Genomic DNA, 69,918 nt, shown 5'->3' with positions numbered 1-69,918 from the left:
ATATGATATCCTACATGATTTTTTTTGTGAGGATGGGGCTGATAGACGTAGATTATACTCATATAGAGTCATACTCACAACTGTATATTGATCTGCCGGTCTACCTGAGCACAGATTAGGTATGAACCAATACCCTTCAAGGCCGTGAGACATATATCTGCTGGATCTTAAAGGACTCTACCCTAAGATGCCCGGTATTCCTCTATCTCCACACCACCTTATCACGGACACTGACCGTGCGAGGAGACAGAATGAGGGTCGTGAACCTCCGAGATCTATACTTTTTGTGGAGCATGGTAGTAAGGAAGCCAATTCAAATCGGCCACACTCTAGCATGCTAGCTACATAATTAGTCTCACAACATTCCCCTGGCAACCATTTTCCTTGGTAGTTACATTACCAGGCTTGCATGGGGTCTAGGGTTGATTGACCTCTATTCAAGCATGAGATGTGTAGGAGGCATGTAGCCTCTCGAAGTCACCACGCTCCGAGCAATACACATAATTGAGCGGTGAGACACACCCCACAAGATGCAATATCGGATGGTCCATGGGTCTAACTCAGAGTCTTCTGACGATGAGGAATCTCTCCAATAGATTATTACCACAGTAGTTCCTCAGATCCCAACTCCAGTTCCAGGCACAGCTGCTGTTGTTCCTCGTCCTCCCTCGACAGTGACAATGACTTCATCCATTCCACTAGCTATTGAGAAGCACCTGACCCATCTTGAGGAGGGTCATGTGAGGATTGAGGGACTTCTCCGATAGATCCTAGGGCATCTGTAGCGCCAGGACTCCTTATCCACTCTAGCGCCTACTTCAACGACACCACTAGTTCTCCACCACTCATACACAAAGCTCGAGTTCCTGTGTCTTTTATCACTTTTGTATTTTTCATTTTAGTTGTACATTGCTTTTCATTTCAGCAAAGAACATCTACCTTACTGCTTTTGTACTTATATTTTGATCATAGTGGACTTTATTTTACAGCATTTTATTTTATTATTGCATTTAATTATTTGTATTTATTTTTCCATTAGGGTTTGAGGTGATCGAGTGTTGTTTTTGCCCGGACAAATCGGAGTTTGGATAAGGGTAACTTCATTGCCCTCGTCGGCCCAATAAGAAACCAGGGAAGTGCTAGTGTCCATACACTCTTTCATTTTCTTTTATACTTTTATTTTACTACACTTGTGCATGCATGTATATATTGAGGACAATGTACATTTTTAAGTATAGGGAGGGAGTATGCGATTGTTTTTTTATATTTGTGTAAAATTTGTATTATATTTGGGGAGAATTTTTTTCAAAAATATTGGTGCTTGTGTTTTATACATGCTAGCGTAGACCTTTGAAGGCATTACACTTATTGGTTGGAATTTCGTTAGTCTAGGGACATGATATATGTTACATTAGCATTTTTCTTTCTATACTTCTCAAGAGTTTGGCTACTTTACGAGTTTTTGCTCTAGATTGTGTCCCTCTTAAGTATACCTTGCACCTTATATCTAGAAAGTGATGTTTTATATTAAGGGTATTGCTAGTGTCAGTTATTTCTTTCACTTTAGTTAAAATGTGTCCACGGAATAAAGATCTATCTCCTTTGTAGTGCATATTCACTCCCAACAAGTCGGATACAAAAAATATGCCCCAGTGCGAGAGAGGGTTGCCTCTTAGGAAGTGTGAAAGCTATTGTTTGTGATTAAAAAAATTAAAAATAATAATAAAATAATAAAATAATATATATATATATATATATATATAAGTTTGTGAATAAAAAGTATATAGTTAAGCTGAATAAAACACTAAAAGTTTTTGCAACATGAACTAAAATAGTGGACCAAGAGATCGACACTTGGGAAAGTATTTTTCACCATAGAGTAGACTCTTTTTTGTAGAAGCATGTCCATGTTAATTGATATTTGATTATTCCCATGTATTACTGAAACTCTATCTCTTGTTGTCTGAGGTCGAGCACATATCATGCCTTTCATTTTTATAATTTTTTTTATTTTCTTGAGTACAAACGAACGCTTAAGTGTGGGGATATTTGATAAGATCTTGAAAGAACATATTTTTCATATTATTTATACTGCATTTAGCATGAGATTTGACATGTCTTGTACCAAATGAGTACAAAATTTCATTTTTGGCCACGGTCTTTTTAGTCTGTTTTAGGGCCAAAGAAGCAAATTCGGAGATGTTTCAAAGTGAAATGGACTAAGTTGTTGAATCAGAGCTTCACAACGGCTCACAACGGCCTTGGTGACATCTCACTACAACCGTGGTTTACTCTTAACACTGCCGTTATCTAATCGTGGCAGTGTGAAATCACTAGAAGCAACACAAAAGCCACAATGGGCTCACCACAGCCATTGTGAATCCATCACGACCATGATCCACTGATACAATGCCCAGAGGAGCCTTGTTAAGGCACAACTTGAGCCCCAAGCAACAACTAACTCACCACAGGCATCACAACGCCCGTGGTGAGGCCGTGGTGGACCCAATATTATAAATACCCTAGGGTTTTATGATGAAAGGAAGGTTCTTTAACCGAATAAAGGGAAGCTGGTGGAATTTTGGAGATCTGAACTGGTGGAGATGAGATTCTTCACTATTTCAGCAAATTCCTGTGAGTTTTCAGAGGGAGATTCAACGTACATCATTAAGGGAAGGCATGCGAAGAAATTCGGCGCTGTCTTGTCAATCTTAGGATCCTCTCGACCTCAATCTTCGGAGATCTATTAGAGGGAGTTAGTTTAGAAATTCTTTATACATTATTCTTTATTCTTGTGAATTTAACTTTATTCATATCTTTATTCTAGATCCATAATTCAATAAACTTATCTAGAATTTTATGATTTATTGCATGATTAATTGAATGCTTACTTTGTTAATGTGGTGAGGAAGATATGTCTAACATTAAAACACACATGCCATGTTAGATCTATGCATACGCTAAGAGATTAGGCATAGCTAGATTTTTGGACCAGTGATTGATCCCCTCTTAAGCTTAGGATTTGATTTGCCACTTTTAGAGGAGTTCTTAAACTTAAGTGCAAGATTCACAAAGTAATCAGATTCTACCTCCAAATCACTGATAGTAGTCCCCTATGAGGTCCTGGTGGAGAAATCTCTCAGACTCAACACCTCACATCACATATAACTATAAAGCACTCTAGGAATTCCAAAGGGTGTACCTGATTCCTAAAAGTAGACCTAACCCTATGATAAGTACTTGAGTGAACATATTTCTTTATATGTTTTACATGCATTAAGCATCATTTTTATCATGTTTTATATCTCATAAATTGTATTTGGTATCCTTTTGTGCAAATATGATTGTGAAGGTTTTTAGAAAAAAAAAGAAGCAAAAATAGGTGATGAAGGCACAATTTGGGAGACTTTTGTGCATTAGAAGGATCAAGACACAAGTGGTAATCATATACATGGAGGTGTAAACTAACTTCTATAAGAGTTCAAGCCAATTTGTGAGTTGGAAGGGCATAAAGTTAGTCACATCCTCATGTCCCAGTTTGTGTGAAGACTTCAAGAGTTCTTTCAATGATGTTTATTCGACAATAAGCCTCATGATCTACTACGCAGACGTGTGCCCGGCCGTGTTGCCTCAAAATAAGAAGAGATTTGGAAGCATTTGCCACAATAAATTAATCTATTCACCTTGATGAGAGAGAGGTCTCCATTAGGGTTAGAACATCAAGATTAAAGCGGGTTACGAGCGTGAGCCATGAGAAAGTGGAGCGTTCCCTTTTCCTTCTGATTGGTGTAATCTATCTCCATATTTTCTAAGCTCTAAGCAACCATATGTGGTATGAGGTGTTGAAAGAGTTCTCTGTCGGGATCTCGCAAGGGGTTAGGGACCTTTCACCTAGAAATAAGGTCAGGTCTATTCTTAGGAATCGGATGCATCCTTTGAAATCCCTATAGTGATTTACAGTCATATGTGGTGAGAGGTGTTGGGACTGAGATTTTTCCACCAGGAACTCATAGGGCATTAGTATCGGTAATCTAGAGATAGGATCTAATTATCTTTGGATTTCCACAATTTAACTAACTCGGTTTAGGAACACCTTGTGAATCTTGTGTTTAATGTATAAATCCTAGGGGATCATTGCCTAAATACCTCATTTTAATTGATTGAGACTTCCCCTCATTTTACTCTTGCTTGCTTATTAGCGACATTCATCTTTTTTTGAATTAGTTCATCACATCATTCTTTTGATCATTCGACTAGATAACTTAGAAGTAGCTATTACTCATACTCCTATTCCCTGCGGATTTGACTTCCTAACCCAGTGGGTACACTTTATTACTTGAGCGACCCTTGCACTTGCAGACACATGCAATGGGTGTATCACCCTACTTCTAGGTGAAAGGTCCCTAACTCCCTATGAGGTCCCGGTGGAGAACTCTCTCAATACCTCACACCACATATGGTTGCTTAGAGCTTAGAGAATAAGGAGATAGAGTACATCAATCAGAAGAGACAGGGGATGCTCCAATATCTCATGGCTCACATTCTCAGCCCTCGTTAATCTTGATGTTCTAACCCTAATGGAGACCTCTCTCTCTCACCAAGGTGAATAGATTAATGCAAATGAACTAATCAATAGACCAATCAAGAAAGCAAGCATTAAGAACACAAGATTAAAACTCAAATAAACTTGGATTCCAAGGAAAACACTAGATAAATTATGAAGGAAAAAACACACAACAAATGTGTTATAAATAAGACATCACAACATGACATGTATAAATTCTTTTTAAGTAATAAATTTAGAAGCATACAAAGTGTCCACAGTATATATGGTGGTTGGGATTACACGTGGTCCTCATTCATTCACGTATAATATTGGAGTATGCAATCTTAGCATTAATGATGTTGCTCTATCACTATCAATATCAATGATAGTACTAGTATGATGATTTATAGGCCATTTACACTTAGGGTGTCATGCCCCGACAACTACCGTAACAATTCCAACATCCCATCTTCAAATTGCCACAAGGCTTACAAAAAGAAAATAGCTCATACATGTTCACTATCATCAAATAAAATAACAAAGCACACAATTGATTTAAGAAAGGTTCGGTCAAATAAATACAAGGAAAGAAGAAGTATACAACAATAGCCCTCTAGGTAATCAAAATACAAGAATAGGAAAGAACAAATAATAAATAACAGGTAAATCTCTATAATAGCCTAGTGGATCCATTAAACATGCTCAACAAACCATAAGGCCCAAACAGAACATTATTAAATGTAGACTGTCTTGCACAGCTCCTAACGCACCTCCGTTGTGCTAAGCTAAACTTGGGAAAAGAGGTGAGCGGGTGAGTAACAATGTTACTCAGTGAGGGACAAATGCACAACATATTAGAGTAATAAAGTCATAGGAGAATAGCAACATCAATGCTCAATATCCAAGTAATAGCGACGATGACAACAACAACAACAACAACAACAACAGCAATAAGAATAATAAAATAAATTAAATATCTGAAAAAGTAGACTTCTCCTTTCCTAAGTAGAATAAAGTTTCCAAAATCTTGGTATGTGAATAATATATAACAAATATTCCAAGATAATCCCACTAAGTTTAATAAAAATATATTTTTAAAGCACAAAACATTTATTAGAAGTTAATTAAAGCATATCTGACCCAGCTGTGGCCACAGCTAGGTCCTGCCAAGGGTTTTCAACATTCCTAACTTATAAATAGTAAAATATGAGTTTTAAACCATAAAACATGATACTCGTTATCAAATCAATTTACTTTCCGAATAATTTACAAGAGATCATTTCTCAAGGTTTACTTTGCATAAAAACATGGGTTTTTTAAAAATACGAAGTTTGTATCGCAAGAAAACAAGTATTGGCCTACAAATCTCTCTAAACTCTAGCTGTGATTGCGGCTATAAGTTTAAATCCATCAAGATTCTCATGCCCTTGACGTTACCCATCAATCCACCGGGTGATGACTCCGACTTTTCCATGAATATCCAATCAAGGCTCTATACTCTCACCTGAACTGAACCTATAACTCAGCCAGTCTTTGATGCCATCTCAACAGGCTTGTCGCGAAGACCGCCTACTGCAGTAGTATGTCACCATAAAAATAATGCAATACATGCATAGCTCCTTATGGAGTATATATCAGTATTTGGCCTTTAAATATACCTAAATCAAACAAGGAATAATACTCATAATAATTGATTATGCATACGTAGAAATCTCTAGTTTCAAACTTGACATCATCTTACCAAAATTCAAGTAAAACAAGCAAACCCTTGAAAAAAAGGATGACAACATCTTAACCATAATATATCAATAAAAAGTATACATGAATTCATGAATGAACTTTAAAAACACTAATGCTACTATGTAATTACTATTATCCACTCATGAACAAACTCTCCCAAAAGTTTTTTCCATTCCTCCGAGAGCTCCTCGCCATACTCGGAGATTCTTCTGCCTAGTAACCCAGAACATAACACAAGAAAATGACAGAAACAACAAAATACAGAAAAGAACGCATGCAACTACCCTAATCCTCGCAATTTTGGGCCTGATTGGACTCAAACGACGTCCAATTTACACACAACAAGAACCAATGGATCCCTGACACTAACATTTATGATTGATTCTACCCAAAAATTGGAAAAAATGAACCAAGGTTTCGATTGCTACAGTATAGTTACATTAACATCTTTTCGTGCTACAGTACCACCGACCTTGTCGCTGTGACAATCAAAATGCTACAGACTTTCCGCCAAAAAAACATCAGGCTTTCATCTAGTTTTACAGAACCAAAATCAAATATTTTGAACGAGAAATGAAGACATGAAGACCACAAACACTTAGGGATCATTTTGGATACAAACAAGCCCAAATCGGAAAAGACACGAACATGTATTTTATGCAACATCTATTAAATTTTATTTAAATTTATCAATTTAATACCTTGTCATAAGAAATACATAAGATTTAAGATTTTTATTATTATCAAATAGTATTTTATTATCTCCCAGTATTTTATTATCTCCCAACTCAAAAGTTAAGGATCAAATCGCAGTGATGGCTTATTCACATTTATTTAAATTATTATTTATATTTTATTTATATTATGTAAAATAAAATTTCATAGACAAAATTGTAAGATTAGGTTTAATAAAAAATTTAAGCTAAAAAAAATATCTTTTTAAATAGTTTTTTTAAATATGTTTTAATATAAAATTGAACTAAAAGTTTTAATTAAAAATGAAGAAAATAAAATGTAAACAATTATTTAAAATAAACTTCATCGTAATTTAAATGTTATCTTTGTTCGTTTGTTAATAAAGCAATGGGGAAAGTAATGGAATAAAATTCAGATTAAAATAAATGATTATCCCATTTAAAAAAAATGGATAAAAAAAATATCTTCCCATTGGGATTTGGTAAAAAAAAACTGAAAAGATGTTGAAAAAGGGGAGATAGAAAAGATAAAAAAAGGAAAAAAAGAAAAAGAAAGAAAGACGTAGTCACATAGGGAAGAAACGGGGGAGAGAACAGAGAGGGTGGATCCATGCATGTGCATCTTTTTGATGGTGAAACCCACCCTTGGTCTTTCTTAATGAACCAAGCATGTACGTAAGAGAAGGAGAGGATGCGTGCAAATGGCAGAGCTAGAAATTTTTTATAAGGGGGGCAAATAAAATCTTGTAAATTAAATTTTGAGTACAATCAAAATTATATAATAACACAGGTTAAATATCATCTGAGCTTCAGGAATGTTTCTTGTTATCCATTTTTAACAAATAACAACACAAGCAATATGCCGTTTCTTTGACAATGCTATACTCTAACCAAGTAGGAAATTTATCAAACCATGAAGGATTAAATCGCCGCATCACATTACCTTGCATGGTTTGCTTAAAAGTATGGTTTTGAGGTTGACATGGCCCATTTTGCAAATATGATCTTCGAATTTGATCTCCTAAATTTGGATCATATTCAATAATAGGCTTTCGTAATCCATGATCTGAAGGAAGATTTTCTAAATCAAATTCCATGTGGCTCCTCTTTGAGCTATGATATTCAAAATCCACCATATTGTCTTCATTTCTTTTTGTTTGAGACATTTTTTATTCTATTGTTATTTTTTTCTTGAAATACCGCTCCATGAAATCTCTACATAAATAAGAATAAAAAATTAATGTCCATTGTATTGAAATATCTCAACACAAAATTCCTATACTTAAATTTTAATTAACCCAAATCCAACACAAGATCAAAGAATAATTAGAAAGGTGTGAAAGAATCTAATGATGAGACCCCTAAAATCTAAATAATGAAAAAAAACCTTGTTCTTAACCCTAATTGAAGACAAAGATGAGAGAGAATGAGAGATAGTGTACCAAATCGCGGAGGCCGGAGATCGGTGGTGATGACTGATGAGTGATGAAGGCTAGTAATCAAGGTGAAGATGAGAAACAAATGCCCAAAGTTTCCTATGGATGAGATGAGAGCATGACTAATTGAAGATGAGAACCTTATTCTTAACCTTAATTGAAGACAAAAATGAGGGAGATAACGTACCAAATCCCAGAGACCGGACCGCCAGAGCTTGGTGGTGATGATTGATGAGGGTGAGAAATCAAGGTGAAGATGAGAAACAAATGCCCGAAGATCCCTATGGATGAGACGAGAGCATGACTTTGTTGGCTTTCTCTTCCAAAGACTCTCAAAGAGAAAAGTAAAGGGTAAATGATAAATATTTATGTTTTGTGACTTGTGAGGATGAAATGTAAATATAATTTTATAAGAGCATATATATAATTATATATTTTTATAGGGCTAAAAATACAAATATTGCTATCATAACTTATAATAAATAAAAATGGAAGGTGGGCAAATGAAATATTAAAAAATATATTATATAATATGATAAAAAAAAACTCTAAAAGAAAATAATTTTTTTCAAAACTAAAGGGGGCAATTGCCCCCTTTCTCGTATAGGTGGCTCCGCCCCTAATGCATGCTCTTTCTTATTTTTTTTCTTTCCATCTCTTTCTTTCTCATCATATTCTCTCCGTCTCTCTCTCCGAGAACCCATGAAGAGAACCGGTATGTGGGGGTGACCAAGGCATCGGCGACCTTGCTTGCTATCTTAGCCTTTTCTCCTCATTGCCACCTCTGTGCATGCATGTAGGCAACATGCATACTCTAGCATGCTATTCATTCCCTCTCCCACTCTTTTTTCTCTCTAAACACCACCATGAAAAGAGCTGGAGAAAGCCAAGGACAAGATGAAGGACAGCAGTGTGCCTTCACCATTCCGGTAATACCCAAGGCTCGCATCGGCTACTTCGTCGGAGTCCTTATTCTCGAGATTATTGGCGTTGGCTATGTCGATGAGTCTGAGGTATTCACCCCCGCCAATAGCGAACACCACATCTATGATCTTCATTAAGAAGCTCCCTCGAGCTGAGGCGGGATCTGGGGGAAAGCTGTGAACTAGACAGACGTATGTGCAGTCGAACACTGTTCCACTAAGAAAATCATTGTCGACACCGGCTCTAGCTGATGGGAATGAAGAGACACTGGATGATGATATTGGTATTTCTGTGGAGTTTGATAAGTACTTGTGTGTTAAGAATGCGAGTGTTCTTTCCTTATGATGAGCATTACTTTTATCAGGTTTAAGCTCTAATACATGTGTATTTGTGTTCTTTTGCCCATGTAGGGTTGTGAAACTAAGTATTAAGAAAAAAAGCCAAAAGTAGAACGTGCATGCACTATTTGGCGAAATCTTGGAAGGAACAAACGAGAAAACATAAGTGGGGCTCTAAGATACATGAATGTGTGCCAACCTCCATGTATTCAAGTCATTACAATGAGTTTGAGGAGCACAAAGGCAGTCACATTTGCGTATCCCAACTTGTGTATTGATAGCAAGATCTTCACCAATGAGGCTTTTGATTGAAGAAGATTTGTGATCGATGGCATAAATGTGTGCCTATTTATGTTGCCTCGATGAAAAGTGTGGAATTGGGAGTGTTTCGGCAGAGTACTATAGCAGGTTAATGTAGCAAGACACTGTAGCAAGGACTGTAGCAGTTACTGTTTACAGCCAGCCGAAAATCAGATTTCCAGAGAATCCACATGGGCGTGTGGAAATTATCCACGCCCATGTGGAAAATCCATAGGGGCGTGTGGATTCCCGATTCCAGCCCTATTTAAGCCGCGAGTCAGCCCAATTTTGGGGATCTTCTTTCCCCCTTTTCTCCAATTTTTCTCCATCTTTTGAGAGGTCGTCGGCTAGGGTTTTGAGAGGCTTTTGGCATGCCTTTGGAGTGGTTTTCCGGATTCAACACCGCGTTTCACTTGGAAGAAGATTATTGGGGGAGCTTTAGTCGGCACCGATCCGGCAAGGTGTGCCCTAGGCCGGACAAGGGGACCTTTGGAGAAGACAAGGCTACTCCACAATACCATCAACATGAATACCGAGGGGGTTTTCCTATGGATTGCTTATCTTTACCTTTACTTTTGATTTCATTGTTGATTGTATTGTGCTCCATGGAGAGCTAAACCCCATAGTGGGTACTTGGATTTTATAAACCCTAGGATGTTATTGTTTCATTGACTTTCCATTGCGCTTTCCTTAAGTGATGCTTTTATTTGAGTTCCAATCTTATTCTTGTTCCTTTTATTTCTGTTTACATCATATATTATCAACACAATCATTATTCATCTTCACTTGGTTAAGTAGCATTTTAGGTATTTTTATTCCCTACTCTCTGTGGATACGATACCCCACTCACTTGGGATTTATTACTTCGACAAACCCGTGCACTTGCAAGTCACACGCAAGCGGCATTGTAAAGTTTTTGGCGCCGTTGCCGGGGAGTAGGCGTTTAGAGATAATTTGTACTTTGTTATGTTATCTATTCATTCATTCATTCATTCTATTTCATATCTTCTTATTCTATCATCGTTCTGATTTGTTTTCTTTCTTTTGGTGCAGCTCCAGGTTATGACCTGAGGGAACCCTTCGATATTAATTGAAGGTGATCCTGAACTTGAACGTACACTCAGAATAAGGGGTAAAGAACCTCCACCAGAACCGTTGAATCTAGCTGAAGTGGAAGTTGAAGGGTCTGACAACATGGCGGAACAGAATGAACAACAGAGAACACTCTCTGATTATGCCAGACTGTCAGGATTGGGGACACAATCTAGCATTGTGCGGCCCCTAATCACAGCTTAGAATTTTGAGCTAAAGCCGGCATTCATCCACATGTTACAGCAGTCCGCACAGTTCAATGGTTTGGGCGATGAGGATCCAAACAGTCACATAGAGAATTTCTTGGAAGTGTGTGATATGCTCAAGATCAATGGTTTTACAGATGATGCCATCAAGTTAAGAGCCTACCCATTTACCTTGAAGGGGAAAGCGAAGAAGTGGCTACACTCATTACCTAGAGCATCGATCACTATATGGGAGGAGATGGTAGAAGCTTTTCTTGCCCGTTATTTCCCTCCCAGAAAATCTGCAAAGCTTAGGAATGAGATCTCATCCTTTGTGCAAATGGAATTGGAGTCTCTATTCGAGACATGGGAAAGGTTCAAGGAACTCTTGCGAAAATGTCCTCAACATGGGTTTCCAGAGTGGATGATCATTCAGACTTTTTACAATGGTTTGAACCCAAGTATAAGACAGTTACTTGATGCAGCGGCAGGAGGTACATTAGGTAGAAAGACCCCCAGAGAAGCCCCCGGCAACTAATCAAAGAAATGGGGTTAAACAGCTACCAATGGAATGCTAGGGAGAAGAAGAAAGTTGCTGACATCCATGAGATCGATGCGGTTACATCGTTGGCGGCACAAGTAGAGACATTGAGTAAGAAGTTAGACACTCTAACTTCTCCGAGATTGGCGGCCGTAACGAGTTGTGATGGATGTGGAGGGGGACATGCCCCATGTGATTGCCCGATAACCGTTTTTGGTACACCTTCCGTTGAGCAAGTTGACTATGTGGGTAATGCAATGAGAAACCAAGGTAATCCTTATAGCAATACCTACAATTCGTGTTGGAGGAACCATCCTAATTTCTCATGGAACAACCAAGGGCAACAAAAGGCCACCGCACCACCGGGTTTTCAACAACAACAAGCCCCAAACATGGAGAATAGAGTTTCAGGCTTGGAGACCCGGATGACCGATCTAGAGAAAGCCTTGACCCAATTTGTGCAGTCATCAGATACACGGTTTCAGTCGGTCGAGGCTACACTTCGTAATCACACCGCTTCATTGCACAATCTAGAAAATCAAGTAGGGCAAATCATGGAGTCTCTATCGGAGAGACCACAAGTAAGCCTACTGAGTAATACTGAGACTAATCCGAGAGAAAATGTAAAGGCGGTCACTTTTAGAAGTGGTCGTGAGGTTGAAGATAGACTTCCAAGTGAGAAGACCAATGTTGAAGTACCCGAGGTCGTGGAGGTTGAGGAGAGAGCTAGCAAAGAAAAGGAGGTGGCACCCCCACCCTACAAGCCAAGAATCCCTTATCCTTCTAGATTGAAAAACGACCAAAATGATGAGCAATACAAGAAGTTCTTGGGTCTATTCAAGCAATTGCACATCAACATTCATTTTGTGGAGGCATTGTCTCAGATGCCTCGGTATGCTTAGTTCTTGAAAGGTCTTTTGACCAATAAGAGGAAGTTGGAGGAGAGTGCATCAGTGATCTTAGATGCCTCTTGTTCGGCGGTGTTGCGAAAGAATATGCCGAACAAGAAGAAGGACCCTGGAAGCTTTGTGATTCCGTGCAATATTGGCAATTTGGATGAAAAGATGGAATTGGCGGATTCAGGGACTAGTATCAACGTCATACCATACTCGTTCTTTCAAAAGTTGGGCTTAGGAGAGCCTAGGCCCACTCAGATGACATTACAATTGGCGGACCGAATGGTGAGACATCCGAGGGGCATCACTGAAGACGTGCTTGTCAAGGTAGACAAGTACATATTTCCTGTAGACTTCATAGTGTTGGATGTCGATGAGGATGCAGATGTTCCTTTGATACTTGGAAGGCCATTCTTGCATAGTTCCAAGGCATTAATCGACATGGACGGTGGGGAATTGACACTGAGGGTTGGAGATGACAAGCTCACATATCGACTCACCGAAGTCATGCTACATTCTCTTGACTTTGATGATACTCTGTATTTTCTTAGCACTACTAATGAGATAATTGATGAATATGTACAAGAAATGTTGAATCCAGACCCGTACGAGGGGTTGCTAGACCAAGAGGTAAATAATGAAGAAGTAATGAAGATTGGTCTAGTGGAGAAAGTACCATCTACTCTGGGAATCATGAAGAAGGTGCTCCAAAAAATGAAGCCGGCAAGTAGATGCCACAAGAAATGCCCAAGGCTGTTAGGAATGCACAAGAACAGAACAAGGTTGACGAACCCTTGTTAAGTGGTACCAAGCTCGACAACTCTCCCTCTACCTTCAAAAGACTATGTTCATCGTGCTTACAAGTCATGGGTAAGAGGGAAACCTTCATCTATGAGACCCCGTGAGGTAAGACAAGGTACGTCAAGCTAACTGAGTTAAACAAGCGCTTCTTCGGAGGCAACCCAAGTGTTTGCTGTTTTCCTAGCTTTTAGTTTAGTGTTTGCATGAATAAGGCTTTAAGTGTTGGTGTTTTGATTCTTAGATGCTTTTGCTGTGATTTTCTCATGGACATTATGGTGTCATCATGTGCCTAATCGTGTGTGGCGAAGAATCTTGGTCATTTGAGCATTTTTTTCGTGTTTTCTCTAGTTAAAATTGCATTGTTAGGCAAGCTCTAAGTGTATATTTGTGTTCAAAATTTTCTGTAGAGCTTGTGAAGTTTTCTAAGTGTCTAGAGAAAACACACGCCCGTGTGGAATTTCTACATGGGCGTGCGTTTTCGTTCAGAGCTCATCCAGAGATGGCACAGGGGCGTGGACTCGCCCCTGTGAACGACCTTGTGAATTTCACACGCCCGTGGGTATTTTTCGCACGGGCGTGTGTCATCCTGCAGAGACTTAGAATTTTTCCTGAGAAGACACATGACGTGGACTCGTCCCTGTGGATAATCCTGTGATAAACACACGGACGTGGGTAGTTTCCACACGCCCGTGTGAATCTCTGCAGATGAGCTCCTTTCCATCCCGAGAATACATAGGAGCGTGCAAGTGCCCCTGTGAGCTGGTCTTGTAAAGATCCACGCCCGTGTGTAAATTCTTTCTCAGTTGGACAGAGAAGGCACAGGGGTGTGCGTCTGCCCCTGTAGGTCGGGCGCACAGGCGGGGAAATTTTCTGCATGCCCATGTGGATGCGTTCAAAGTAAAGGAGTGTTATCCTGAGAGCTTATAGGGGTGTGCGTCTACCCCTGTGGATGCTCTCCTGCGCAGCCATACGGGCGTGGGTAATTTCCACACGCCTGTGTGGATATATAGAACGTCAAGAGGCACGAGTTTTCTTTAAAGTCTCATCGTGTTTCTTTATTCTCACACTCCTAATCAATTAGAGAGCACATTTTTACTCTCTCCCGACTTCGCACAGTCATTTTAGAAGGATTTTGACTTGTTTTTCCGGCCGATTCCAAGTTCTACATCTTCAACCTGTCAGTAAACACTTTTTCCTTCTTTTCTTCATCAATTCTTGATTTTAATCAATGAAACTAGTGAATGTTGCTTCGTTTATACAATTAGAAGGGGTATGCATGCTTAGGAAGAAATTAGAAGAGATTTAATGATGTATTTCTGAATTTTTAGTGTGTGGCCGTGCGATTTTCACATCCTGTGGATCCACACGGGCGTGTGGAAATTCCACACGACCGTGTGGAATTCTGCAGAATTAATTTTTGAATGCTTTTGATCGATTTTATGTTTTAATTTTACAGATATGGGCCCCAGATCGAAGAAGCATGATGGCAAGCACCCCCGAAAGTCATCGCCTGAGGCCGAACGCATGGATTTCTCGATTCCCGAGCACCAGGCTCCCTTTGAGAAGTTGTCAAAATTACGATTTGGACAGTCACATTTTCCTGACATGGACACTTTGAGAGAGATCCAGACAGCAGGAGATATGGTGGAGGAGATAGAGGATATGCTTGCGGTTGACAGTTGGGGTCATTTATTGTCGATCTGAGAGCCTGCCATCCGTACATTGACAATCGAGGTTTTAGCATCATTCGAGTTCGATCGCTCATATTCTAGTTTTGACAGTATAGGAACTATACAATTTCGAGCCCCCGGACAGTACCAAAGCTTGAGTGTGACTCAGTTTTTGATCTGGATGGGGCTATATGATGCGGCATACAGAGAGATTGAGGAGTATGAGCAGTTGCCCACAGATTATCCTGGGAGTTTGACGCCAGAGCACGCATACTGTGCGTTGTGTGGACATGGGTAATATGAGCCCTGGTTTCAAAGGCCACCTGCCTCTCCCGGCCGAGTTACAGATACATTCACGCCGTTCTGAGCAGGTCAGTGAATGGGAATGGTGATAGTACTGGTGTGCTCAGCCGACAGGAGCTGCTATACCAATACTCTATGGCACAGAGCACACCGCTACACTTGGGACACATCCTGGTAGAGTATATATGGCATCAGGGGCAATATGCCAGGATCGGTGCCCTCTTCTCTGGTCCTTATATCACAAGGTTAGCCATCGGTATGGGCTTACTTGATGCAATCCGAGGGAGTGTATGCGTTGATTGCACCTACACCAGAGACTGTACCTGCTCCCCTAGGCATAGAGACTATGAGATTGATGGGGATGGTTCGCAGGTGTCAGTCGGGAGTGTATGCGTTGATTACACCTACACCAGAGACAGTGAGGGCAGAGATGACACAGTGGAGGTTCCTCAGGCAGCTCTCGAGCCACAGCCAAAGCACACGGAGATCAAGGAGACACCTATAGCACAGGATCCGCCCCCAGTGCGCATGTTTTCTCCATCTCGAGCCTATGATCATTTTGAGAGGCTCGAGAGTGTTGTAGCTGTACTCAGAACTGAGATTGCTGATGTCTACGCGACACAGGCCGCATAGCACACTGAGTTCATGGCGCGTTTCGACATTTTACAACAATTGCTAGAGCGAGACGCGAGATCACCATTTGTGCTGCGACCCCAGACCTCTCCAGCTCCTCTAGCATCACTATCACCAGATCCACAGGTACCATTTGATTTTGTATTGTTGTACCACCACCAGCAGCATCAACAGAGCCGACAGTAGATGACACCGACGCTTGGCGCGTCTTTCTTTCTTTCTTTCTTGTTATTTCATTTTGTATTGTTGTTAGACTTGCACTACTCAGAAAGGATTCTCCTTATGAGTATGTCTTTTATTTTCATTTTGTTGTCTCGAATTGTATTCATTGCCTTATCTTTTATATACTCGAGCTGGTTTTATTTTTATTGAGCTTCACTGAACCCCCTTTTGTATGCGTGCAGATGGTCTTGATAGTATGGGAATTGAGAACTAGTCATGGGCACGGCTAATGTGGGCCGTGTGTGCTTCACAACCCATTGGAACTTTACTCCAAAGGATTTAGCTCCATCAAATGCAACTCTAGGAGTCAAGGGAGCATTGTTTCGATTACCCACTCCCACATACTTTTCTTGATTGCTATACTTTCTATGGAACTTACATGTGTACATTGAGGGCAATGTACATCTTAAGTGTGGAGGTGAGTTCACATTGCACATGCCCTTTACATAAATTTTGATTGACATACATGGTCATGTAGCCAATGGCAGTTCACCTTAGTTGCAATGTTTGTATTCTTGAGTTTAGGAGAAGCTTTAACATTGAATGTTTTCATGCTCTAGTTTATTCTTCAATTTCTAGGAATTTTTGCCCGATTGACACTTGTTGCACCACCCGCTGATGAAACTCTTTTGGAAACTCAAGTTCGATGTTTAAGGGACTAATTAGTTTTGTTTCTTGTTCTATTATGCAAAAAAAATGGAAAAGGGAAAAGAAAGAAGGTTTAGTTGTACATTTGGGGTGGAAAGAGCTACCACCTATGAAGTATGAAGCTACTCTCATAAGTCGGATACTAGTTATGCCCTAATGAGAGAAAGTTCTATCTCATGGGATGAGTGAAAGCTACCACCCCTGTAGAAAGAGCTACCACCTCGAAAGTTGAAAGCCATCTTAGCGGCCGCTTCGGAAAGGGGTACCTTAGAGGATGTGTGAAGCTACTACCATCTTTTTGGTTTATTATGTTTTGTAGTTAAATAAGTTCCTTATACTTAGAACTTTGAGGAGTATACTTTGGGATTGAATTGAGCGAGTTTAAACACACTTACATGATTTTGGGTTGTTGTCCTTTTTTATTCAAGTTTTTAGCTAGAGCATTGATTTTTTGTATTTAGTGTTTTATTTCTTTGCTTGAGGACAAGCAAAAGCTTAAGTGTGGGGAAGTTTGATAAGTGCTTGTGTGTTAAGAATGCGAAGTGTTCTTTTCTTACGATGAGCATTACTTTTATCAGGTTTAAGCGCTAATACATGTGTATTTGTGTTCTTTTGCGCATGTAGGGTTGTGAAGCTAAGTATTAAGAAAAGAAGCCAAAAGTAGATCGTGAATGCGCTATTTAGCAGAATCTTGGAAGGAACAAACGAGAAGACACAAGTGGGGCTCTAAGATACATGAATGTGTGCCAACCTCCATGTATTCAAGTCATTACAATGAGTTTGAGGAGCACAAAGGTAGTCACATTTGCGTATCCCAACTTGTGTATTGATAGCAACATCTTCACCAATAAGGCTTTTGATTGAAGAAGAGTTGCGATCGCCGGTATAAACGTGTGCCCGTTTATGTTGCCTCGATGAAAAGTGTGGAATTGGGAGTGTTTCGGCGGAGTACTGTAGCAGATAATGTAGCAAGGCACTGTAGCAGGTACTGTTTACAGCCAGTTGAAAATTTGATTACCAGAAAATCTACACGGGCGTGTGGAAAATTCACAAGGGCGTATGGATTCCCGATTCAAGCCCTATTTAATCCGCGATTCAGCCCGATTTTGGGGATCTTCTCTCCAACTTTTTTCCGTCTTTTGAGAGGCCATCGGCTAGGGTTTTGAGAGGCTTTTAGCACGTCTTTGAAGTGGTTCTCCTTATTCGACCCCGTGCTTCGCTTGGAAGAAGGTTATTGGGGGAGCTTTCATCGGCACCGATCCGGCGAGGTGTGCCCTAGGCCGGACAAGGGGACCTTTGAAGAAGATGAGGCTACTCCATAATAACATCGACACGAATACCGAGGGGGTTTTCCTATGGATTGCTTATCTTTACTTTCGATTTCATTGTTGATTGTATTGTGCTCCATGGAGAGCTAAACCCCCTAGTGGGTACTTGGATTTTGTAAACCCTAGGATGTTATTGTTTCATTGACTTTCCATTGTGCTTTCCTTAATTGATGCTTTTATTCAAGTTCCAATCTTGAATGCTTGTTGAATGATATATCCCTTAGAGTGACACTAGGGTTGAGAGTCAATATTGGTAACCTTTGTGGATGAAGACATGCCATGAGGGTTAGACAAAACTAGATTGGAGAGGGTTGAGAGGGTGAGTCGAGAGATAGCGGAGCGTCCCCTTTCCCCTCTAGTGTGATTTATCCTACCTCTATTTCCTAGAGTTCTTTGTGGTTACAAAAGAGTGAAGTGCTAAGGGATGAACTCTGCTGGGGCTTAGTTGCACGAGCAACAGAGTGAAGCGTTGAAGTGACCTTAGTATCTGGGGCTTAATTGTAATTAGGGATCTTTCGTCTGGACCAAAGGATTAGATCTACACATAGGAATAGGGTTTATCACTTGGAATCCTTAGAACTCCATGCAACTCTGTGTAGTGTGAGGTGTTGAGACTGAGCGATTTCTCCACAGGGACACAGTGCAGGGTTAGTCACAGTTGACCTTAGGTTTGGGACCGTGTGCTTTAGGATTTCCGCGATTCATTGAGCATTAATTAGGAAGTATAATGGTAGGTCTTGCACTTGAAGCATAAGTCTTAGGGGGAGCATTGTCGGAGTATCCCATTTCTATCGATTGCCTTACCTCTCACTTACTTGTGCCTCTCATTCTTGTTCCTTTTATTTCTATTTACATCACATCTTATCAACACAATCATTACTCATCTTCACTTGGTTAAATAGTAATTTAGGTATTTTTATTCCCTACTCTCTGTGGATACGATACCCCACTCACTTGGGATTTATTACTTCGACAAACCCGTGCACTTACGGGTCACACTCAAGGGGCGTTGTCAGAGTTTAAAGAGGATGAGGAGGAAGAAGAGAGTGACTATGATCAAGTCCAAGAGGAATCCAAAAATGAAGATAAAGAGCAGAAGGGTAGGATTGATAATGATGCAGAACACCTTGAGGTGCTCGTCGATGTCATGTCGTTCTCTCACAGAATACATCTCACTGTGCAAGCCAGTATTCGGTATACGATTGACAACTCTAACTCCTACGTGCACGACAACATCACAACGGATCTACAACCTGCAATCGTCTAGGCGTCATCATCCTCCATCTACGGCCTCAACTTTAAGGTTTCATACTCTTATATATATATATATATATATATATATATATATATATATATATATATATATATATATTCTGTTTGAAATTCCATACTGTCATCTCCCAACCCCAAAGCCGGACCCATTGATAGACTGTCCTCATCCACAGGGCTAGGCCCTACTAGTTGGAAGGCCTCAGATTTTAAATCTAATCAGAGTCTATAGAAATACAAACAAAATAATAGTAAACAGACATAACACAATTATGGGCTTTAGTAACTGTACAAAATACAAAATGTCACATTGCTAGAATACAAACTGGATACAAATCTCACTCAACAGATAACAACTACGAGGTATACAACCTCTACATTCAATTACTAAATGAAGAAAAATATAGAAAATAAACCCAAGTACTCCCCGATTCTAAGCTTACTCGTCACCTTAAAAAGGAAAACCGCGGAGTACATGAAAATATAAGGTAATTACAGAAATAATAATAATAATATAATAGGCAAAATTACTAAATATAATTAGAATACAGAAAATAATCATAATACAGAAAATGCATCCCTGGCTAATAAATAGAATCAACAGCTCGAGGCTGGATCTTCGATCGTGAAGTCAGAACAGACAGAATATCAACAGCCGAAGTCATATCTTTGACCGCAGTAGGAATGGACATGCATGTCCGGAAGCACTACTACAGAAAATATGTGCACATGACTGAGACTTACTCCTCCTAGTTGGGCAAGTTTCCAGAAGTGGAGATCACTAAAAACTCGTAGGAATACAAGAATAAATCATATTACAATATAAATAAATAACATAATAATAACATAATATTAACAGAAATAATACCAGAATTTCACATATAAATAACTTTATAAATATTTCAATAATTAATCATACACTAGAAATACAGAGTTATATGGGTGCGAGAGCTTACCTAGTTCCGAACTACAAAGTTGGGTTGACCAAATCCCTCGAATTAAAGCTCGTTGTCAGGATCTAGTCACCAAAAGAAATTACACTTAGATTTAACAAACTTGAGCCGAATCTAAACCCTCAATGGTTTAGCAAGTTGATGAGTGCTTGTGTAAACATATTAAATAGTATGATTTACTTACATGGAGCATTACTGTTCACGAGGGTACTGTAGTAGTTACTGTTTACTGGCCAAAATAGAGATTCCACACGGTCGTGTGGATTATCCAATTCTCAAGTATAAAAGGCCGCTCAGATGTGTTTTTGAGGGATCTTTTTCACAAGTTTTGGGGAGAATTCGGCTAGGGTTTGGAGAGGAGGTTTTTGCACTAAAGGAAGCATTTCTTCATGAGCTTTCATGGATTCCTTCATCGTTATAACCATCAGGGGAGCTGCTAATGACATCCATTTGGAGGGGTGTGCCCTAGTTTCGTCGAAGGAACTTTTGTAGAAGTTGAAGCATCCCTTGAAGACCATCAGCAAGGATCTAAAAGGGGTTTTTTCTTTATGGTTTTCATGTGTTTTCATTCAATGATTGATTGCATACTGTATTGCTCCATGGAGAGCTAAACCCTATTGAGTACTTGGACATGTAAACTGTTGTACATAAAAATTGTGTTATTATCACCATGCATTTAGCTAGTGATCCATCATTAATCATGCATTTTCTTAGCCTTTGTAATGATTTTTCCTTCCTTTCTTTTACAAACTACTCCTTTAGTTATTTTTTTGTAGAAGGCTAGAGTTGACCAAGAAACTCTGTAGACTAAGGGCCAGCTTTTCTAAGACACACCACTCACCTGTGGTCTGTGAAAGTACCTGTGGTCTGTAAAATTAACTGAGGCCCAATTCCTGTCACTTGCTATAAAAAGGCATCAGGAAAGGGTTTTGAGGGCAAGAAAGATAAGGGATAGAAGTGTGGCGGCTGGAGATGAGGAAAAGGAACTTTTGAAGACTCTAAAAAGGGGTTGAAGAAGGAGAAGAGGACTGGAAGATTGAAGACCAGATCTTTGTGGACAACATAGGGATCCAAGCCCTATTGTGCTGTGTTTTTGCATAACTTTTATTCTTCTTATTTTCCTTTGTAATTGAGACATGGAAGTGTAAAACTTCTCTTTAGGTTTGGGATTAGCCCAAAGTAGTGATTGTTTTAAATGTTGTTATTTTTGTATGGATCTTTTGTGCTTAAAGGTAGATTTCTTTGAGTTACCTTTTGATTCAAGTAATATAGCTTGTGAGTGTGAAAGTCTTGCTTGCTTTATCTTAGAGATCAAGGTTAACTAAAAGGTTAATCATGGTCTTGGAACATCTTAAGTCACCCTGAATTTACTGAAAGGTAATTCTTGAGGGTTCATCATATAATCATTAATCTTATTAGGGTTTTGAAAGGGTTCATATACCAAGAAAGTAGGAGATGGCCTAATCAAGATCAACTTGTTATCTCTTGAAAGAGAGTGACAAGCAGTTGAGGATTATTACCCTTTAAATAATCTACCCAAACTAAGTTTAGATCCAAACACATCATTCATTGCTCTTTATGGTGAGTTCCCAATCCTAAGTTCATCCAAATCTGAATCCTAGTCCACACCCCTGCATCTCTATATTCCTCATTTGCGTACTTTTTGCTATTTTGTTGTTTTTAGTCTCCCATCTTTTAATTGCCTAGATAGCCTATTATTGCAATAGATTAGTAATCACACTTGGTCCTCGTGGGATCGATATCTTATTTACTACTTGGCAAAACCGTGCGCTTGCAGTTGTGCGACATAAACCCTAGGATGTATTTGTTTCTTTGTCTTTTATTGAGTTTTCTTTAATTGAGCATTTATTTGAGTTTTAATCTTGTGTACTTGATGTTTGGTTTTCCCTTAGAGTGACATTACGGTTGAGAACCTATTCTAATCATCCTTTTGACGATTGAGCATCACCATTAGGATTAGATTTACCAAGGTTGAAGAGGGTTAAGAGGGTAAATCAAGAGTTAGCGGAATGTCCCCTTTCCCCTCAGACGTAATTTATCATACCTCCACATTCCAAGAGTTCTTTGCAATCACGACAGAGTGAAGTGTCAAGAGTTTCTTTTCCGCTGGGGCTTAGTTGTAATTAGGGATCCTTTGCCTAGACTAGAGGGTTTGATCCGGATTTGGGAATAGAGTTTGTCACTTGGAATCCCTAGAGCTTTAAGAAATTATACGTGGTGTGAGGCGTTGAGAGTTTCCTCTCTGCTGGGACCTCATAGGGGACTATTCATGGTTGACCATAGATTTGGGACCTTGTGCTTTTGGATTTCCATGACTCATTAAATCTCAATTAGGGAAGCATAGTTTTAGTCTTGCACTTGAAACATGAATCCAAAGGGGAGCATTGTCTGAGTACCCCATCTATCTTATTTGATTCCTATCTATTTCTCTATTTACCTGCTTCTTTTTTCTCGTTTATTTGTTTGTGAAATCGATCATTTACACACTCATCCCATTAATTTGGCTAGATAACAAGGTTACAGTTATTACTAGTATTCTTGTTCCCTGTGGATTCAAGTACCCATCCTTTTGGTACTTTATTACTTCGACACCCGTGCATTTGTGGTACACACACACAAGGGTGTGTCACAAGTATACAAATTACAAGACCTATTTAACAAGTCTAGTAGGCATTCAAACAAACCCAAGATGTGCACCAAATAAAAGCCCATAATTTCACTCATGAAAATACTACTTAACAATACCAAAAAAATATAACTGTACCAACTATTAATAACCGCCAATTAGAAAGAAAACAAGCTTTAAGAAGTATTACAACTCACTTAAACATTAACACAAACACTTGATGTGCAAGTGCATAACCCCAAGAATTTCAAAGACAAGTAGCATTACAACAAGGCCTCTAAATACAAGCAATTAACAAGGATTTTATTCAGAATTTCAAGGATTACAAAAAGAAAATTTCAGAGAAGACATACACTTAGATACAAGGATATTTAAACCAATGCAAAAGTTTCTCTCAATCAATTCATGAACCCAAACAAACAATACAAGAAAAGACTCTAAACAAGAATAAAGCATGGTGTTTCTCCATCAAATACTCAACAAGGATTCATCATGCCAAGCCCAAGAACTAAAGGCATAATAACAAGGAATTAAACTTGGAGGAAAACTTGAAGATGTAGATCCGAACTCACCTAAAAAGCAGAATTCGCGGGCTTCTTCAACAGCCAGAAATTTAGAACAAAGCTTCTCAATCTAGTCTTAAGAGAAGGTTATGCTGATTTGAAGAAGTAAAGAAGAAGAATACTTTGAAGATGAAGGCTGGCTTTTAGACAAAGCCTTCAATAAGTATCCACTAATCCTCAATTATTGCAGCTCAAGACTTCAATAATTCTCCAACTGAATCCAAAGCTCACAATGGTAAAGACAAAAGGGTGGGGCTCAGCTTCTTCAACCTTACCAAAGTTTTCTCCAATCAAACGATCAAAGCAAAGACGCAAATATTACACATACAAAGAAAATCCATGCATGCTTATATATATATATATATATTCTGGTTAATATTCCATACAAAAAAATCCATGCATGCTCTTATTTACAAAGAGAGAGAGAGAGAGAGAGAGAGAGAGAGAGAGAAAGAAGTGAAAACCCTCACAATCCATGCCTCACGATCCCATGTGCATCTCCTTTGTGGAGGGACCTAAAATTATTTTATGAACCATGCACGACCCTTGCTTTGATGGACTATAGTTAGCATGCACCCTTTGTTTAGAAATATAAGCATGCTTCATCGATCATGCCATACACATGTGCATCTTTTCTTTTTCCTGGCTATGCTAGTGTGTAAACATGAACCAAAGTTAGTATACTTCATATGTGTACTCGTGCCATGTATGTATTGAAATTCTCTCCCTTGGTTCAGATAAAAAAAGAAGGAAAAAAATAAGAAAGAGAAAAAAAGAATGGTTTCTCATAAAAAGAAGAGAAGAAAAAACTTAGTAAAAAAATTGAAAAAAAGATTATGAAATTCTCTGCCTGCCAAGGAAATTTATGTACTTTTGTAGGATGAAGCGTCTTCTAAACTTCCTGTGAGGTCATGAACTCTATTAAGAGTCAGAGAATTTCTAATGCTCACTTTTGAGGTCATAGACATTCATTAGAGTGGGAAATTTTCTCAAACTCACTTTTGAGGTCATTGACACTCTCAGGAGTGTTGAAGAGATTTCATAGATAAAAACATTTTTTGAAACTTACTGTGAGGTCATGAACCCTATTAAGAGTCGAAGAATTTCTAATGCTTACTTTGTGGTCATAGACATTCATTGGAGTGGGAAATTTTCTAAAACTCACTTAGATTTCAGAGATAAAGACATCTTCTGAACTTACTATGAGGTCATGAACCCTATTAAGAGTTAGGGAATTTCTAATGTTTACTTTGAGGTCATAGATGCTCATTAGAGTGAAAATTTTCTCAAACTCACTTAGATTTCAGAGATAAAGACATCTTCTGAACTTACTGTGACGTCATGAACCTATTAAGAGTCAGGGAATTTCTAATGTTTACTTTAAGGTCATAGACGTTCATTGGAGTGGAAATTTTCTTAATCTCACTTTTGAGGTCATCAACACTCTCAAGAGTGATGGAGAGATTTCAAAGATAAAGACATTTTTTTGAAACTTACTATGAGGTCATGAACCTTATTAAGACTCAGAGAATTTCTAATGCTCTCATTAAGATGATAGACTCTCATTGGAGTGGGAAATTTTTTTAAACTCACTATGAGGTCATAGACACTCTCAGGAGTGATGGAAAGATATCAAAGATGAAGATATTTTCTCAAACTCACTTTGAGGTCGTGGACTCTCTTAGAAGTCAAAGAATTTTTAATGCTCTCATTGAGATCATGGACTTTCATTAGAGTGGAAAATTTTCTTAAACTCACTTTGAGATCATAGACACTCTCAAGAGTGATGGAAAGATTTCAAAGATGAAGATATTTTCTCAAACTCACTTTGAGGTCGTGGACTTTCTTAGGAGTCAGAGAATTTCTAATGCTCTCATTGAGGTCATAGACTCTCGTTGGAGTGGGAAATTATCTTAAACTCACTTTGAGGTCATAGACACTCTTAGGAATGATGTTGAAATTTCAAAGATGAAATTATTTTCTCAAACTCACTTTGAGGTCAAAAACACTCATTAGGGTTCGAAACAAAAATCTAACACTTATTCAAAGTCAAAGCAATCATGACTCAAGATGTGAGAGAGTTAAGACTAAAGAAAAAAAATCAAATGATTCAATAATTGAACTCAACAGTCTCAAGACATCAAGAGTTAAAGACTCAAAGAGTTTCACAAGTCAAGAACTGAAAAAAAAAAAAAATCAAATCAATTGACAATTAAATTTAATAGTCTCAAGACATCAGAAGTCAAAAACTCAAAGCGTCTCACAAGTCAAGACTTGAAAGAAAAAATAAATGAATTAATAATTGAACTCATCAGCTCAAGACATCATAAGTCAAAGACTCAGAGAGTTTCTCAAGTCAAGACCTGAAGGGAGCTTCATAAGCACAAAAGCCGGAGCTTTTCAAAAGTAAAATCATTAAAAATCAAGTTTGTGATTCATCAACATGGAAAATTCACAACTCAAAATCCAAATCAAATCTAAGATTCAAACTCAAGTGTTCAAGACAAGTTCAAATATCTAAGATACAAGTTTCAAATGAATCAGAAAATGAGTTCAACAACCTCAAGGCTAAAGCGTTGAAGAGTTCACAAGTTGCAAAAAGTTTCACAAGTATAAAAACCGAAGCTTATAAAAAGTCAAATCAAGTTGGTGATCCGTCAACATAAAGATCCCACAACTTAAAATCCAAATCAAATCCAAGATGCAAAATCAAATGTCCAAGAAGCAAACTCAAATGTCCAAAATAAAATCAAATGTCAAAGATACAAGTTTTAAATGAATCAACAAATGAACTCAACAACCTCAAGGCTAAAGCGTTGAAGAGTTCATAAGTTGCAAAAGGTTTCACAAGCATGAAAGCCGAAGCTTATAAAAAGTCAAATCAAGTTCGTGATCCATCAACATAGAGATTTTACCACTTGAAATCCAAATCAAGTCCAAGATGCAAATTCAGATGTCCAAGATGCGAGTTTCAAATAAATCAACAAATGAGCTCGACAACCTCAAGACTAAAATATTGAAGAGTTCACAAGTTACAAAAATTTTCGCAAGCATGAAAGCTGAATCTTATGAAATGTAAAATCAAGTTTGTGATCCATCATCATAGAGATTTCACAATGAAAAATTCAAATTAAATCCAAGATGCCAGTTCAAGTGTTTAAGACAAACTCAAATATCCAAGACACAAGTTTCAAATGAATCAACAAATGAGCTCAACAGCCTTAAGTCATCAAAAGTTAAAGGGTTGAAGAGTTCACAAGTTGCAAAAAGTTCCACAAGTACAAAATGATGAAGTTTCTAAATCACGTTCAAGATGTAAAATTTGACGAAGACCAAAAGTCAACAAAAGTCAAAGAGTGTTTTTTGGCGAAATAGTCGAAAGGAGATGAAATGCTACAATCATTGTTTATATAGGGCCATAAGCTTAAGTGGCATCAAGATGATTTCAAATTTCTTGTACTTTCAATGAAGTCTATGAATTCATATTTATTGAAAATGAATGAAATTGATTATCACAACTTGTTTTCTTGTTCACACTAATTTCTTAATCGGAGGTTCCTATGACAGTATTCAGGGTAATTTACATTAGGAGGTTACCCCTTATAGAAGTCATGAACCTACAATCCCTTGAAGTTATAGAAAAATTAAAATTTGATTTGTGATCCGTCATTTTTAACCGGTCGATAGTAATAAAAGGTCGGATAAGAACGAAGGAGGCCACAAATTTAATTTAACAATTTAACACATTGTCATAATAAATTTAAATTTAAAAAAAGATTTAAGATTTTTATTATTATCACCTAGTATTTTATTATCTCCCAAATCAAAAGTTAAGAATCGTATTCATGGCTTAGTCACATTTATTTAAATTATTATTTATATTTTATTTATATTATGTAAAATAAATTTTCAAAGACAAAATTGTAAGATTAGGTTTATTAAAAAAATTTAAGCTAAAAAATAAATATCTCTTTTCATAGTTTTTCTAAATATGTTTTTCAATAAAAAAATTGAACCAAAAGTTTTAATTAAAAATGAAGAAAAGAAAATGTAAAAAATATTTAAAATAAACTTTATCATACTTTAAATATCCTCTTTGTTCATTTGTTAATAAAAAAAAATGGGATGTTAAAAGCAGCATAATTTGAACTATGCCAATAACACATTTTATTATCCATAACAAAAAAAATGGACACACATCCAAGATCAATTACTAACGACCATTTAGTCTATTGGGATCACGTCCCTTGCGTAGGGTGTTCGTCTCGAGTGTCGAGCGTGGGTCCCCTGAGTTCGATCCCCTTCTCGCGCAAGATGAGAGCACGGTTTGGTGGTGAGCGCGGCTCCCCCATATGTTCGTCTCCTGTTCCAAAGTACTTTGTCGTCTTTCTCACATCCAAGATCAATTGGACAAGAAAATTAGAAGCTGTTCTAGAAAACACAGCTGATCACCAAAATATGCTCCCACATTCAATTACCCATTGAAGAAGCGCGTCGCCGAACAACGGTAACCTCACCCTCCATCCCACTTCAAAAATCCTATTTTCCCACAAAATAACACAACAATTCTAAGTTTCCAAAACGATAGGAAAATCAACAATGCAAAAGCGAAGTAAAAAACAACAGCATTGGAATGGGACTTCAGGAAAACAAGAACAAAAGTCCTTTAAATCTCATTCAACCTAGTGAAACAACACAAGAACAAGTACCCAAACCCTATAAAAATAAAATTAAAAGAAAAAATCTAAACCCAAACACCAAGAAAACCAAGTAAAATGGCACCACTGGCCAAAACTACGGTTTCCGGATCCGAAAAAAGGGAAACCTAACGGCGGCGGTGGGGGCACGGGAAGGGCCTTGCGGATGACATAGAAAAAGAGGAGAAGAGACTGGACGCACCACCTGTGACCATCCACTAAAAAAAATAATAAATAAAAAAATCTTTATTGGATAATAAAAAAAAACGTCGCATTTTTTTTTCCCGATAATATATTATGATATTTTGCAATTGATTTTTAAAAAAAAACAAAGTTAACAAATCGTGTTAGGGCTGTGGATATATATGAGAAATTAATAACTTGATGGTTGTGTGCTTTTACTTTATATGGTTTAAGGTTTAAACCCACAATTTTGATAAAAGCATGAACACTTTACGTAAAACACCTGATGTTAATAAATTATGAAATCACTGAAAAACGTGTATGTAAACAAGTCAAAAAAGTGGGTTTTAAAATGCTTTAGGTATATGAGCATTTTCTTGTGAAACAATGCAAGTGTTTTTTTAAGCATCAATGCAGTTTGTAGCATCTATATATATTTTTTTTAAGGTTTTCCCGTGGAAGTTCTTCATTGTAAGATAATTTGTAAAATTGTTTATTTATGAAAAAGTTTCTTATAACATGTATTTTATGCAATATTTATTAAATTTAATTTAAATTGATCAATTTAATACTTTGTCATAAGAAATATATAAAAAAAAGTTTTAAGATTTATTATTATTATCACCTAGTATTTTATTGTCTTCCAACTCAAATGTCAAGGATGGAATCACACACTACACCATTTTTAATTTTTAGCGGTGGATTTATTGAGGGGTTTTTAAAAATCCGCCTCGTTAACCATGTAAAATATTTTTAATAGTAACCTATACAGCCGGTTAACAAAAAACTCTTCTACTTTAAATGAAAAAAAAAATCGCTCTCTCACACACACACACTCTCCAGCACTCACTCACATTCTTAAATATCTCTCTCCCCAGCACTCTCTAAAACTCTCCGATCACCTCCCGATCGCCTCCCGCCCGTCGGAATCCAAAGCATTGGATCTCCTCTCCGATCACCTCCCATCCGTCGGTTGCTAATCTTCGCCGCACCACCGTCGGAGACCCTCCTGTCATTCTCTGGTTGCTGATCTTCAGCCCAATCAAATTGGTGTAGAAAGTTCCATTCAAATTGGTGTTCTTTAACCTTTCAAACCTACTATTAGTGATTCAATCCCTCATTTGTTGCCCTAATCCGCTTCACCGAATTGAGGTATCTAATTTCTAATTTCTTGTTCTATAGAGCCAGTTTTCTTCGCTTCTCATTAATCTAGGGTTTGTTAGGTTTTTGAGCTCTGGATGGAAATTTCCTTCTTGGATAGTTGTTCAACTTGTTTCTGTTTGCTTGAATTATGGTCACAATTCTTAATGCTAGGAGCAAACCTCAATTTATTTAGATTCTTGTCACAAATATTATCTACTAAATCAGGTACTTGATTCATTGACATAGTCTTGAAGCATATGGAAGCTTAAAGAGTTCAGCGGTAGTGTTGAGGGCAAAGGTACACATTACCAGTGGTTGTTCTTATTTCTGTCGATGAATGTGTAATATGTTCAATCTTTGATATCTATCTGAATTCTGATCTAGATTAAAAAAGAAAAAAAAATCTAGGAAAAGAAGTAATTTAACTAGGATAGGCCCATTTCTGTTCAGGATCAGCTGCAAACATGAACTGTTATTAGTAAAATGAGCTCAACAAGGGATGTTAGTGTAGTGTGTTACAGGCATGGTGCGTGATATTTATTTGGTAATACTGGATACTCCTATAAGCTTTTCTCTTTTTCCATCTAGGCTGGTGCACTCGATAAACTGGAGGTATTCACAAGTTTCAACGGGCCAGATTTTTATGGTCTTCCAAGAAACTCATCAATGATAAACCTAAGAAAGAATCCATGGAGAGTACCAGACTCATATTCATTTGCATCTGGAGAAATAATTCCCATGTTTGTAGGTGAAACACTTGACTGGCTTCCCTTCAACAATTGAACAATAATGAAGCATGAAAGGAGATAATAAGCCCTCCTAAATTATTGTTACTCAATCAAATAAACCTTTGTAGCTATTTCCAATTTTCCTCTCTTGTATTACACCAAATTCTTGGTGGTGATCAAATGTTCCATTAAATAACATGTCAAACCAGGAATGCTGATTAATAATGTTAAGGAACTCATTTAGGCAAAACTACAAATTCTTTGTGCAGTTATCTGTTACTCATTTTTTTGCAGGCTGGAGACTATGAAAAAACTTTAGATGGTTTCATTCAAATAGTATTGTTTGATCCTGAAAATGGAGATGCTTGGAATAATATTGGCTGCTTGTAAGTCCCCTCGTTATTTGACTTTTTTGGTGTATCTAGTGTGTGTGCATAATTAAAATCTCATCTCCATCATGTAATTTTGACATTTGCAAAGAGCCTCATTTGCTTTCAGTTTCTGGAGTTGTTATTTGTCATTCTTTCAGGGATAATTAGAAGAATGTTTTATTTTATTTTATTTTATTTTTTAATTTATTTGTTTGAGGCATTTTTTTTCGAAGCATGGTTTATTTGCAACTTTTGATCATGCTCATTGAACATATTTTTAAAGCTTTATATGTTGATTGTACAATAGCTGGCTCAATCCTCCAGTAACAATTCAGTGACTGTCTTTAGACAAATATTTTGCCGAATTTATTTAGTGTATTAGATGTTTAGGAGTTCTTGTTTCTTCTAACTTTTCAGTTATAACCTATGAATGGCATGAACTGGCAGGCACTTGAAGAAGAAGAAGACAAAAAAAGCTTACGTCAGGCACTTGAAGAAAAAGAAGACGAAAAACGTATACGTCGTTTTCAAGGAAGCACTGAAATTCAAGTATTTGCTATTAATATTTTATTTTAATATTTTGTTTATAGCAACCCTTCCATAATTAATGATGGATGTTTGTGTACAGGAGGAACCGTTGGGAACTTTGGGCAAATTATAGCAAGGTTGCTTTTGACATAGGTAACATCGGGTAGGTATTTCTTCCTTTTTCATTCCAAACTTACACATGAATAATCTGTTTACTGCATTCTTTTTTGCTTGCTATCTGAGTAGAAGGGTGTGTGGACTAATTATAAACTATGCCATACATGAGGGATAATTTGCATTGTTTAGAGGATGCAATTTGCTTGACCAACAAAGTGCTCCTTGATTTATTGAGAAGAGTTTCAGATACATTTTCTTTATAATGGTGTGATGTTCTTGCTGTCACTTGTTTAATCTCCTTTTGCATCCAGATAAATCTCTAGTTTATAATGTGGGTATCTCATCATTGTTTGTTCTTGTGTCATAGTTTATCACTATACTTTCTGTATTGGCAAAATTGTCTTATGTCTTCAACAAGCATTTTTTTAATGTCCTAATTGTTGTTAATCCAAGCCTTTCATGTTTCCTTGTCATGGCTTTGTTCAGGTGTTTCTTTCATGTTCTTTTTTTATCCTAATATAAGTTTTCCTATCCACAACCCATAAGACTATGTGGGGAAACCTATAAGAATGTTTTTGACAGTTAGGTTATTTTGTAAAAGATTTCACTCCTAAATCTAATAACCCCTCGATTTGAATATATTGTGCTTCTCGTTTAAACTATTCTGAACATATGCTCTCTTTTTTAGTGTAGTGACAAAATATAACCGCCTCTATATCTATAGAGGCGGGTGAAAAAATCAACACTATATCTATAGAAACGGTTATAACCGCCTCTATAGGTCTTGAAAACCGCCTCAAAAACACTTTTTTAGTGTAGTGACAATTATGACTTATTCACATTTATTTAAATTAGTATTTTTATTTTTATTTTTATTATGTAAAAGAAATTTTCAAAGACAAAATTTAAGATTAGGTTTAATAAAATAATTTAAACTAAAAAATAAATATCTTACCTCATATTTTTTTGTAAAATATGTTTTTTAATATAAAATTTAACCAAAAGTTTTAATTAAAAATTGAACAAAATAAAATGTAAAAACTTATTTAAAATAAACTTTATCGTACTTTAAATGTTCTCTTTGTTCTTTGTTAATAAAGAAATGAGATATTAAAACCAGCATAATTCGAATTATCCCAATAACACTCATTATATTATCCATAACAAAAATGGACATGCGTCCAAGATCAATTGGACAAGAAAACCAGAAGCTGTTCTGGAAAACACAGCTGATCAGCAAAATGTGCTCTCACATTCAATTACCCATTCAAGAAGCGCGCCTCACCGAACAGTGGTGACCTCATCCTGCATCCCACTTCAAAAATCCTATCTTCCCACAAAACAACCCAGCAATTCAAAGTTTCCAAAACTATCGGGAAATCAACAACGCAAAAACAAAGTAAAAACAACATCATTTTTACGCCTGGGACTTCAAGAAAACAAGAACATAAGTCCCTTAGTTAAATCTCGCTCGACCCAGTGAAATAGCCCAAAAATAAGTATCAAAACTTTATAAAAAAATTAAAAGAAAAAAATCCAAACCAAAACATTTGAAAACCAAGCAAAATGGTTATCGCTGGCCAAAACAGCGGTTTCCAAATAGAAAATAAAGGAAAAACCTGACGGCAGCGGCGGTGGTGCGGGACAAGCATGGGGCATGAGAAAGGCCTTGCAGATAACGGGGGAGAAGAACCTGGACACACCATCAGTGATCATCCAATAAAAAAAAAAGAAAAATGAAAGAAGTCCTTATTGGATAGTAAAAAAAAATGAAAAAGGTCTTTATTGGATACCATGGATAGTAAAAAAAATTACTTCGTATTTTCTTTTCAATAATATATTATGATATTTCAAAATTGATAATTTTTTAAAAAAAAAGTTAACAAATCATGTTAGGGCCGTGGATATACGAGGAATTAATAGCTTGATCTTTATGTGCTTTTATTTTATATTTCCTTAGTAAATTATGAAATCATTGAAAAAGTGTATGTAAACAAATCAAAACAAGTGGGGTTTAAAACGCTTTAGGTATATGAGCATTTTATTATGAAACAATGCAATTGTTGTTTTTAAGCATCAATACAGTTTGTGGCATGTTTTTTTTTTCCGTGAAAGTTCTTCATTGTAAGTTTGTAACATAGTTTGTAAAATTGTTTATTTATGAAAAATTTTCATAACATGTATTTTATGCAACATTTATTAAATTTAATTTAAATTGATCAATTTAAGGCTTTTTTTTAAATATTACAAAAAAAAATATTTACTAAATTACACATGTTTGGGATTATTTACCAAAATACACACGTTGGTGGAAAATGATAAAACTTTCCCGTTTTCAGCTTATTTTATTTTTTTTATTTTTCAAACCAAAACATCAGAAAACCAAGCAAAATGGCTATCGCTGGCCAAAACTGTGGTTTCCAAATAGAAAATAAAGGGAAAACCTGACGGCAGCCACGGTGGTGCGGGAAGAGCATGAGCCACGAGAAAGGCCTTGCGAATAACGGGGGAGAAGAACCTGGACACACCATCAGTGATCAACCAATAAAAAAAGAAAAAAAAATGAAAGAGGTCTTTATTTTATAGTAAAAAAAAATGAAAAAAGGACTTTATTGGATAGTAAAAAAAGTGAAAAATTGCCAGGTATAATCACCAAAATAGTCCATGTACTTTTCTCTCTCTTCCCTTTTGGTCCCTCTACTCAGAAATGCTCCCGACTAGTCCTTTTACTTTTGAAAATGTGTCCACTTAGTTAGAAATGCTCCCAACTAGTCCATCTACTTTTAAAAATGAGCCCACTTAGTCCCTCTAGTTGCGCCATTTTTAAAAGTAGAGGGATTAGTTGGGAACATTTCTAACCAAGTGGACACATTTTCAAAAGTAGAGGGACTAGTCGGGAATATTTCTGAGTAGAGGGACCAAAAGGAAAGAGAGTGAAAAGTAGAGGGACCAATTAGGGTATTATACCAAAAAAACCCCTAAGTTTGCAATATTGTCAAAAACACCCCCTTAATTTTGTAATCCCTAAAAACCCCTTCCTTTTAAACTCTATGTTTTTCAAACCCCCAAAGCATATAATGGTGGTTAACAGAGTGATTTTTAAATTTTATGGACGAAAATGCCCTTGCATGGGGAGTCGTAGCTGCAGCCATTTCGGCAGTTTGAGAGGAAGTGGGGGATTTTCTTAAGGTAACCCCAAGAGACGAATTTACTGGAGCCATATACTTGTTTTTTCTCAACTCGCGTCTTCAGCTTTTCCCTTTCCAAGTTGTCTCTACCAGCACATCCTCTGTAATTTCAGTTTTTCCCTTTCCACCTGTGTCTTGAACAAGAAGTCCCGCGCAAGTATTCGGTATTTCATTAGTTTGCAATCTAAGGTATTGATTATGGTTTTATGTTAACTATTCTGTTACAAAGAAAGATTTTTTGGTTTTGTTTTGTGGTTCTGTTTTTATTGGAAGATATTGGAGTCTGCTGGGGGATTTCTCGGCTGGGGTTTTGTTAGTCTGTAGGGCAATTTCTTGGCTAGGGTTTTGTTTTGTTTTGCATTTTTATCTGTATACACTATCGAAATAGTTTTTTTCGATTGTTATGATTTGTGTAATGTTTATAATGTACGTTTCCCTTTTCATTTGATATGTTTGCAGTTTTACAAATGAGGTTTACGTTTAATAAATGAGAGGTTACCGTTTAAATATTGTTGTCTCTATTTAAGAAACTAGGTCTCTGTTTAACAAGTTATATCTCTATTTAAGAATTGAAAGGTTACCGTTTAAAACCTTATATTTTCGCTTAAACATTTATGAATACTGCTGGCTAAATGTGTTGTTATTGTCGCAGGCTTGTGATTATGGCGGTCAACCTAGTTAATGGGCGATGCTACTTAACACTGGTAGTGGAGACCTTGGCTGAATTAAAAGTTCACATGACCTCTCGACACTGGGAAATCATCCAAAGTATACCGTTTGCAGCATTTACTGAACTGGAAGCTATATTCCAAGAGAGGGCCCTTCTTGATTCTCTATTGCAAATGTACGATGGCCGCACCAATAAATTCAGGATCGGGGAAAGCCTACTGAGTTTTAGGCATGAAGATGTGGCCCTTGTTCTTGGTCTGCATTGCGATGGAGACGCAGTCATGTTTTAGACGAAGAAAACACGCTCAGCTTTCGAAGAGAGGTATTTATCAGAAACCTACGAGAGATACAGAGACTCCATCTAGAGCACTCTTGAGAAACTCGTTGGACAGAGGGGAGAAAAAGAAAATTTTGCTAAACTCCTGATGGTGTACCTCATGGGTACAATCCTCTTCCCAAAAATCTCATGCTCGGTTCCGAACTGGATTGTTGATTATGTCGATGATCTACCTGGCATGGGGCGATACGCATGGGCGCAAGTGACGCACGAGTGGCTTATGAAGGACATTCCACAAGCAGCCGCTCGAGTGCAAGCTAGATGCGCGGGGAACAAGACCAACACAGGGTATATTAAGGGTTGCTCGATCGCGGTTAACATCTGGTTTTACGAGCTGACCGGAATTGGAAAAAGAGTCCGTTTCGGCAAGATCCCAAGGATGTTGTGCTACGGTGAAAATATTTACTGGAAGCAAGCGACGATAGAAACTAGTTTGTCATCTCTCGAAGGAAAAGAGGTAATAAATCATTAACAATGTGTTTAACAGTAGTCATTAATGGTTAAACATATTATTTAGTGTTTAACTATGTTTATTTATTGTTTAAAACGTATTATTAAAAGTTTAAACATTTTGTTCTCTGTTTACGTTTATGCTATAATTTTTAAATATATAAATTAAATGTTTAAATATAGTTTTTATTGTTTAAACTGAATGATTTCGCTAAGATTGTTTGGTTTACATATGTTAGTTTCCTAAGATGGTTTCGGCGAATGCTGATGGAGATATATTTGTTCGGGGCAACTGACAGGTGAATGCTATAGCTCCGGAACCACTTGCTCGAAGGCAAGATGAGAGGGCAACCTCTTCCGTACGCGCTCGACACCGCTCTCCTACTTCAAGCCCAACACGCGCACACATTCCTCGATGCCGGAGAAGCCCTCCCCTACCCCGACAGATTGCGACACCCCCCCCTAACCACGACAACGACAGTCCCCAATCATGGCAGCCCTCTGACCGTGGCAGCTTCCCCGACGACACTAGGCGACGATGTCACTGCAACTCTTATGCAGGCGTGCCAGATATTGATGACCGAGTTCCCTCGGCTTATCGCTCGGGTTGAAGCATTAGAAGGACGTCACAATCGACTGCGCCGTCCCTCCAAATAAATAAAGCACCCGGGACGGACGAGGTGTCAGAATTTGACGATGACGACTTCATCGGGATGGTCATTCCAAGACGTCCACATTTGAAGAGACTTGCAAAAAAAAAATGTAAAACAATAATGCCTCTGTATCCACCACCAGCTGACGATGAAACAACAACAACACAATCGACGGCTGATGCTGTTACCGTTGATGATATGGCCGTTACGGTGGAGGAGATCGTAGATGATGTTGGCATTACCGAGGTTGATAAGATCGTTGACTCTGTTGTTATCGAAATCCCCGACCCGGTAGAACCAGTGGCCGACAGTGTGACATCAAAGATGGACACAATCCCTGAAGAACAAGAACCATCTAAGGTTGTGTCTCCCGTTGATGCTATTGACGTGGCCACGGTTGAGAAGATCGTTGACTCTATTGTCAACGAAATCATAGTCACGGTAGAACCAACGCCTGAAAGTGCCGCATCGAAGACAGACACAATCCCAGAACAACAAGAAACAAGTAAGGATATATCTCCGGTTGATGCTGTCATCATGCCCGCATCGAAGGAAGATACTATTGATGCTGAACACCGACAACCGTCAACAACAGTGCTGCATGATGATCCCAAAACAACTATTGACGAGGGGCAAGGGAACGCCACCGTAATGGCAACAAGAGATATGATCCTTGCCAATAAAAAATTAGACGAAGTTTGGAAAGTCTTTATTCCGAAGAAGAAAAAATATGTTGGACAATCACGCCTCAACAAATACGAACAGGAGTTGATAAGGATCTTCCTCAACTACCCTATGGACAAGTAAGTTTGAAGTTTTTTTGTTTTTGTTTAAACTTATATGTTAACCTTTAATTTAGATATATATAGTTTAATTATTTGCAATATCATTTAAACATTTTCTATATTAGTTAAATAGGTACAATCTAATTTAAGTATCTCTGTTACCGTTTAACCACAGCACTGTCTTGTGGAAGAATGACTCTCTCAGTACCACATGGTTCAGACTATTCACTCTACTTAAAGGGAAGGAGATGGTCTCAGACGATGTGATGGACGCTTTCATATGCATAATACAAAAGTTGCTGAGCATAGTGCCATATCCTTATAAGAAGCGTGTCTCCATCACACGACCACTGGCGTTGTTTATGTCAAAGCAGGACAATGCACACAAAACCACTATAGCTATGATCGGAGATGCCGCGCGCAACTTGCATGATGTTGAAATTATCATCCTCCCGATAATCATGAATGGCCACTTCCATGTTGTGGTCCTTGACAATAACAAACAAGAATACATGCATTATTCTTCATGCCAAAGCGAGGAGTACGATATAGACGCGTTAGAAATGGTAAGTTCTTTAATAAATTGTGCTTGATTAATAGTGTTTGGTAAATAATCAGTATTCTAATCTCAACTTGTATACCTCCATAGCGGAGCCTATTCGACATTTGTATCGATATGGAGTTTGGCAAGTCCGCGACCGCAAAGTACCCACTAGTTCACCACTAGTTCACGATATTGAAACCCCATGACAAAAACAAGGAAGTGTCAACTGCGCCGTCTATGTCATGCGGTTTATTGAGCAATTACTCACCGATGAGAAGCTACCACTACCGCAGACGGACGTCCCTTATCTAAGATTAAAGTATGTTTCCCGCATACTTAAGGAGGGGAGGACAGCCGGCATCACTGACAAAGGGGGGTCTTCGAAAGCGGGTTGATAGAATTCCTTGTTTTTTGTTTGTTTTTAAACGTAAACCAGTTTAAATTCAATTCATTTTTTTCGAAGAACATGGCAAATTTTTCAATGTAAATTTACTAGTCTCTATACTTATATACTTTACTCTCTTTTTTAACTTTCAGTTTCATTGTTTAACTTACAGTTTCATTGTTTAACTTTCAATTTCATTGTTTAAATATCAGTGTTTCAGTTTAAAATAATGTAGTCACTTGTTAAAATAAGTATTGTCTTTTTAAACTGACAATGTCTCTATTTAAATATATGTGTTAACTGTTAAGAATAAGAGTTTCTCTGTTAAAAAATTAGCTTATTTACAATGGCTACTCGGCGACAGTTTTATTGCAAGATCTGCGATTGTGGCCGGAGCCATGGCAGCGGCTGCAATGTAACTCGCGGACCTCAAAAACTTGCGACTTGATCCTTTTTCGTCACCCAGGTTGCCTTCTCGTCACAGGCGGTCACAGACGCAGTTCACGATTTTCATCCGTAGGCTTGTCATCATCGGGTATGGGGAATATAGCTTCCTTATACGCCAGTTTGTAATTGTCGTCGGTGAAGTAGCCACTAATAAATCAATTAACGTTGGTGGTTGTCTGCATTATTGTAGCACAAACGTGTTTGTACAGGATACCATAAACTTGCGACCTGCAATATGAGTATATTCTGATGGCAAGATCTACAGAGTTGTTACACTGGTCAATCACTTCATAACGATCATCGACACAACGACCAACACGAAGATTTTAGCTATCCTCAATAAGTATCTCTACCTTCGAATGTATGTCCGGGCATAAGTAGGTCTCCCATTTGTTCGCTTGCTCACAGCGGTTACATATCATGCGCATTAACTTGAACCTGTACAACGTAGAACACAAATCTCAAACAAGCTTAAGCAAAGACATTGATAGTTAAACATAAACACATTTGGTGAAACAGTATTATTATAAGTTAAACAATGAGGTCGATAGTTAAACACAAACAATAATATTTGAACATTTCTAAAATGTTTTAAAGGATAAGACCAATTCTTAAGTGTAAATCAACATTCGAATACCTTATGGAGAGTCGACCATTTTCGCCACCGGTAAATGTTGAGCTTCTTTAATCCAAGCATTCAATAACTCCGCGACATTTGAATACATCTCACCCCAATGTTCACCTCTGAATAGATAATTTGACCAATGTGGCATATCTTATTTATTAATCAACCAGTGATGGGCTTCGGGTGATGTGGCCTGCAGTTCATTCAAGGTATCATCGAATTCTTTAGCCGTGGATGCCTACGCAATAAGAAAGTATCTCTACCTTCGAATGCTCACGGCGGTTGCATAACATGCGCATCAACTTGAACCTGTACAATGTAGAACACGAACACTTAAACAATGTTAAATAAAGACACTGATAATTACATAGGAAAAAGTATATTTAAATGAAGAGCGAGATATTTAAACGGCAACAATGATGTTTACACAGTATGAAAAAGATTTTAAAGGATAAAAACAAATCTCAAGTGATAAAATCAACTCCATCTTAAAGGATGTGTCACAGTCATCCTCCTCTGCAGAATCCTCTATAATGAAGCAATAAGTGAAAACTTTCTTATCTTGCCCAAGTCGAAACGGCCGCTTAATTGCTTTCCCGTCATCCTCCGCTGGAGAATCCTCCGCATTCAGGAAATTACGCGAGCATTTCGACCTGGGCAAGAAAAGATAGTTCAACTTGTTGATCTAAAAAATGTGGTCTTATTGAAGCAAAAATCCTGAACACATGAAGAAGAAACACATTCGAGAAGAAGCAGAGGAGGAGGAGCAGGAGGAGGGGGTGTCCAGGGGAAGGGGTCTTCCTTCTCATTTATGGTGTGAAGTCCACAAGCCGGTTGACGCTTCAGATCCGAGAAAAAAAAGAGAAACTCACGGGGGACCGAGCTTTACTTATTAACGAGGAAGGGGTCTTCAGTTATTTATGTTAAATTTAAGAACATTTAATGGCGTCATTAATTCTTGTGCACGGGATACCATAAACGTGCCATCTGTCACCTGCCAACACTTCAATTTAAACGGAGAAGATAAATATTTTAACCAGAGACATAAAATTCTTAAATAGTAAATTATCAATTTAAACGTTAATTCAAATAGTTACATACTAACAATTATATTAAACAAAGAAGACAATGTTTAAATAAAAGCGTAATACATTTATACAGAGAATGGCACAGTTAAACAGTAATGAACTTATACAACTAGATAAACATAAAAGAGAAGAATCTTACTGTCATGCCCCAAACCTAACCGGGCACGTGGCAACCGCCACGATGACAATATGTGGGTCCCACAACGGCCCCACATTCAAGTCGCCGTAAGACTCAATATAAACCTGTTATCATAATTACATAGCTAGAAGATAACATAATAATAAGATCACAATAGGGTTCCCTGATAGCAGGGACCCTAAACACAAGTAGCATCAACAACAATACAAACCAGGGTTTTCAAATATAACCAGAAAATACAAATACATGAACACCATATAAAGGTCAAGTCTAGTGGATACATAAAGTTTACATGCACACTATTACAAACCTAAACAAGGAGAACAGATAAATCAATCTACTGCCTGCACAACACAACTCTATCTAACGTCGCAGTCTGAAAAGATAGAAGAAAGGGGAGTGGTGAGTAACAGATGTTACCCAGTGAGTGGTGACAGCATAGATGTAATAGAGTGATAAAGTATTTCAAATAGTAATTGCACAAGAATAATAATGTATAAAATCAGTTCCAAGTATTTAACATATTAACAAGTAACACAAGTTTCATCAATAGTAAAAGCAAATAGCATTTTAAAAACACAATGAACATAGCTCCAAAATACAGGCTGGCCTAAAACAATTTCTGCGCTAATCGTGGCCGCGATTAGCTATGGGATCACCTAGGAGTTTTTAAAACTTTTTAAAAATTTAAAAGGGTTGCCTTTCCTTGGTGTTGGCCACTTAGATCCCCGTGTGGTGACCCCGGGTTTCTCACATAAAAGAACCCCCTGTCAATGGCTCCGCGCACCTCTTGACCAGGGTAAACCAGAATTAACCACGCCGCATCCCATCAGGCTAGACTGTGGAACCCTACACTGCAGTGTCGGACTAAAGTCCGTCGTCACCATCAAAACTGAATGCCACAATATAATTCTTTCCAATTTCTAATTCAAAGAATCCATTATACAATGTTTAAACCAGGAAATGTACATCAAACCATGTTCCATTTGCATATAAATACGGAAATGTACATCAAACCATATTCCATTTGCATATAATTACGGAAATGTATATCAAACCATATCTCATTTACATATAAATAGGGAAATGCAAGAAAACATGTTTCCTTAAAAATAAATAGGTATAAGCATTCTAGGTTTAACCATTTCAAGTAAATTTGTGCTCAAAATATGTATCAAGGAGACCAATTTATCATCAAATTTATGTGATAAAACACATGAAGAAATACTTTAGTACTCTTATTAAATCTATGCAATTATAAATTTAACCACTCACAGAACTAGTCGTCTCGTTCTGAGACGCGCTCACTGTTCGGCGAGTTCCTTCCCCTTAGTGGATGCTTCGCCACCTAAATACAAGCAGGGAATCCAAATTCTAATGAACACAAAAATGATAGCCAAAAGAAAATGCATGAAAATACAATTATACATGTCTAATACGAAACCTTAGGGTTTTAGGGTAAAACATCATTTTGGACCCCAAATGACATCAAAATGGAGTAAACCTAATTTCAATGACTTCAGGGTAAGAAGAGCTTCAATGTGGACCAAAGAAATATCAGAAAAGACTCAAAATTTTCGGTGCTACAGTAACTTCGCTGTTGTTACAGTAAAACCGAACCTTATACTATGTTTTTCTTCAAATTTACAACACTAAATCAAGAAATTTCTTCAACAACATTCACACATGAATCATAAATCATTGGCTTCAATTTGAGCCTATAAATCACCAAATCTATGGAGAATTCAAAGTTTTTATACATTTCTAAAAACAAGGAAATACAGGAGGAATAAAAAATAAAACATTTGATCTAAGGCTTACCGAATTCAAGAGTGAGGGAGGAAGGATTTTGGTATTTGAGTTCGCCGGAAAAAAATTTCTTCTAAAGTTATGGTCGGCCGAACAAGAAACAAAGAGAAAGGAAATAAACAAGGAGAAGGATCCAAGTTGGTTTCTCTCATCCATTCTTTTTTTTTATATTATATATAGGAAATGACCTAATTGCCTTCTTAATAGAAAAATCATAGAAAATGGATCCAAATGACGGAATTGCCCCCGATTTTTCACATAAAAGCTACTATGCAAACATGCAAAATGCCACTATTGCTAAATGACCATTTTACCCCTAATGCAAGCATAAAAATCTAAATAGGCCCGAGGTCTAAATCAGGACAGGGTACAACACTTACAACGAGAAAAGCTCGTTTTTAGTAGGATTCGACAATGGCACATCGTCTGTCTCGACAGGATCGACTACGACGCATTTGAAGATAGAGTACACGTGACACATCCACTGGAAGTCGACATCGTTTTCTGTTGAACAAACCATTTTATATCCATCGGGTGTGATAAACTTCACCCTGACACGGGAAACATCGAGATCCCATTGCTCACATATCTCAGCTGAGCTAACACCGATTTCCAAGAAGTTAGCGCCGTGAAAATTAGCATTCGAATTGAAGAAATTCTCACCTTATCAGGAACCCGGCAGAATTTAAATCGAACAAACCAAATGAGGAGAGGAAGAAGAAGAAAAAGAAGAAGAAAAAGAAGAAGAAGAAAAAGAAGAAGAAGAAGAAGAAGAAGAAGAAGATGAAGAAGATGAAGAAGAAGAAGAATTGACAAAAAGCAAACACATGATGTGATTGGGCGATTTTTTCCCACCATTTCCAAGAGCAAAAATGAAATTTCATAACATGGACCCATTTGAAGTGAACGGTAGGGGGTAAAAGGGAACTTAAACAATAACGGAAGGGGTGTCCGGAGTTTGGCAAAGTTGGAGGGGCTGTTTAGAAATATTTGAAATTCACAAGGGGTAAACAGTAATTTTCCCTAAAAAAACTTGATATTTTTTTCGATAATATATTATGATATTTCAAAAATGATATTTAGAAAAAAAAAGTTAACAAATCATGTTAGGGCCGTGGATATACGAGGAATTAATAGCTTGATCTTTGTGCTTTTATTTTATGTTTCCTGAGGTTCAAACCCATAACTTTGGTAAAAATACAAATATTTTACATAAAAAAAACCTGATGTTAGTAAATTATGAAATCATTGAAAAAGTGTATGTAAACGAATCAAAACAAGTGGGGTTTAAAATGTTTTAGGTATATGAGCATTTTCTCATGAAACAATGCAATTGTTTTTTTAAGCATCAATATAGTTTGTGGCATATGTTTTTTTTATTTTCCCGTGAAAGTTCTTCATTGTAAGTTTATAACATAGTTTGTAAAATTGTTTATTTATGAAAAATTTTCATAACATGTATTTTATGCAACATTTATTAAATTTAATTTAAATTGATCAATTCAAGGCTTTTTTTAAATATTACAAAAAAAATTACTAAATTACGCATGGTTGGGATTATTTACCAAAATACGCACGTTTGTGGAAAATGGGAAAACTTTTCCCGTTTTCAGTTTTTTTTATTTTTTTATTTTAAAATATAAAAAACCGGAGAGTTTCTCCTATTTTTATTTTTTTTAATTAAAAAATTTTGGAAATGGGAGAAATTCTCCCGTTTTCAAAATTTTGTAATTTTTTTAATAAAAAATGAAAACGGGAGATTAACTCCCGTTTTCCCTTTTTTTTAATTTAAAAAAAAACTTAAACGGTTGCATGCAGCTGCTGTTAAGTTTTAAAAATATTCTTTTTATATAATTAATTTTTTAATTAAAAATAATTGTTGATATATATATTTTAACGTTTTATTTTTTAAAAAAAACTACGAATCCCGAAAAATATTAGAAATAAAACGGTCAAAGTTGCACCGGTAATTAATTAGTACAAAATAGGATGGTTAAATATACAACTGTAAGTACTTAGTACAAAGTAGAACGGTCAAACCTACACTGTTAGTAATTAGCACAAAGTAGGACTGCCAAACTTGCACCGGTTATAATTACCACAAAGTAGGACAATGAAAAGTGCATTGGTTAGTACTTAGCACAAAGTAGGTCTGTCAAACCTGCACTGGTCAATAATTAGTACAAAGTAGGTCGGTTAAACCTGCACCGGTCAGTAATTGGTACATAGTAATTTGGTCAAACTTGTATCGGGAATTAATTAGGACAAAGTAGGACAGTCAAACCTGCACCAGTCAGTGATTAGCACAAAGAATGTCAGTCAAACCTGCATCGATCAGTAATTAGTTCAAAGTAAATTGGTCAAACCTGCACCGATCAGTAATTAGCACAAAGTAGGACAGTCAAACTTGCACCTGTCAGTAATTAACACAAAGTAAGATGGTCAAACCTGCACCGGTCAGTACTTAGCACAAAGTAGGTCGGTCAAACTTGCACCGGTCAGTAATTAGTACAAAGTCGGTCAGTCAAACCTCCACCAGTCAGTAATTAGGACAAGTCAAACTTGAATTGGTAATTAATTAGGACAAAGTAGGACGGTCAAACATGCACCAGTCAATAATTAGTATAAAGTAGATCGGTTAAAGCTGCACTTGTCAGTGATTAGCACAAAGTACGGCGGTCAAACCTGTATCACTTAGTGATTAGCACAAAATAGGACGATCAAACCCTCGCACTCGGGCCAAGATAAAGTACGCCGGTCAAACCTGCACCATTCAGTGATTGGGACAAAGTAGGACAGTCAAACCTGCACCAGTCAGCACAAAGTACGTCGGTCAAACCTGCACCACTCAGTGATTAGGACAAAGTAGAACAGTCAAACTTGCACCAGTCAGTACTTAGCACAAAATAGGTTGGTCAAACCTGCACCAATCAGTAATTAGGACGGTCAAACTTGCAATGTTCATAAATGAAATTTTCAAAATTCGAGCTCTTTATATAAACCAACATTAGTAGCCCATTTTCACTCTTCCACACTATTTACTCTCTTTCAACTCACTCACTCATACTTCTTCTTCTTGTCTTCAATAATGGCAGAGACTTCACTTGTATTGGTTTACTACAATGGTTCAATCACTGCTAATGAAGACACAATTATATTTTTGTCGGAGGATCAATCATATTTTTATGTCGAATACGACATCTCTTATGAAAATTTAAAGAGATCCATTAAAGAAAGCATTGAAACTGCTGACAACCAAGGAGTTTCATGTATAAAATATCGGCTCCCAATTTCTTTAGGATCTGGTAAGATTTGCTATCGGTTATTCAAATTGTGTAATGACCGAGATGTTCGGATGATGTTCGACTGCCACAAAAGAAATCTAAATATTGCCATTATTGAATTGTACGTGGAGTTCAGCGCTGCAACTTTCGAGGGTGGTCCTTTCTAACAACAAACCGCCCTAGATGATGAAGTTCAACGCAATATGAGACGGGAGAGGATTTCATCACCATGCCAAGTTAATGAACCTCAACAACTCTCTACGTAGTGGAGGGCACAAGATGATCCACTACCCAATATTTATTTTACTAATTCACAACATCTACAAAGTGGAACAAGTTCTTTCCATGATACTTATGAAACCAAATTCGGTCAGTATGGCCGATCCAGTGGAGACGATGAGGACAACGATGGTGGCAGCTTTGGGGAAGACACTGAAGCAAGTGTTGATGACATTCAGTTAGAAGAATACAATCTTGAAGACGTTCCAATGACACCAATGTCCGCACAAGAATAATTTCACGATGGCACCAATGGAGCCTCTAGTACATATGCCGATCCTTGATTTGGAAGCAATGTCCGCACAAGAATTTATGGAGTACCCTTTATTGTATGCCGACACATTAGGTGGAGCAACGACAAATAGAGATCTACATGTGGGCATGAGGTTTCGAAGCAAAAATGATGTTGTGACCGCAATTAAGCTTTACTGCTTACTTAAATCTGTCGAATACAAAGTTATCGAGTCAGATCCAACTCGATACTCTGGTAAATGTAAGTTATATGGCGATGAGTGTAATTGGCCGATAAATGTAAGTTATATGGCGATGAGTGCAATTGGAGGGTTCGCGCATCCTACAGCAAGCGGAGATAGCTTTGGGAAATTACAAAGTACACTGGGCCTCACACGTGTTCATCAACAATGATCTCTCAGGATCATTCGAAGTTGGATTCAAACGTGATTTGTCGCCAAATACAAGTACTAGTCCAACAACAGTCAAGCATCAATGTATCAGTTTTAATAGTGGAGATCAAGAATCGATACGGATACACACCGACATATAGGAAAGTATGGACAACTAAGCAAAAAACGGTTAAAACAGCATTTGGCAATTGGGAGGAGTCCTACAACGAATTACCAAGATGGCTATCAGTTTTGTAACAGTTTGTTCCTAGGACAATAGTTGATCTTAAGACCCAGCCAGCATACGATGGACCTTACCTGGTACGTGATACTCGAATCTTTCATAGAGTTTTCTGGAGCTTCCCAGCGTGCGTGGAGGCTTTCAAATATTGCAAACCGGTCGTCCAGATAGATGACACTCATATTTATGGTAAATACAAAGGCACTTTGTTGTTGCCAATCGCACAAGACGGTAATAAAAATATCTTGCCGATTGGTTTCGCCATCGTGGAAGGATAGACATTGGGTGCATGGACTTTTTTCTTGTGCAACTTATGTTCCAGTGTAATACCACAATCAAGAATATGCTTCATATTTGATCGCCATGAATCTATCAAATCAGCTTTTAGATCACTTGGCCGTCAGATTAGTGTTCCTCGTGCATACCATGTTTACTGCATCAGACATATCTCGGCCAATTTCATGTGTCGTTTCATAAACAAAGAAATACAACGGATAGTTGTCAATATTGGCAAGTTACAAGATTAACTTTTTTTTTAATCTAACTCTTACATTGTTGTTAATTATTGAAGTTATGTTAACTTTTTAAGTTTACTATTGCAGGTTATTCGAAAACCATTCAAGATTTTAACTACTGGTATGGTTTACTATGGGACAACGATGTAGAGGCGACGAGATGGTTAAATAACATACCAAGGGAGAAGTGGGCTTAGGCTTTTGATAAAGAAGGGAGAAGGTATGGTCACATGACAACCAACCTCGCAGAATGTGTTAATTCAGTGCTTAAGGGAACAAGAAACCTTCTTATAACAGCTATGGTTGAATCAATGTACTTCCGACTTGCCGAGTTGTTTGTGAGGAAAGGTGTACAGTCGCAAGTTCAGATCACATCAGGCCTTATCTTCTCAGAATCACTAATGAAGGCAATCTAAGAAAATCAACAAGCAGTATCTAGTATTTACGTTCGTCAATTCGACCGTGAAGAAAAGTCATTCATGGTAGATGAGATGTTACCCCTGCAATATGGGCGACAAGCTAGCAGTTTCCGCATCAACCTAAGATCACATTGGTGCGACTGTGGTGCTTTTCAGACGCTACATTTTCCATGTTGACATGTCTTTACAGCATGCTCGCATATTTGTCTACATTGGGAGGATTATGTTGACAACGTGTATAGGCTTCAGACAGTTTTTAATGTATATCGTAAAGAATTTGAGCCATTATCAAATGAGGGATATTGGAATCCTTATAATAGTCCACGCCTACGTCCTGATTTTACAATGAGAAGACCAACGAAAGGAAGACCAAAATCTACAAGGATTCATATATCTTCCAACGTGATTGTTGTCTCACCGCATGTAAGATGGAACGTGTGTGTTTCAGTCCACCATCTCTCCACTAATGCGCTCACAAGAGCGGCATCAATTCGGGAAATTAAAAATTTGAGCCGCATGATAGAACTCGACTTCTCTTAAAAGGCCTATGATTTCTGGAGGAGGCTCTATGATAGACCCATGTCTACACCTAAGAACCTGATCAGGCTGTAGAAAGTTATAAAGTAATCAATTTCATATTAAATGAAAAAATAAAATAGGTTAACTTAAAAAAAATATAAGACACGAAAAAATCATAAATCCGAACATATTCCATCGAAAAATTAAATATGATTGAAGAGTAAACCATAAACATTGGTGTGTTATTTATGTAATACATCATCTATCTAACCTAATAATATAATTATTAATACCATTAATAATTATGAAATAATACAATTATTAATATAAACTAATGACTTAATATAATTTTTAATAAAAAATTAACCTAATAATATACTAGGTTATCTAAATAAACGCCATAATATAACAATTATTAATACAATAAAAAATTAACCTAAAAATATACTAGGTTATCTAAAATAATGACTTAATACAATTATTAATAAAAAAATAACCTAATAATATATTAGGTTATCTAAATAAACATGCTTCAAGGTTTCAAGGTTAATATAACAATTATTAATACAATAATTAATTATGACATAATAAAATTATTCATAAAACCTAATGACATAATACAATTATTAATAATAAACAAAATTACCTAAATATGTAGTGGGTTATCTAATTAAAAATGATTAGGGTGCTAATAAGATAATTATTAATACTATTAATGATTATGACATAATACAATTATTAATATAAAATAATGACATAATACAATTATTGATAAAAAATAACCGATACTAGGTTATCTAAATAAACATTTTTCGAGGTTAATATAACAATTATTAATATAATAATTAATTATGACATAATAAAATTATTCATAAAATCTAATGGCATAATACGATTAATAATAATAAAAAAATTACCGTAAAAATATAGTGGGTTATCTAATTAAACATGATTGAGGCGCTAATAAGATAATTATTAATACGATTAATAATTATGATATAATACAATCATTAATATAAAATAATGATTTAATACAATTATTAATAAAAAATAACCAAATAATATACTAGGTTATCAAAGTAAGCATGCTTCGAGGTTAATATAACAATTATTAATACAATAATTAATTATGACATAATACAATTATTAATAAAAAAATTACCCTAAAAATATAGTGTGTTATCTAATTAAACATGCTTCGGCCGCTAATAAGATAATTATTAATACGATTAATAATTGTGACATAAAAAATTTATTATGTGAAACTAATGTCTTAATATAATTATTAATAAATAATTAATTCCAATGTTATCTAAGTATACAAAAATATTACCTTTTTCTGACAAAATGGATGAAATGTGATCACTCTGTAATTTTAAGAACGTCATCGAAAATTATCAACAGAAATTCCGTACACGTGTAAGTATAAAACACCTGAACAATTAGAACTTGAAATAAGATTAAAATGGGAGAAAATAAAAATAGAGGGGAAAATAATATGAAGTGGGAAATGGGTATTATATAAGAAAAAATAATAATAAAATAATTCAACGGATAAATATATATCCGTTAGTAAAGTGGTTATGGCACAGGGTTTTTGCTTTTTTTATAAAGCGGTTAGAGCCTTAGAAGTGAAAGCCATTAGTGAAGAAGCCAATGATAATGCAGAGGGTATTATCTAAACTATACTCGAATATTTTTAAAACTTAACAGCAACTGCATGCAACCGTTTGAGTTTTTTAAAATTAAAAAAAAAAAAAAGGGAAAACGGGAGTTAATCTCCTGTTTTCATTTTTTTTATTAAAAAAATTACAAAATTTTGAAAACCGGAGAATTTCTCCCGTTTTCAAAATTTTTTCCCGTTTTCTATATTTTAAAATAAAAAAAAATAAAAAAAGTTAAAAACAGGGAAAGTTTTCCAGTTTTCCACCAACGTGAGTATTTTGGTAAATAATTCTAAACATGCCTAATTTAGTAAATATTTTTTTGTAATATTTAAAAAAAGCCATTTAAAGCTCAATTTAATAACTTGTCATAAAAAATTTATATAAAAAAGATTTAAAATTTTTATTATTATCACCTAGTATTTTATCATCTCGGAGTTAAAGATCGAATCACAGTCATAGCTTATTGACACTTATTTAAATTATTGTTTATATTTTTATTTATATAATGTAAAAAAAAATTTTCAAAGACAAAATTGTAAGATTAGGTTTAATAAAATAATTTAAGCTAAAAAATAAATCTCTCTTGATAGTTTTTTTTTTAAATATGTTTTTTAATATAAAATTGAACCAAAAGTTTTAATTAAAAATGAAGAAAAGCGACTCGCTCGCATCTCCCCCAATTCCCCCGCATGGACGATGCTGTGAGAACCTTCAAGTCGCGAGGGTATTCGGGTTTTCCTCTCGATCTCGCTTCTCTTGTTCCCCATTTGCTCTAGCTCTCGATCTCGATCTCTTTCTCTCATGGAGTCAGAGGCGTACGACAGTGGCGTTGCGGGTGTGAAGCTCCGCAGGCGCCCCCTGCACCGCGCTACCGCCACCACGCCCTATGACCGCCCTCCCACCGTCGCCTGTGGTGGTCTCGGGGGAATAAGGAATGGGTGGCTCTCGAGGCTTGTCGACCCCGCTTCGCGGATCATCACTGGCGGTGCGTCCAGGCTCTTCTCCTCCGTCATCCGCAAGGCCCTTCCCGCACCCCCCGCTCTTCCCGCTCTGCTGCCATCGTCAGGTTTCTTTTCTATCCGGAAACTTTGTTTTTGCGGTGTTGATTTCCCTATCGTTTTGTAAACTTTGAATTGCTGGGTTGTTTTGAGGGAAAATAGATGCTTTCGTTGCGTGCTTGTGTTGGGTTATAACCTGGCAATATTTGCTTGCCGCTTGCTGGGATCTTGCTTTTATTTCACTCTCGCCAATATGGATTTTGTGCTAGTCTTAATTCCTAGGTCAAATTTGATTGAGCCGATGAATGACACTTTGCTTTGTTAGTCGTTTGTTTATTTTTTATTGATTGTGATAATCATTGTCTTAGAAGTTTTATTGTGTAAGCTTGGCTTAGGAATAAGTAGTGATTTTATGGGATAAGGTTTTGTAATTATGCCTTGTTAGTGTCCTTCATCCACTATACAAGCTCGCACCCCTCATTTTATACGCCACACCTTTAGTTCTGCTATCCCAAGTAAGGATGCGAGCATCCCAAATGTTCATTGATGTTTGGAAAGGATAACAGTGCCAATATTAGGTTTGGGTGCATTGTGATTGACTACAAATAGTTTTTTTTAGCGAATGTGTAGCCATCCGATTATTTGTTGCGCCTTAGTCTGTACTCTTATGTATCACAAATGCAATGATTGATATCACAACCTCAATGCCGTTAGTCAAACTGGTGTGCTTGTGTTGTGCTTGCATGCTGCTTGATAGCAAAATGATGTTTCAGATATATTTGACTTGGATATAATGTCCTTCACTATTGGTTGATCTGCTTGTGTTTGTTCACATCAATTTTATGATGCTCACTTTTTAGATATGCCGAATGTGGCATGATTTTTAAGAAATGTGGCAATCCATTGGGTAATGATCATTGGTTGTCATTGTTGTGGCCTAAATCATCAATTTTTACCCAATATTTAATGTCTATTAGTGAGATTCACATAGATGGAGAAATTAATCATATTGCGATTGACACACATCCTCTCCATCATCTGCTTTGATGTAGATTTTGTTGTGACATTTGATACAGGGAACTTTGTGCTCCAAGTCAAAAGAACAAAACATAACCTAGTCTAATAGTCTAATTTCTCTTCACGAATGGTAGGCTTAAAGCAAGCGTACATGATTAAATGCAACTAAATAACAAATGTTGATGAAATTAATCATTAAATTTTTTTTAATACATTTACCAAAGATATACATATATATATATATATATATATATATATATATATATATATCTATCAAATTTTTACCCAAGATACATATATATATATATATATATATATGTTAAGTAGCTTAACTCAAAAGTAGATTGCTTCTTCATTTTAAGAAAGATATACAAATTGATAGCCTTAACTTCCTAATGCAAGCAAAAGCACTTTATTTTGCTTGAGTTATTTTTGGTCTTTGCCCCTAAAAATGTTCCAAATTTTCGCTAACTAGAGAAATTTGATTAAGTTAGCGACTCGTTGACAAAGTTGCACACATGACATGCCAGCTGTTAACGTTTGAATGAGATTCATCTTCTACTGCTGTTCTCTTGTTGATTTGGTGTTTCTTTTAGCATTGTTAGTGGTAATTTAGTGTTTGTCTTGAGTAATAATTTTTGTGCTAATGTTAATTGCTAATCATTTATTTTGCTATTTTCTTTATTTTAGAAGATAGTGCTGACACTTCTTATCTTCCTATCTGCCCATTTCTCAGTTGTCATCTGTTGTATGCTGGGGCCATAATGTCTTGACTTATGAAAATTTTTCTTTTGAGTTAGCGGCGTTGGTTTTGGTTTGATTTTGTCATGGATTTATGCCTTTTTTAATTGAAAAATAATGGCCATATTTACAGGTGGAAAAAAATTATGAGTTGGTTTTTGCAAACTAAAGATTGTTTGGTTGTTGGGGGGTTGGGGGGGGGTGTTAAGTTAACTACTTACTTGTTTTGTAGGCTTTTGAATTTGACGGGAAAATGCAGTTAATGTGGTCCAAAATCCAGCTTCATTTTAACTTTTTTTTAATTTCTTTTGGCTTCGCCTGAGGGGGACACTGATAATTAGATGGTTTCATTGTTTCTTTAATCATATGTGGAGATATGATTGTTGATATTTTGGGGCATGGATTTATCTAGCTCGAGGTATACTCTGCAGAAATGAACAATTATTCTATGATCTCAGGATTTCAGTTGAATGCATGAATAGATCACAAGATTTGATTAAAATGAGTTGTTTTTCATATCTTGTAGGTACAGTTCAAATGGATAAGTTTCTAGAAGCAAAGAGAATTGCATCTTGCAAAACATTGGATGAGATTGTCAACTCCTCTAGAAGAATTTTGTCCAACCAAGCCCTAACTCTGCAATCAGATTATTGTCCTTTAGGCGAACATGCTTTGAGGGTATTAGAAGTGGCCATTGATGAGAAATTAAAATCAGATGCTTTTTCCTTGTTCACCATTGGAAAAGTTGCTTCCCCTATCATTCCTAGGAAGTGGAACAAAGCAAAGCCGTCAACCTCCCCTCTCTTTCTCTTCTGTAGAAGAGAAGCACACATTTACCCTTACTCTTATGTTAAAGTTTCATTCTTTTCCTCTCTCCTCTTTTGTGACCAGAGTTTTTCGAAGAACCACTTGGAATTTCTCCATAAAGAATTTAGTCCATCAAGGAGATGGTGTCACACCTCAAAATCCCTGAGTCAGTGTTGGAGCTGTGGAAAGACTGCAGCCTCATGGCCCTTCCTAGTATGCGATACTTGCCGAAGTGTGCAACCCATGGACCCGTCTGTGGACTACTTCCAAATATTTGGTTTGTAAGTATACCCCTGAAAATAGTTACAATCTTTTCCTATCATTCCCTTGTACTTATTTAATGACCTTTGATTCCTAGTTCATTATGTGGTGCAATGTGAGAATAATTTAGTATTGAAAGTTTTGGAAGACTTTTAGTTTGTATAATCATATCACATGCCTTAATGCATATATATATGAAATGGTTTTTATGTCAGACATGTCTCCATTCAATTCCAATGGTCAATTACGGAAGCCTAATCTTTGTGGAACAAATGCAAATGTGTGGGTTTCCTTAAGGTGTCATACATCTGTTTTTAAATGTAAGTAACATTGTCTTTCACTCAAGTTAATTTTAGCACAGCAACATATTGAATGTTTGCATGATATTTTTCATAGAATTCAAAGTTTCTGTCATTCTAATCTACAAACCTCTACAAACCTCTTTTCAAAATAGGTTAAATTCTAGGATCTCAAAATTCCTGGTGCTTCCCTTTTCATGATTTTTTTATGGTCTTCTGAATTCCTGGTTATCGTTGTCACCTACTTATATTAGATAATGCCATGTATTGGAAAAGGCAAGGTTCAATATAAGGAGATGAATCCTCAAAATGAAGTATACCTTCTTTCTAAAGTAAAGCTACATTTCATCAAAAAGAAGAAGTTTGTGTACAACAAAAAAATTTATTATGGTTTTTGATTTTTTTCCCTTTTCTAATTTGTCTTTCTTTCTTGCTTTTCTTTTTATCCTGGCATATGCATGGTTGAAAGTCGATAGTTTCAAAGTTTCCAGTAGAGACGTGCATGACAGATGGTGACGTTTTGGACAAAATTATTGACATACAACAAAAAACCTAATGCAGTGGAAACATTTTGGATGGTCTGTATATATAAATAAAACTCATGAAGCAAAGTTGAAAATAATCTTGGTTTGATGTGAAGAGAACTTTTTATCTTTTATTGCATTGGATGCTCTAATACCATAGAACCTGCCTTAACTGATTGTTCTTTTATGTTTTCCATGATTAACAATACTTGTTACTCAAGTGCTCATTGTATTTTTTGCTTTTACAGGCAGAGGACATATGAGATAAAGGACAATAATCTAGAAGGAAAGTACAAAGATTGGCAGAAGAAATTACATCCTGATTTAGTTCATTCAAAATCTGAGGTTTGGGCGCAAAATTATTTTGCTTGAATGTAGACTTAGAATGTACTTTGATGTTCATTACTTTTTCATATACTTGCTATTTTATTCATATGTTTTGAAGCAGAAAGAAAGGGCTTTTGCTGCAGAGCAATCTGCTCGTGTTATTGATGCATACCGTACAATTAGTAAACCACTATCAAGGGCATTGTATATGGTAATCATTCAAATCTTTGGTTTTTTCATTATAATATCTTTTTTTTTCCTTTGTGGATTGTTGGTCAACCATTTTTTCTTGTGGTATTGTATCATTAGATTTTTTTATTCAATTTGGACAATTTGTACAACCATTCAAACATAGAAGGTATGGCTTTTGTTGGATAATCAACCCTTAATAATGGTATTTCTAGTCCATGAAAAGGTAATTCTATAGAATTTCCAATGTCACCAAAGCGTGAAGGACTTTTGGAGATGCTAAAGGATGCAAGAACTGGACCTGCTTGAAGCTTATGAGCACTTCCTTTCAGGAAAGTTTCATCAGAATCTAATGTCAAGTAGCCCATAGTATAGCCTCCGATAGATTCAGTTTTGTTTTTTTACATTAACAAGCATGACATATGATGTAGTATAGTGCAAAATTATGCAAGATGGTTAAAAATTGCAAATATTTCAAACCGTTATAGAATGCAATTCTGCTTATGTATCAATTAATTTCTTTTTCAGTAACCATTTTTTTGCACTTTCCCTAGTTACAACTTGAGGGTTTGCATGTTGATGAAGAGAAAACATTGACCGATCCAGATGTACTTTCCGAGGTAATGGTTTTTGAGAATTTCTTCTCTTTGGTTCTTTTTAATCTGTAAATTCTTTGATTCTTTGAACAAATAAATAACTACTTTTTATTTCTGAACTTGTTATTTCCTTCATTTGCTTATCCATCATCATTTGTTACATCCAATCCCTTTAATGTAAATGCATGCTAAGTTTTTTCACCCTCATTTCCATTTATTTTCCGTGTGCTCTTTAAATTGTTGGCATTTAAGAATGCCTGATTCTTGTTCAGATGATGGAAATCAGAGAAGCTGTTGAAGAAGCTGGTGATTCTGACACATTAAAACAGATTCAATCACAGGTTCAAGCATTATAATTCAGTCATTTAAAGTTGCATTCTGTTCTCTCGATACTCAAATTCGCATTATCTGTCTCTCATCATAGATTCAAACCAAACACAACAATTGGTCTAATGCCTTTAGAGAAGCTTTAGAGAAGCGAGACTTCGAAGATGCAATAACTTCCGTCCAAAGAATGCGGTACTATGATCGAGCTATCGAAGCCATTGTGAAGAAACTCTGATACAATTCATCTCTCCACAACCTTAATCTAACAATAAAACCGCTTGTTGGTTTACGATCCAAAGTTTAACTACACTTATATTGTTCGGAGTTTTTCAGTGTAACTATGTGAATTACTGAGTTATATTAAAGCTTTTTATGAATTTTAGATTAACACATAATTAATTTTAATATAATGGAAAATGATCATTGGTTCTTTATTTGTTATAGAGATGACTACTAATAACGATGACCTAAATTTTCAATATTTATATAATTTTCTTTAGGGGCGTCTGGTGGGACGTAGTTGAAAATCCAGTGGATTTGTATTTATAAATGTTTGTATTTGAAAATTTATGAGAGTCAAATCCAGTGTTTAGTTGGATGTATTTGTAATGCTAAATTACAAAATTTTGTGTTAGGTTGGAGAGATTTATAAATTTAGATTTTATTAAACAATTAATATAATATAATATATTAATTATATATTATATAATTAATATTAATTATACTATAGTCATATTTTATTTAATATTTTATAAAATATAATTTTAGTGTAATTAATTTTATAAGTAATTAATATAATTAATATATACTTAATTTATTATAATAAAATATAATATATTAATTATTTATTAAAATGATTAATATAATATAATAAATTAATTATATACTATATTACTAATATTAATTACACTAATTATATTTTATTCAATATTTTATAAAATATAAATATAGTATAATTAATATTATGAGTAATTAATATAATTAACATATACTTAATTTATTATAATAAAATATAATATATTAATTATTTATTAAAACAATTAATATTATATAATATATTAATTATATATTATATTACTAATATTAATTACACTATAATTGCATTTTATTCAATATTTTATAAAATATAATTATAGTGTAATTAATATAATTAATATAATATAATATATTAATTATATATTATATTACTAATATTAATTACACTGTAATTATATTTTATTTAATATTTCATAAAATATAATTATAGTATAATTAATATTATAAGTAATTAATATAATTAGTATATTAGTTACTGGATGGGATTCACGGAATGAGATTTTGAAATTCAGTCATTTTGGCCGAATTCCATAATTCCATGACTTTTGGATTTGAAAATACAAAGGAGATTCAAATCCATCGAAATAAACAAAGGATTTTTCAAATCTAAAGATTTTCAAATCTAAGTATTCCCAAATCCGGCCAAACAAACAGCCTCTTTAATGTTTTTCTTTTTAATGATACATGTCATTTTCAATCTAAACATCTGGACCAATTTGGTTGGGTGTGGACTGAAAATAGTCACAAGCTCTAAAGACGAGTTGCTTTACTGAGTTAGAGGACAAAGAGTTAACAACATAATACCATTGTTTAACATAAAGGGGGCGTTTGGTTCACAGTAATGATATATTACCATGGTAATAAGATTACCATGGTAATATGATCGGGAATGTTATATGCCTGGGAATGTTGTGGTAATGTGAGATTACCATGTTTGGTTGAGAATTTATATTACTGGTAATCTTTCATTACTATGTTTGGTTAGTCATGGTAATCACCCTCAGAATATGTTAAATTTACTAAAAATACCCTTTACATATAAAAATTTTTGAAAAAAATATAATTTAAAAGTATTTAGATAAATAAATAATTAAATTATAATATTAAAAAAATTATTTTTTTCACAATTTTTTTAAAAATACCTTTGTATTTATCAAAAATACCCCTCTACGTATAAAAATTTTTTAAAAAAATATAATTTAAAGTATTTAAATAAATAAATAATTTAAATTATAATATCAAAAAAATTATTTTTTTACAATTGTTTAAAAATACCTTTGTATTTACCAAAAATACCCCCTACGTATAAAAAAATTTGAACAACTTAATTTCAAGTATTTAGATAAATAAATAATTAAATTATAATATCAAAAAAATTATTTTTTTACAATTTTTTTAAAAATACCTTTGTATTTACGAAAAATACCCCTACGTATAAAAATTTGAAAAACTTAATTTAAAGTATTTAGATAAATAAATAATTAAATTATAATATAAAAGATAATTTTTCACAATTTTTTAAAATATATTTGTATTTATCAAAATATCCCTACGTATAAAAATTTGAAAATCTTAATTTAAAGTATTTAGATAAATAAATAATTAAATTATAATATTAAAAAATAATAAAGGAAAATAAAAACTAGGGAGTATCATAAGGAATTAGATTAAATGAGTGGGGGTATAATTGGAAAAAAAATACATGTCAGATTACCACCAACTTGGTAATCTGGATGAACACCTGTTTTGGTGGTAATGTGATTACCACCTTACTTGGTAATATTTCACTATTGGTAATCTTACATTACCATCAACATTACCACTGCTACAGTAACCAAACATGGTAATCTGAACAGATTACCACCAGATTCCCGGTAATGTTTGCACATTACCGCGAACCAAACGCCCCCAAAGGGAAACAAAAGTGGGAAATACTCGGAATAAAGACGTGGAAGCGCAACCTGAAGAAAGGTTCCCAAGATTGAGCATGAACTATTCAATTCGTCTTTAAACTCAAGCTTGAAGACAATCATTTTAAACTAGAAACCAGTACAAGCGGAGAATTTCAAATACAAGAAAGCTCTTTCCTCTTTCCACTTCTCTACTCATGATTTAAAAAACAAGTGACCAAAAAGGGGAAGGGATATATTTAAGTCCATTGTAGGGAAAACAAATGCTTAATCTTCTCAGTAGATCCACAGGAATATGATAACAAAAACTCAAAAGAAATTATTGTACAGTTGTCAATGTTTTTCTTCTAAAAGAGAAAACCATCTGGAAAGCATAGCGGGAGAGAAAATCTATGGAGTTATATAAGTGAAATTAAGAGCAAAACAATCAAGAATTATGCATGATTCATGCTTTCTGAGGAAAAGGATTAGTTTTAAGAACAATGTGGACCAGATTGATAAGTAACTCTGATCTCGATCACTTTTGAAGCCTGAAGGATCAATGGTGTCTAGTGAAAACATAGTGTGGGCGCATCCTTGGAGCCAGAATTAAAAGCAGCCGCCAAAGTTTCTTCTGTTGTCAGAGCTGAAATTTCAGTTTTGGAACTGGCATAATTGGTGTTGGAGGCTGAACAATTGTGCTGGAAACAGATGTTAGAGGAAATGAAAAAGCGGCAGGTCTATCTGTACTTTTCCCATCAAACTCCCCAGATATTTTAGTAAAGGTAGGATGCATTCTTTGGGGTAAGGAAGCCACAAGCTTCTCTGAGGTTTGTGTTTCAGAAATGCAATCTGACTTCAAGTCATGCCTTTTTTTTCCATTGGCTGCTGAACCAAGAGCAGCAGCAATGGCAAAATCATCATTATCCTCCTACATTTCTAGTGAATCCTTCAAACGAAATTGAGGAAATGATCAGTTTTTAAAGCTATAAAGGGTCGGTGACACAAGGAACATGAAGAAATAAAATAAAAAATATAAAATCATGACTACATGAATTATAATCACGACAGGGACTCGAAGCAGAATTCCATACCTCAGGCGCACTAATTTTAAATGCTGGATTTTTGTGCAATGGGATGGTTGAAGATTTCGTAAGAAAAACATCTGGAACTCTCTTATCAGATTTGGCATTTGAAGCAGGGGTGACTGCACAAAATTTGCTGTCCGACCAAGATGTCATGCCATTGGAAACAACAGATTTTGAGTGCCCATTCCCTTGGATTTCTTGCTTTTGAGACAGTCTTTGAGGATCTGAATCATTAGTGGCATCCACGCTAGCACTGGATTGGGAATTGACAATATTAGCAGGTATATGTTCAATACTTCTAAGAGCTCGCCCATGCAGCATATCAAGTGTTTACTTTGAAGGTGATTCATCCCTAGTAGTAGCTTTGAGTTCAGATGCTTTTTCTTTAGGATAAGGTACTAGTTTATCAAGCTGATGCAATATTTTTCTAGCCATTTCACCAGCCATGAGGAATAGGAGGAACACCATCAACAAAGCTCCTAATATCATCATGTTACACATCCACTGAGTGCCCGGACCCATGTCTAGGCACATTGAATCGGAGATGCTTTTGAATGGAAGACGTGGACGCAGGAATTGCTTGCTGAGTGGAGTGGAAGCACTGGGCAAAAGGTTTTTCGAAAGTGATTTGCTTATGTCCTTCAGAGGGGACATTAAATTAGATTTTTGACGAATCCTGCATATCCGACCAAAAGATCCAAAATCACTGTCCAAGACTGAACTACCACGTTTCAGAGCCTGCACAAGATCAAAGCAGAACAAATAATCAGTACATAGTAACAGTTAGCTGACAAAACCACAGACCACATATATGAGGCAAGCAACAACCAGCTGTAGAGGCAATGACCAAATGAACAGTAACTATTTGTACAAAGTAATCTTTCAGTTGCAATAATGCGATGGCATAAACTACAATAATAGAAGATGCCCAATATGCAAGTTTTCTGAAAATAAATCCCAAACTGGCAAAAGATGAAATTAGAGTGATCAGCTTCATATATGTGTTGAAGTTCATCAACTTTCATATAATTCAAGAAACAAAAGTTGGAACCAAATAAAGGATTTGAACCCACAAAACCTATTTTTCAATGTACAAGAGATTACCAAAATTATCCCAACATCAATGCAAAATGCAAGAGAAAGATGATCGCTTGGTACTGTAAATAATTAAAATACCTGTTTACCACCAGAATGCATGAGATTTGTTGTTGTGGTCCACTGGGATGATGTTGAGGATTCTCTAGCAAACATGCCACCCTAAAGTCATAGCATAACAAAATCCGCAAGTGGATCAAAGGAAGAATTGTCACGCCCCAGCCCCACAAGCCGGGTCCATTGACAGATCGGCTGCACCCAATGGGATTGGACCCACTGGGTGCAAGGCCTCAGATTTGACCTGGTCAGAGTCAACCCTAACAGGTAGAACAGAAACAACAATATAGGCCACAAATAGAGTCACATAAATAGAGATAATAAGATACGGACTAAGACAGTCCTACAGAGTACACAAGTAGTTTACAAGCCAAATAATACAAATAAGATACAAGTCTCACTCATACAGAATAAAAATAACACCAAGGTTTCACAACCTCAAGAACAAATGTTTGACAAGTCCACAATTACAGAAGGAGCCCCAGAACAACCCACCGATCCTAAGCTTGATTTTCTCCTGTGAAAAGAAAAATTCACAAAGTACATGAGCCAAAAGGGCCCACTAGGATCGCAGAAAATAACAAAATAATACGGATATAGCAGAATAATTAATAATTCAGACAGAATACAGAAATAATCAGAAATACAGAAAACACGCAGAAAACAGACATGTACATCTCCCTGACTGATAACAGAAATCAACAGCACGAAGCTGGATCATCGACTGTGAAGTCGAAACAGAATAGAATATCAACAGCAGGAGCTGGATCTTCGAGCGCAGTCGGAACGGACACGCATGTCTGGTAGCGCTACTATAGAAAACATGTGCACATGGCTAGGACTTGCTCCTCCTAGCTGGGTGAGCCAGAAATGGAGATGTACTAAAAATCCGCAGAAATTCAAAATATAGACAACAGAGATACTGAATAAATAATGCAATAACAAAATAAATAATAAATGAAATTATTAAACAATGCAGTAATTAAAATAATAATTATTGCCAGAAATACGGAAATTATACAGTGCGAGAGCCTACCTGGCTCCGAGCTACACTGTCGGGTTCACCAAGTCCCACGCACTAAGATTCTCTACCGAATCTAACCCAACAAAACAAGCTAACTTAGATTTGCAAGACTTGGGCTGGGTTTTAACTTACAAATAACAGAAAAAAAAAACAAGAGGAAGAACAAGCATTAAAATAATATTGATAATATTACAACCATTCACAAAACCCACAATAATAATTAAAACACCAACCAAATAAAAAAAGAACAACAAGCACTCTAAGACCAAAATTACCAGGATACCAGGAAAAATTCCAAAATGAAGAATCAAGTCTAAGATTTCATGCAATTTAAAGAATCAAAAAATCACAAAAAAATGCACTAATGCACGGGTTCCAAGAGATATGGCCTTCAAAGAATTTACACAATTCTAATGAAAGGCAAAAACAACCTGCTAATTAGACATCACCTTAAACATGGTTTTAAACCCAACAAAAATAGAACATGCTTTCAGGTTGCGCTATGCAACTAAAATTCTCCATGAAAACTATAAAAATAAAAACCAGAACAAAACTTTCCACTAACCCAAGATTTAGAATGAATATATTTAAATCTATATGCATACACAAACATAAAGTAATATTAAAATAAATCAACTAAATTATAACCTTGCTGCATACTCACTAATTCAAATTACAAACATGCAAACCTATAACCAAATAATTTAACTCATGAATATATTGGTAGGAATATACATATTTATACATATAGATATCCATACAAAATACATAAATAAATACAAGAATTCACTTAAGATAATATGCTTACTCCAAGCCATAACTTAAGATAAAACATAATTCAATAATTCCATAACAAATTAAATTTCAGAACATCAAGATGCATATAAATAAACAGAATATAAATCTAAAAAGAATTAATGAAACCATGCTTTGAAGGCTTTAGATTACCAACATCATACAATACACACACACATGCAGAATCCTAACAACCATATACGAGCATAAATACATAAATATTATCCATACAAAAGCACAAAACACCAGATCAAGCTTCAAGGTTGCAGGTTCACAAGAAGATCAAAGCTACACTTATGAATACAAAGATAATTAAGACAAGCTAAAGAAATAAAAAGGCATGGATCTAACCTCCAACCAAAGAGGAAGCAAGATCCCGGGATCGCAACTATGGCCACCAAGAAAAACCTCAAGCTCGGGAGTTGAAGTGCTTCTAAAGGCAAGCACACACACCCACTCTCGAATTCTAAACCAAACGACCAAGCTCTCCTCTTAAAAGCTAAACAAAACACAGGCCAAATAATTAACTCTATCAAGATCCGGTTTTTAAGGGCAAAGAGACAAAAGTGGGGGCCCACTCACCAATAATCTCAGTCAAACCAGTCAAAGCTCTCACTCAGCAAACATTACAAGAACTATAATGCAGCAGACTGTCAACTCCAAGTATCAATAGTGAAAAAGTAGCAACCATTAAAAAATTTAATGACAAATACCTTGACATTAGCTGTTGTCTGAACTTTAAAATATGGAGAACGGGACATTCTATAAATTGCCGATCTACCCTGAGATCTAGAAGTGATATAGCCATTTTCAGTTTGTTCAGGTACTCTAGCGAAGGGAACAATAGACGGTGGTGCAACTGAAAGATCAGGTGGTTTCAGTGCAAATGGTACGCCGTTTGGTAAAGTGGCATCCTCTCTGGACATATGACTTTGTGAACTATGCCTTAAAGATGGTAAATTTTGAGGGTCTAGAACCCATATATGCTTTTGCAATTTCGGCTAGTGAAGCTTCCTCCTTGAGGATCTATTAATGACATTAAATAAAAAAAAAATGGATGGTGTTTCAGATAGAAGGATGAACATATTAACAAAAAGAAATTAAAAAATTGAAGTCATTAGTTAACACTCTTTAAAAAATGACGTCAAGAAAGAACATATCCCTCCTGAAAATAAAGGTGTCAAGTAATGAAGCAAGGCATCATCTGCAAAACCTAATCTATCCTCAACTTAATAGTAAAATCAGACCATAAACTGCTTCATTATCAAGAAACATAGAATTAAACAACAGATTTAGAGATACTCCAAAAGGATAACAAGGGCAGACCTAAATTACTTTCGGGATCTGTAACTTTGAAGAAATATAGTCATTGCGCAAATATCTTCAAGAAAAACATGAAACTTATATGCAACTTTTGGTGACCTCGAACTATCCACTCTAACTACAGATAGTTGTAGGAAGATATGTATTAATGAACACAGAAATGTTAGATAAATTAACACTCACACTTAAACCTCCTTTGGAAGGTGTGGTATTCCCATTAAAAATGGTATGCCCAGTTCTTTTGTCTTGTTCTGTATTTGAAACTTCCCTATTATCATCAATTGGCTCTGTCCTCATTGACTCAATTGGTCTTGTCCAAAGCAACTCTGTTAAATGGTCGAACTTGGCCCTGTACATTAAGGAACTTTGTTAGAAATAAACAAAACTATGAACATGATTGCCAATATGACAAGGAAAGATAAAGGCAACAAAAATTGATCAATTAAAAACTAGAAGAATAGTTGGCAATTTACTGAATCAAAGAGATTCATATCTGACAAATGCTAACAATAAGATCTTCTAGCCAACGACCTTCGGGTCTATTGGTACACGGGTCGCCGATAGAGCTCTCAACGAGCGGTGAGAGTTCGATTATCAGCTGAGAGCACATTTCTGGGAGTTGTGAATAGTGGTTGTGTATGGGTGGTTCTAGCGCCCACGTGAGTGCGGCCCCGTCCCCACTTGTTCCACCAAGGCTTGTGCACGTCCCTGGGTCTCTAGCGGGTTCGCCCCGCTCCTCTTCCCAAAAAAAAAAAATCCTTCTAATGCTATAAAATATTTGATAAAATGAAAAATCTAAAATAAAACTATTGCCCATGCTTTAAAAATAGACAAAAAGAAGGACAATCTAAGTATCTTTCACACAGGAAAAAATAGCAGTCTATCTTGATGACTATCAAGAGAAAATCTTCACAAAATTCATCTACTAATCATAAAGAATTAGTTAAATAATTTCTTGTGTATTCATAGATTAGATTCTATAATAAACTTGAATCAGATATTTTGCAGCCTACTATTCTAGCATCACTTTTTATATGGCAGTCTATCTTGATGATTACAAGATAAAAATCATCACAAAATTCAGCCATCTTTATAACATGTCATGAAATTACAAAACAGATCCATTCATCAAAAAGAATCAGTTCAACAATTTCTATTGTATGCATCGATTCTATAATGAATTTGAATCTGACATCTTGCAGTCTATTTGATGCAAAAGACATCTTGCAGTCTATTTTATTCACTTGCATGCCTTTGATCTTTTGCTTTTTGTAAAATACATGTTCTTTGAAATATTCAATTGCTTGCATTGTGAAGTTCGATGATTAATATTTATGTAGTATGATGTAGTTTCTCAAGTATTTCAATTTTTCTGCTTTCTCCCGGTTAATAATGATCGCTTCGTGATCTTCTTTCTTCATCCTTGCTTTTTGTTTGAAAATAAGCAAAAGTTTTTTTAATTGTAAGCATTGAGCTGTATCCTTGTTGAAAACTTCATGTTCTCACAGTTTTTTTGACCTTTCAATTGTCTGTGCATAATGTGGAAAGATAGATGTTTATGGATATGCTCGAGAAATTAGTTAAAGGCGACTTTGTTTGCGAGTAGTTTTTTTGGATTTCAAGTTTGCTTTGAATTAAGAAGCACCAGTCTCCCTCTTAGAATTTTGACAATTTTTTTAGAATTTTTATTTCTGTTTATATTTTTATTTTTTATTTGGTGTTCCAACCATGAAACATCATTAGAATTCTTGAAGTTTCAAAACTTTTGTAGTGTGAGTTTTATTCCCCTCTTGGATGTGAGGTAACATGTGGTTGTGCATATATGCATGACTTTTCATTCTCTTGCTTGAGCAGGTTGAGAGTGTGTGAAGGTCTATTTTCTATTGAACTCATAAATGCAAATCTTCTCTCTTTTTTGTTTCTTCAAATTTGAAATTGAACCAGACTAATTGGGTTTATCTTTTATCAATCCCACTTTAACTGACCTGCACTCATTTAATTCAGTTTGATCTTAAATTTGTTTTAGATTGGGTTTATCTTTCATCATCATCATAGCCATCAGCTCCATTTGGTTCTCTGTGCTCCCATTTATGTACTCCAAATCCATCCTTAGCTAGTTTCCTGCCACTTTTCTCAGAGATAAAAGAACTGTAAAGTTGAAACCTATCTATCAGAGAGGATGGGGAAAGTTAGCTCTCAGAAGGTGGCAGAGATTCTATATATATCTATATATATACACACATCCTAGCTACTTGCAAACCCATAGCCATATATATATATATATATATTAGTTGAGAAACTTCTATCTTGCTTCTTGTATGATTAATTAAGAGGCTGATATAAATGAATATGTAACACAATGAAAGGGACTAGTGTGAGTTCTGTAATCACAAAAGGTGTTGGTCTTTATTTGTAGGGTATCTAATACTCTCTTTTTCTTCTATGTTAAAAATTCATCTTTGTTCCAAATTGTTCATTGTTTCCCCACCAATCCTTTATTCTGCCAATATCATGTTGGTGATAAAACGTTGCAAATTTGTTGTGTGACAATTTGCTTACTATTAGTCGAACATATCCAATCACCAGGATATTTTTATGTTTAGCGGTCAAGCTGTCAAGTCATATGTCATTGTGAATATTTGTTGTCTATCACTTGTGTTGTGGCTCATGAAGTACTGCGCTTGTTCAGATATATAGCAATAGGGCTGCGTGCTACACTTGGTTGGGAGGTTGGGCTGAAGGACTCAAAGACGCACAGAATTGCATTGAGCTAGATCCTTCATTTTCAAATGAAATGTTCAATCATTAAAGGTACAATTATGTTCTTATAAATGACATGTTCTTGTTTTTTGTTTTTATTTTTATTTTTAATAAGTTTGAATTATTGTCTTTTACTTTTGTTTTTTCAGTATCTTGGTGTCGTGGATCTAATCAGTCTTTCTGGATTTGCTTTGGACAGTGTTCTTGAAGGGAGAACTTTTGGTAAGCTCTATATGTTCATTAACCAAAAATTATTGCCTTCAAATTTTCAACTCTGGTTTTCAAATCATGAAAATTGAATGGTTATTATCTTCGTTTATCTCTAATTTTAGAGTTGTTTATTCAAATGCCATACAAATAAAAAGCATGTCATACCTCACCATTACATTTAGAGCATTGTGAGGCCAATATCACTATAAAGAACCACAAATATCTCACAGTTATCCAGCAGACTTATATGTTTGCATGTGTATGTTTGTTATTTGAACGTGAAGAATTAATTCTATCCGTGGTCTTGTCTCCCTGCATGTTTAATTGTTATCATCTTTTTACCTTTAGATTGCTAGCTGAAATTGGTATCACTCTTCTCTGATTAATGTTGGTAATTAGCATTGGTTACTTTGTCATATCTGAAAATTAATCTTGTTGCAAGTTGGTTAAATTAACAACCATCTTCCTACTGGCTATTGAGCTTGATGTGGTTTTTTATATGTGGAAAAAGTTCTGTGGTTTATTTTCAGCTGTAATTGCATGAGGTCAGTCAAAGCCATTTGTTTATGCTTATTTCACTAGTCACAGTTCACACAATTACATTGATCATAATTAACTTGGGAAGTATATTTTGCATTTTTGTTTCTTATGTTGTGAGTTTGATTTATTTATATATTTCTTTTTCTCTCTGGTTTGGGACAATGACATACATAAATGTTGTTTAGTATGATTGCTATCAGGCTGATGGTATGCAAAGCAAAAAAAGAGCAATAGCATTTGCTCTTTTCCGCTGGTCATGCTTTAGGGGATGTATTGGCTCTTTTTCTTCCAGAAAAATGGAATTTTGAGAAATGTTTCCCATAATTTTAGTTAGCAATTATGTATTGGCTCTGTTATTATGTTTTTAAAGGTTATTTGATAAATTAATTGTAAGTTACCATCTTTGCTCGTAAAATTTTTACTAGTGATTTATCTATAATTCTTTTTAAAAAATAGTAGTAAGTTACCACTCCTGGGTTTGAATCTTATCACCGCCTACATTTCTAAAAGCTAAGAATATATATATATATATATATATATATTCTCTCATACTAACTCATATTCTCCATTTTGTTCATTGATTATGATAGGTGTGCTTTTTCTTTATTAGATCTTGATCATATTTTTTTACAAATATGCCCCTGGAAAATCTCTATTATTTGTTCAATCATCTTTTTTAGATGAGATAGGCAAAACTAAAACCGGAAAAAGTCAAGAAGTGTAGGCTTTTTTTTTTTTAATATATATTTGGAAGGTTATAGTTGTTTTTTTATATTTTTATTAAACACAAATTCTCCATTGTTGATGCATTTATGTATAGGAAAATTGTTTTGTTCTCTTGGCCAATCACAAGTCTGCCTTTCAAAAAGAACCCGAGAGAGATTTGTGGATTACTGACATTTGAATTTCCCAACTCTTTTTTCATTAAAATATATACATATATATATATATATATATATAATTAATTTTCTTTTTTTAATTTTTTATTAGTTTCCATTTCTAATGAGATATAAAATCCTATTAAAGGTTGGTAACAAACTCTATTCAGTTTGGTGCTTGAGGCTCTTCATAGATCATCAATAAAAGCTATAATATTTTTGACCAACAACCAAAAAGTGCTCCCTGACTTACAATTATTATAAAAAAATGAATAATCTGAGTGTTGAACAAGTATTTGTTAAGAAATAAGAATAAATGCAGGCAGTTTCAAATATCATTTTCCGAGAACCACTTTAATTAAATTAACATCCCTGCATATAATGCTGAGATGCATACATGTAAGCTTAATATGTTAATTTAATTATCTAATATGATACTTATGTATATCTTCAACAATACCAAAAACCCACAAAACTAAATAAAAAAATCTATAATTTGTTTAAGACAACAAATTTCTATTGCTTGAGTTTTAATAATATAGCTTTTATATATTTAATAGTTTTGTGAATAAAAATAATATTGATGAACACTCATCAGTGGTTTCAAATATATTTGCAAATTTTATTTGTTTAATTAGCAATAATTCATCATTTCCTAAGAAACAATTGTCAAGTCATTTTTTATTTCTGTGTTCGATGAATGTGAAGCATAAATTAATTAAAAAAAACTGTTTATAACTTATAAGTTATTAATCATGCCGAACATTTTATTTTTCATATATATATATACACATGAGAGTTTCCATTACATATGTATTTATTAAACTGTGACTTTCTTACCTGCATGCTTATATCTTGCAACCACAATATTTTATAGAAGTTGTAATATGATGCATGAAGTATCTCTTTTTAAAATACCATCTACAAATTTCATTCAATTGTCGTAATCTAAATCTAATAACCGCTTCGAGTTAATTGTCTTCTCAGTTCATACACATCTCTTCTAGCGTTTTGAATGGTGGGCCTTATGTGCTGAAAAAGATATCTAATTTAATTGATATTCATAACAGACACAAAAATCTCTAGTCATTTTAGACATCTTGTGATTAAAAAGAATGTAAAAACAATTTCTCTTGTCAACAATAATAGTTTAGAATGCATAATCTTAATGCTTTTTATTCAAAAAAATAACTT

At 35.6% G+C, this 69,918-nt stretch overlaps 1 protein-coding gene, 2 long non-coding RNA genes and 1 other non-coding gene across 4 annotated transcripts; 1 reads left to right on the top strand and 3 right to left on the bottom strand.

The window, feature by feature from the left end:
• Window positions 1-11,563: 11,563 nt before the first annotated feature.
• LOC120281549 lies at window positions 11,564-11,670 on the bottom strand. The gene has a single exon (XR_005542686.1). It is a non-coding gene; the product is annotated as a small nucleolar RNA R71 (small nucleolar RNA).
• Window positions 11,671-20,086: 8,416 nt separating this feature from the next.
• LOC120281369 lies at window positions 20,087-23,822 on the bottom strand. The gene is made up of 3 exons (XR_005542551.1): window positions 23,740-23,822; window positions 20,524-20,585; window positions 20,087-20,348 (listed from the first exon to the last, which is right to left on the bottom strand). It is a non-coding gene; the product is annotated as an uncharacterized LOC120281369 (long non-coding RNA).
• A 27,007-nt stretch (window positions 23,823-50,829) lies between these two features.
• LOC120280755 lies at window positions 50,830-56,637 on the top strand. Its single transcript, XM_039287700.1, has 8 exons — window positions 50,830-50,909; window positions 50,948-51,229; window positions 53,446-54,007; window positions 55,059-55,155; window positions 55,259-55,348; window positions 55,881-55,946; window positions 56,195-56,263; window positions 56,347-56,637. The coding sequence occupies exons 2-8, from the start codon at window positions 50,965-50,967 to the stop codon at window positions 56,482-56,484; spliced, it is 1,287 nt and encodes a 428-aa protein (XP_039143634.1). The 5' UTR covers window positions 50,830-50,909; window positions 50,948-50,964; the 3' UTR covers window positions 56,485-56,637.
• Window positions 56,638-62,001: 5,364 nt separating this feature from the next.
• Window positions 62,002-63,406, bottom strand: LOC120280973. The gene is made up of 3 exons (XR_005542464.1): window positions 63,365-63,406; window positions 62,231-62,291; window positions 62,002-62,049 (listed from the first exon to the last, which is right to left on the bottom strand). It is a non-coding gene; the product is annotated as an uncharacterized LOC120280973 (long non-coding RNA).
• Between the last annotated feature and the right edge of the window lie 6,512 nt (window positions 63,407-69,918).

This window comes from Dioscorea cayenensis, chromosome 17 (genome assembly GCF_009730915.1).
Source record: "Dioscorea cayenensis subsp. rotundata cultivar TDr96_F1 chromosome 17, TDr96_F1_v2_PseudoChromosome.rev07_lg8_w22 25.fasta, whole genome shotgun sequence".
NCBI classification, from domain to species: Eukaryota; Viridiplantae; Streptophyta; class Magnoliopsida; order Dioscoreales; family Dioscoreaceae; genus Dioscorea; species Dioscorea cayenensis.
Note: the sequence above shows the minus strand (reverse complement) of the source record. Positions and strands in the feature narration are given on the sequence as shown.

Excerpts from the sequence above, each read along its gene's own strand:
- LOC120280755 (XM_039287700.1), top strand. The coding sequence starts at position 50,965 with ATGGAGTCAGAGGCGTACGACAGTGGCGTTGCGGGTGTGAAGCTCCGC. Across the intron at positions 51,230-53,445 it reads CGCTCTGCTGCCATCGTCAG|GTACAGTTCAAATGGATAAG; the intron begins GTTTCTTTTCTA and ends CATATCTTGTAG. Across the intron at positions 55,349-55,880 it reads TATCAAGGGCATTGTATATG|TTACAACTTGAGGGTTTGCA; the intron begins GTAATCATTCAA and ends CACTTTCCCTAG.